This window comes from Hippoglossus hippoglossus, chromosome 6 (assembly GCF_009819705.1).
Source record: "Hippoglossus hippoglossus isolate fHipHip1 chromosome 6, fHipHip1.pri, whole genome shotgun sequence".
In the NCBI taxonomy this organism is placed as follows: domain Eukaryota; kingdom Metazoa; phylum Chordata; class Actinopteri; order Pleuronectiformes; family Pleuronectidae; genus Hippoglossus; species Hippoglossus hippoglossus.
In genome coordinates, this window is record NC_047156.1 from 25289418 (window position 1) to 25361506 (window position 72089).

The following is a 72089-nucleotide window of genomic DNA, read 5'->3' on the forward strand; positions in this document are numbered from 1 at the left end:
CATTAAAACTGTTGAAAAATATGAGACCTTTATCAGAGCTAGCACAACGTTAAACACATATAACACAAAACTATGGTATAAAGTGAGATAAATTTTAAATTAAAGTTTCCAATACAAAATAAATAAATAAATTCTCAATTCTGATGGGCTGGATGTGCCAATCAAGTAAAGCTGACACTACAGAAGAACATGTCATCAAAAAAAGGTTACTTTTTAATGTAGTCTATTATTTATAGATGAATAAATATATTTGTAAATTAAAATTGCTAATAAAACATAAGAGTCAGCTGAAAAATGTCGTCAAAGCAGATTTGACAGTCAGGTTTGTTGGTGAGTGTTTCAATCAAGATCATGTCAGAGTGAAATAATATTAAATATATCAATCAGTAAAAAATTATATTATATAGATATTAAATTTACAGTAAATAGCAACCTCCATTTCTTTGTGGTAAGGAAATTAAAGCTCCGAATTTTTCTTGCATGGTAAAGAGTTGTCATATGTCAATATCAGCACATAACTTTCATCAATTTCTTTCCAGCACTAGGTTTTGCTACTACTTGGTTAAACTAGTTGACTTGTGGTTCAATTTTTATTGCAATCGAACCTGTGTCAACTTGTGTCTCTGCAAATCCCTCACATGTAGCATATCGCTACAGCGGCTCCTGGCCCAGAAGAACCATTTCTCAGTAACTGCCCTCTCATGTCAAGTCTCCCAAAGATGCCATGACATAGGAGGGAATTGATTTCTCATCCCCTAAGCAAGAAAATTGTTTCCCATCCAGCATGTGAGACAGTGATATTGAGTGTGGTATTCCAGTTTATTTCATATCCAGAGCGTCTCAAATTTCTGGGCATGCATGGAAAAAGGAGAAGTGAATATTAGTACTTTTGGGTCAGATGAGGTCTCAAATTTTGAAGACTGTACAGACCAAAGAACATTTGACATTAAAGACCAGATAAAATTGATTATCATGCACATAACCATTTGCATTTGTGAAGGCGTCTGCAAACTCTTTTGCAGACGCCTTCACATGTTAACTGTCTATCTGGATTGTTCTCACATGGGTGCTGCACGGGTGCTACACAGTAACAGGCAGTTCATAGCAATAACTCAAACAGGTTTTAATCCAATTTGAATTTAAATTGCATAGTTGATTGGGGTTAGAGTGGGGATCTGATCATCATAAATCTTGGTAGATTTCTTCAGGTTTTTTATTGTGAATAGGTCAACCATAGCATTTTTAACCTAACCCTTAGAGGGGATCACAATTACCAAAAATGTGTACCTCAAAACCCAGTGTTGGATAGTCGAGCTCTCCACATCAGCAGCAGCCATCCAGGTTGTCCAGGTTCTCCTCTGTCAGTCATCATATCAAACCTATTTCATTTTTGGTTGTGATTGGCCCGACCTGTCTCCGGATGGATGAACATTTGTCTGAATGTAAGACCAAAAAGTTAAAATAATCCAAGCTGATATAATATAAACGTATTGTTAAATGTGGGAGACGTCAGTGTATGTATGATAAGTAACATTGAGGATATCATTAAAACTGACAAAACTACTTTTTACGAGATGGTGAATTAAAGTATTACTGTCTGTGGACCATCAAAAATAATAAAACATACTTTATATAGTGATACATTATATTGATAACTATGCTGACTAATTCAGAGATACAAATGCATTGCAAAGATTTGACGGAGCACTTTGGAAAGATTCAACTCGTGATGAAACAACCTTTACTACTGGTGGTAAGGAAAGATATAATAAAAAGATCCTTTGTGAAGGCAAGTTGCTAAAATTTTGTGATAAGTTTTAAATTGAGTTGTAATAGAGCATCACTGCAGGCATTAGTCCCAGAGTGAGAAATGATTAATGTGAGTTCATGTGAGTGTAACACAATATTCTGTTCGAGACATAACGTGATATTAATGACAGTGTCATCCTCTACAATGGTCAGGCATCATTATGTGACACGTGATAACATGGGGTCCATCATAGCGCAGGTAAAAAGGTGGAGAAACAGCCATGAATCAAATTAGACAACAAAGATCCATGCACCGAAACACTCCACCATGATATTCATCCCAAAAAATACTAGGTAAGATATGATAAGAGGAGATCATCCTAATGTGTATGACAAAGTAATTCATGTGACAAACGTGCTTGTCTACTCTCTTAGGATCCACTCGTCACACACCAGCAGGCACATGACTGTAAGTCAGTGTAACAAAAGCCTACATTCACTTAGCGTCAGAACAGAAACATCTTAGAGCCACGGAGGAGATTACAAAATAACACAGCCGCTCTCTTTTTGACTGCGATACTCTGTTTCCCTGGTGATACGAGGCGGTCACTTGTCCTCCTAGGTCTGTTCTCAGTCTGCGGGTTAGACCCCCACCGCGTGTCTGTGTGTTTGAGCAGACTTCACTTAGGTCCTCAGAAGCAACTGCACAACACCTTGCATTCTGATCCAGAATGCAACTCACGACAGAGGAGAAAATAGAGCTCGGGCTCAAGGACCAGGGGTCAGTCAATCCTGCATTTACGGTAAGTCAAGTGTCATCTCAGTTCTTCAGTCGGACTTTGTGACACCAATAAAATCAAAGTTTCAAACAAGCTGCTGTGTGAGGTTGTACCGTAAGTGAGGATGGTCACATGCAAGCCTTTTGAAATGATTTTGTTCTTTGAGTTTTTCTGACGGAGCAAGATAAAGTGAAGTACAGGGCTATTTACTTACAGCAGTAAGAGCTAAAAGTAAGCCACTGTGGAATGTAAAATGCCCAAAGTGTGCATGGGTTCCACAAAAGACAGGCTGTTTGAGTGGAAGCGGTAGTACAGTTTAATGGTGTGTGGCAAAAGATCTCGAGTGTGGTCACACTGTATCAAACATCTTCAACTAGAAGTGCTCTTTGATATAAAGTCAGGCAAGACACAGAAAGTGAATAAAGAGGGGGCATGTGGTGTATTTGTACGTGTGTGTGGGGGTGAGAATGCTCAGAAGGTCTGGCATCATGGGGTGTGCAAGTGTACACAGCTGACTCCAACGTTGATGTTTCCCCTTCTTTTCTCCTCATCCCAAATAACACAAGAATTTGGGAAAGTGGGAACACAAAACACTCGCAGATGTGTGAACACGTCAGGCTGCCAACACTTGCACTTCATTAATTATTATTTTCCCATATTGTACACTATCTGACAATCCAACAAGAGAGAGACTAAAACAAGGTTTCACAATAAATGTTAAGGCTTTGATCAGGTAAACAGTCGCACGTCAGTACAGTGTCCATAAAGCGTCTCAAAGGCTAAATGTTCCTCTTGTAGTTTCTCCTTCTGTTTTCACATATTGTCACGAAGTCAACCCAATTAAACCCAGTTGTGCAGAACATTAAAGTTCATTAGTGTTTTTTTTCTCTATTGTAACTGATGTATATCGGAGTCAAGTGATGTGTGACTTATTTGTAGAAGTCACATTGAGCTACACACAAATGATGTGTCATCACATGCAGATATTGTCATCCCCTGCCGGATTTAATCTGAAATGCTGAGTTCCATATTAAATGGCTTGTTAAGACTTGATGCAAGTGAGAAATACAGGCAGTCACTTCTTCAGGCTTGTAATAACGGGTAACTGATTCAGACCAGAATCAAATGGTAACAGATTATCATGGTTTTATGAGTGTGACTAAATGAATTCATTAAGTGTTTAGTATATTTTTTGAAAGATTATTCAATAATTTTGTAACTTGAGTTTTTTTCAATTGCTTATTTTCTCATGATATAGACATAGTCATAGCCTACAGTGTACCTCCCTGTTCGTCAGGCTGCTCAGCATTTGTGCAGATTCCAAGAGTTGGTTTTGAAATGGACACAGGACCTTTTGTATGTTGGACAACTGATCCAGTTTGTACATTAGCCACAATTGTCATATTTGAAGCAAAGCCATCGTCTTGGAAAGCAAATGTGTCTTGTGCATTTTTCTTGCAGCTTAGACAAGAGAGCTTTTGTTTGTCTATCCAGCTTTGAATCAAGAGGAGGTCAGGTAGTGCCAGGTCTCCCAGTGTTTCAGGTATTAGCATAGGACAAAGGCTAAAACAAAAGGCCAGCTTCGTGTAAATGAAGGGTAAATACCTCCGGTAACAAGAACATCGTCATGGTACAGTAACTCTGACCCTTGAGCTCCTCACTGGTGGTGTTTTTTAATGTGACTTATTAGTGGCCTCAACAAGAGGTTAGGTATGTGTGGAGATTTCGATTTGATATCAATGTTAGAGTTGCACAGAGGACATAGCGACAACAATGGTAAACAGAAAGTTAAATGGTCATTAATGGTCAAAGTTAATTTTGTTGTATTTGACGCTACATCTTGTACTACATGAGAAACTTTGACCTCAGTTGCGGGTTAGACACAGCACTGGTGACAAGTGGAGCGATGAGTGTTCGGGTGTGAACTTCATTGTTTGAGAAGGAATTCCGAATAAACGTTCCATGCCCTGACTTGAGAAAAAACACTATCAGCTTCTGTACATGTGTAAATATTAAAAATAAAAAATAAGATAGTTGACCCATGGAAGTCAACTTATTTAGCCCTTTGATTAAAATCTTAAAACAGGGGTTGTTGAGTTTCACCTTTTCTGCTGAATCTACTCCACATAGTGAGAGATCGTTAATGCTTGAAGTTATTTTTGAGTCTTGGTATTAAACCCGACAATAACAGCAGTTAGAGTCAAGGCAGCATATAGGTTTACAGACGCTGTCAACAGAAAAGCTAAAACACTTGTCATCCTGCTGCCCTGTAGCATCATTGGACCAGTTCTTTAGTTTTCTTCAGTTTGCTTTGCGGCCACTAACCACAAGAGCCTCTTGAAGATCAGCAAAGCTTTCAGCAAGCTAATGGGGCTTCCCACGCCCAACTTATTCAACTGTATCATAACAGCTGTGACATGGAAGGCACACATCTTAGCACATGACACTGTGCACTAAATAATCGCACTGGCTACATTCATTGATGATTAACCACACTTTTAGCGCCATCTGGTTCTAGCACTTTCCAATTCATGAAATTTAGTCCATAAAATGAAACCAGCTGTCTGTCTTTGCTGATAAGGAAACTGACTGATAGAGAAAAATTATAAAAAATTCATGTTTTGTTGCTAAAATGCAGTGGTAAGACTTCTGCCTGAACCGACATTGACAGGAGAGAGAGAGAGGGGGGGGGGATATGCATCAAATGCCCCCAGCTGTAATCAGACCGGGGAAAATGTAGTTACGTGGTCAGTAGCTCGTATGCCCAGGTTATAGAGATATCAATCTCTCCGATTTCCGCTGCCACCAAAAATAAAAATGGAGGTGAATGGAACTTTGTGTGTGGCACTGTTGTTCACAGCAATCAAATGGTCTCTTTGAAATAATTAACAACGATGTGGCTTCGTACAAACTGTTATTTAAGCTAATTAATACACAACACAGTCAACAATTGCCCCTGAAAGACAAGTTATTTGATTTGATATGATTTAACCCATATAATAGCATGAGGGAAATGGGTGGTCCTCTCCCTGTACACTGACTCCTCCCCTGTGGTCAGTGGAGTACAGGTGGATGACCACTAGATGGAAGCATATGGTCATGTGATCCCATAGCAAATGTCTTTGCAAACTACCAGTTGAGAATGTAGCAACATAAGCATAAATCAAAGACAGAGAGGAAATGTGGTGCAGATTAGCACAGTCTGTCTCTGTCACGTGAATCTTGTGTGAGACAGATGCAATGGTGGGATGCGCACAACAAGGTGTTTTCTTTGAAGAGCTGACTGAATGCCAGACTCACCCTTTGAGACACAGCAGGTTTCAGAGTGAAGGACTCAGCATGTGGCTTTTTCTCTTGTCATGGGACTTTGATGTGATATATCCTTAGATTCACTGCAGTTTGGATCTTATCTTGTGTGCTGTCTCCAGTGTGTAAGCTGTCAGGCATCCTGTGAGAAGGATGATGCAATAGTCAAGACACGATATGATGCAGTTCCCCATTTGGTTCAGATTTGATTAGTAAAGTTATATTTAAAACTCAATGATAAAGCACTGGGGCAACTGTGGCCTAGAGTTTAAATACTAATTCATACTAAAAGGCTATTGGCTCTATTTCCTGGACTGAGGGTGGAAGGGTGTTTGAACACCCCCATCCTCTAAAGTCCATGGTGTATGTCTGAGTTCACTGCTCCTAGTAGTCTCCTTCATACAGAGATCCTGATGTCATATCGTTATGGACACCCTTCAATCGTATGTCTTTGCTCGCTTGGACTGAACCAACCAACTCAATATAATGCCGACCCCAGTGTGTAATTTAAGATAGACAGCAGGCATTCCAGAATCAGAGGCGTGATGTGTAACAGATCATCAGCATCCGCCCAGCCCACCCAGCTCTGCACTCGGCAAGTATGTGGATCCAGCCTCTGCTAAAGACAGAACAACAATGCCCCCTTATTATGTGTTTATGCCTTTTTTTTATATAGATAACAGAGGCAGAATAAAAGTGCAACAATCCCGCCTTGAAAAGGCCGTGTGAAAGAGTGTAGTTTGTGTATGTTCACTGTTCACAAATGGGTAAAGGGGAGGTCAAATTCCTGTGTGTTTAAAAACATACTTGGCAAAAAAAGGGTGATTGTTCTTCTTACACGCTTCTAGAAAGATCACAGCCATCACTCAATATCTTAAAGTGACAACCTACAGACCGAACAGGTCCATGGACAAAGCCATCGCCTTGGTAACCCACACAGCGCTCACCCACCTGGACACCCACCTGAGCTTTCTCACATATGTGAGAAAGCTCTTTGTTGATTACAGCTCAGTGTTCAACACCATTATTCCCTCAAACAACGCATCACCAGATTTATAGGGATAGTTTGTCTCCATCTCCAAACGTAAAAAATTAAAATAAATACAAATAATAAAATAAATAAACATAACATGACTTCATACTGCTCCTGTGGTGTCATCCAAGTGTCCGTAAGCCCAGACATTCAAATTCGACTCGAAACAGCGTCATTTACACCAAGTTTGTAGCCTAAAGGTCCTCTGCTGTAAGAAGCGATGCTACCGGATCTATATGCTACCAGAACTAGTGATGCTAACGCTAGACCCTTGCGCGAGAGCTTGTGTGTGCGTGAGAACTTAAACGCGGCTCCAGAGGAGGATATCAGAGGACATTTAGGCTAAAAACACGGTATTAAAGATGCCGTTTCGAGTTGAATCTGAATGTCGGGGCCTAAGGACTCTTGTATGACACCACAGGAGCAGTATTAAGGCATTTTCAGTTTTTACTGTTGACATGCCTGGAAAACATCCCAAGTAATGTGTCCAGGAGACATCCTTATCAGATGCCTGAACCACCTGAACTGACCCCTTTTGACCCAAAGGAGCAGCAGCTCTACTCGATGTCCTGTTCTGGTGTCTGAACTCCATCCATTGGTCACTCATATTTGAAGTCTCTTTGGAACCTTGATCGACTGGTAAATGAAAAGCTTTGCCTCTGGGCCCAGTTCCCTCCTTGCCACAACAATCCTTTTTAGTGTCAGGTTTAATGATGCCACACCAATCTGTATGTGTTAATTGATTTTGGATTTCAGTATATTATTTTATCAAAATATAATAGATGTAATGTAATACCAAACATACAAATGTGTCAGTTATTACAGTGATTTTTAGAAGCAACATGCTGTTTGTCATAGTTTGAAAGGGTAAATTAAACTTAGACCTTAGGGGTTCAGTGAACTTGCTGTGTTTAATAGCTCTTTTGAAGAAATTTGCCATGGGCAAACTTTTGCAGTTTTTCTAGTAACATGTAAGCATAATAAACCATAAATTGGGCCCAGGGGTTAAAAGGCTGAGATGTACAGTGCACAAGACAAAAATTGAACCTATGTCTTCAAGGCATTTCATCCAGGGTTCACTTGGAGGGTGGCGTTACAGTTATGGTTATTTGTTTCAGACCACAATAGAAAAAGAAAGTTGAACCTCAGGGGATTTTACAGTACAAAATCAAAAGTCAAAATAGAAATGGTGGCATGATGTCATTTTGTCCCACTAGATGTTACGTAATGATTATAATGTAGGTCTAACTTCATCACTCTGAAGACAATTATCCTAATTTATTCTCATTATGTTTTATGAGGACATCTGACTTACTGCTTGTTTGCACTCATGTTTAACCAAACAGACACCCCCCCTATATATAATTAAATATATAGATTTATCAAGAGCCAACTACATATCAGCCTGTTTGCAATGTCAACATAGTAGTTAGCCGCTGGAGAACAGCCAATCAATAGATTACATGAAGGTTACTTTAAAGTCTGCAGTTTTCACTGGGAAATTTAAAAACAGTTGAATATTCAGGTTACTTGAACAGTAGCTGAGTAAATGAACTACTAAGCTGAAGCGTGAGCTGACTACAGAAAAGCCTGCTCGCATTGTCAGTATGGGGGTTAGCTTGCTGAACAGGTCTACCTAACAAACCATTGAGTGGAGACACGCCAGTTTAGTCTACTATATTTATGTCCAATCATCAATAGCTGCTTATGTCTGGGAACTCTTTTAAACAACCATTAGAGAACTAAAACCTTTTGGCACGCTAGCTCACTCCCTCGCTCTGTGCAGCGAGAGATTTATGTTTTTGTTATTTATATCCTTTTCACCCATCTAATGCTGTGGGAACACAGCAGGTGAAGACTTCCTTTTCTGGTGCTGTCAGTGGAGGAAGAGAATGAAAACTAAATTTTCAATAAGGAACCGTAAATTCTCAAAGTTTTATATTCGTCTTTTTCCCTCTTACACAATGCTTTGGAAAATAAAAGGGCTAGAAGAAAAATGGGGTCTGCATCCTTTTCGGCAACTAAACATCAGAGTGATCTGTGGAGTCAATCCAGCCTACTTTAAGTATCAGAACTCTGTGAATGCCATTATTATTCACAGTGTAACATTCATCTAATGAACAGAATGTGAGCAATTCAGAGTTTGAAGCATATTTTACTTTTCCAACTTTGTGACTACCTCACAAATACATTTATGGGCATGTATTTTGTAGTGAAACGCTACACTGCAGACATATTACATATAAATATTACACTGTTTACACATGAAACAACCAAACCAGGCATATGCTTCAAACAGGCACATCAAAAGAGTCTATACAAACCCACAGGATACTGATCTGTCCAATGTGGCCTGTTTTAAAAGGGAGTGATCTCTTAGCATTTGAAGACAGCCTCTGATCTCACATACTGTATCAGGTGACCCTCAAGGATTACCTGTTCTTAAGAGTCACTAGTTCAAGTCATCCTTTCCATCCGCCATCGCCAGATATCACTATTTCCCAAAGGATACTTGCATAAAATGCTGGACAGCTGCCTGTCGATCACAAAGACGACACACAGAGGTGTGCCTGAGCGTACCTATGATTTGTGTTAAGTACACTGTTGAGTTGTGGCTTGATTCCAAGTTCACATGAACACAGTTCTTATGGTGAAAAGTATGCATTCGTTGTTCAGCTATAACTCAGCCCACTATCAAATGCTAAACTGTCTCCATGAATGGTTTTATGTTCATGTTGAGAATATGACAGTGAGCCAAACATCTAGCTCAGTAATATTGGACAATACATTGGATGTCGTGGGTTGTAGTTAATATGGTAATATAAATGAATAAACATGTGTAGTTTGTGTTTTGAATGATTTTACTTTACTTTGATTCATTTACTACTTATCGAGCAATTGAAGCTGCATCGGAAGCTGTGGGGTAGGCAGAGGTGAAGCTATGAAAACATTGCTAAGCTAGCTTTAATTACAACAGACATTGTGGATGCATCACAAACTGTCCATGTTTAACAGACTTTTTATAATTTATTTGCAAATGCATCACAAATATAGAAAGGATGTTTTTCTGCACTTTCATCTTTACTTTTTAATGTTAGGTGTGTAAAAATTATTAAAAGCACTGTGCCACTCAGTGGCTGGTGGGAGCTACCGGTAACTTTGAGGTTGTGAATCAATCAATCAATCAATCAATCAATCAAACAATTATCAATATGAAAACTTTAACCTCTCCAATAGTTTGATTGGCTTACTTGCATGATAAATTCCGTAATCATTAGATTTTCCAGCATTAAAAAAAAGCGTTTACGAATTTCAATTTGATTATGCTCCAGCAGCACGACAGCTATGGTGACACATATAGACAGCTTCATAAGTGTCAGATCAGTTTGATTATGTACAAACAAATGTCCCTGCCCTGAACACAGCCGGTACATGCTTAATATACTACAATTTCTCTGTTAAATAAAAAAAATAGTTGTAAAACGTGGTTTTATCAATGTATCACATTTATGAATCACTGGCATATTGTGTCAAACATACTGTAGACTAAACAAGTGTTCCAGGCCCTATAATTATAAATATTTGTTTTTTCAGACTTTGCTACCATCAAGTCATCAAATTTTTTTCCGTGGCCAATTTGCCAGCATACCAGGCTCCTCCAGATGAATTTTGAAAGCAGATTTAGCTAATTTTTACCAGGGATGTTGGTCAATAAAATGTAGCTTTAAATTAGCATGTTTGGAAGCTGTGTCTTTTCAAGATTTTTTATACTTAAGCATGTTTGTGCACAGAGGGTTAGGGGGGTTAGGGTTAGGGTTAACCCTACACCTGCACACACACATTCCAAACTGTGCATGTAGCCTAATGACAGCAATGCAGACATATCTACTTTCATCTATGTGTGTCTATGGCTACAAATGAAGTAAGCTAATAGAATCTATTGCATATTAAATGTTGTCCAATCCATCTCCATATACATTTTATACACAGCTTTGGCTCCAACCTTAGCAAACACATGTAAGTGGCGGAAGAGAGGGATAATGTCATTGTGCAAATCAAGTGACAGTTTCTCCTCAAAAACATGACATTGGCAGTAAAGTGTTATAAATGTTGTATGGCAGGAGCATTTCTGCTTTGAACAACTTTATCAGCAGCATCTTGACTGGATTTGGGAGAAGGTATGTCGTTCACCCCACCTGACCTACACTTAACCCTCATATCCCACACTATAACTCACATTAACTCCATTGCACACACTCTATGTATGTCTCTCATCTGAACTAAACTAAACCACAGCTTTAGAAAACACTGAAGACAGAGGGCTTTCCCTGAACTACCCTCACTTTCAAAGGCAAGAAAAAAACCTCTAGGAGAGTCGTTGGTATGCTCTTAGAAACACTGAGTGACTGTTTCAAATGTTAAAATGTGTTGACAAATTGACAAATTGACAAAAGTTGACCCGACTATATTTCCACCGAGGGGGTGTCAAGGGGGGGGAAATATAGCAGAAAATATAGTTTTTTCTTATTTGATGTTTCTTTGATAGATAACACTGGTGAACTGATGACTTGTTTGTCTTTGCTGTGCTTCTTTCCAAGGGCAAAGACAGTGATGAACAGCCACAGCTGACAGTGGACGTTGAGGAGCCACACACGGAGGCCCTGGAGGAGACTGTGGACAAAGGTGACGATTTGGTTTACTCCCTCAATGACAGGCCACCATGGTACCTCTGCATTCTGCTTGGCTTCCAGGTAAAGTGATCTCACGGCTTGTTTGGTCCAGTGTCAGTGCATTCATTGTACTGTTGTTGTCCTCCATAATCTATGTAGTAGTGCAGAAAACATATACACCTACAATTTATGCCTCTAGAGCGATGAAAAATGCCTATTAGGCTTAACTGCTAATGTAATAGTATATTAAATATACTTAAAGGGATAGTTCACCAAAAAATGAAAATTCCCTCATTATCTACTCACCACCACTTTGGTGGGTGAAGTGTTTGAGTCCACAAAACACTTCATGGAGTCTCAGGGGTAAACAGTAATCCAATAAAATTGAAGTAAATGGTGACAAATTCTTGGAATGTAACAAAAACACAGTAAAAAAACACAACATGCCTCCATACTGTTCCTGTGCTGTGTTTTGTTACATTCCAAGAATTTGTCACCAGTAATCCAATAAAATTGAAGTAAATGGTGACAAATTCTTGGAATGTAACAAAAACACAGTAAAAAAAACACAACATGCCTCCATACTGTTCCTGTGCTGTCATCCAAGTGTCCGTAAGCTCAGACATTCAAATTTGACTTGAAACAGCATCTTTTACACCACGTTTTTTGGCCTAAATGTCTGCTACCTGAAGCAGCGATGCTACCGTACACCCCGCACATGCCCTTGGGTGAGAGCTTGTGTGCAGTGTGTGCGTGGAGGAGGATATCAGAGGACATTTAGACTAAAAACAAGGTGCAAGTGACACTGTTTCGAGTCAAATTTGAATGTTGGGGCTTATGGACACTTGGATGACACCACAGGGGCAGTATGGAGGCATGTTGTGTTTTTTCTGTTGTTTTATTTCTTCTGAATAAGGGGTTTCATTTAATTCAATTGTTTTGGATTTGGCTGCAACGCTGTTTACCCCTAAAACTCTAAAAGTGTTTTGTGGACTCAAACACTTCACTAACCCCATCGGCATAGTGGTGAGTAGATAATGATTGAGTTTTAATTTTTCGGTGAACTATCCCTTTAATGTACAGTAACACAAAAGTGAAGAAGTATCTATTCATTAGAAGTAAAGAATGAAAGGCTGCTACATTACGGTAAAGGCTCAAATATTGCAACCACTATTATATATATTTTTTAAGCAATAGTATTTGACTGTCAAGTGAGTTGCCTATTTCCTAATCACTGTAAAAACACAAGACCCTGAGTCATTCCAGTGGCATTTCATAATCAAACCCTACTTTATCAGCCCAGGAACAAACATCTGCTTTTGTAAGAAAGTATAAAAGATTTTGCTTTGAGAAGAATATCACCATCCTCCTGGTTTGTACCTTGACAGTAATTGTTTTCCATTCAAAAATCACAGAAAGCATGTGTTTATTAGTGTGTGAGCTAGTGCTGGTACTGTGACCATGACAACAGGTTATACAGGGGAAAAAAGGCTTGATAAAAAAAGTCGCTTATGCTTGTGCTTGCATAAGAAAATCAGAAGACCAGAAGGTCATGAGTTTGATTTCAGAGCAGAGCAGCCATGCAGTCATGCAGTAAAATTGGTTACGAGGATGCCCTGAAAAATTTATAAAATAGAGTTGGTCACAATACAAGAATTTAGATATTGTTAAGATCGTGATACTTTCCTTTATTTGTGCATTGAGAGGCCCCAGGTTGAACAACAGATAAAGGAAATATTACTGTAATATACACTTCTGCTGTGGCTGAGCGGTAGAGCGGTCGTCCTTCAACCAGTCGACAGTTCAATACCAGTCTTCCCCATCTGCATGCTGAAGTGTCCTTGGGCAAGATGCTGAACCCCGAATGACCCCTCCAAAAAACAAAAAGTGCTCCTTATAAAAAGTATAATAAAATAACAAAGAGAAGGGGGTTTACTGTCCCCCAAGGAATTTGGCATTTTTTTCTCCCAGTTGGATCCTATTACTTTTAAAACTACAACAACCTGTTTCCCACAAGGTTGGTTACCTTTCTCCAGCTTTTCATTTCTCAGATCCCCCTGCACCCTCGTCGGTCACCTCACTTTTTTTATATGAGGACAAATTGCGTTTGTTTTCCACATATCATGACTTCCAGGAAGAGGGCTTTGTGGCACCCAGCGGTATTTGTGTTATTTTGAGTGATTATATGTAAAAAAAAAAAAATCCCCCTAACATCATGTTTCATTTAGAAGGTAAAGGATCACTGAGCAGGTCAGGTAATGTTTTAGGCAAAAATGCACCAAATCCTCATAGTTCTCATATGTAAATACTAATGGAACCATGTGAGAGGTTAAGAGGGAGAAATGGCATCAGGCATCAGAAAGCAGTCACAAAAAACATTTTACATTATCCATTGTGTAAAATCTTCACTTTAAAAGTAGGGTCACTAAAGCTGTCAGAGAAGTATAGTGGAGTAGAAAGTAAAGTAGTAGAAAGGAAGTAACAACTCTCTGAGATGTAGTGGAGTGGAAGTACCATAAATAGAAATACATGTATCTCAAAATTGTACTAAAGTACAGTAACTGAGTAGGGTTACTTTCCACCACTGGATAATAGGTTTGATTCACTGTAGATCTCGATTCTTGCAGAAGGTTCATCAGTTATTACTTCAGCATCAGGCCACCCTGTAATCGTCAGCGGCACTGTCTCACACCCTCATTTACTGTTTCCAGCAGCAGTCAGTCACTTCTTCAATCTCTGTAAACTATACAGCAGGTTAAATACTACATCTGTTTCCTGTTGTAAGAGAGAAATGTCCCATTTCCATCTTTTTTGGGGGGGAAAAGGTGACATATCTGTTATAATGCAAAAGAGCTTTCTCAACACTTTAAGGATACACACACACTCATGGTGGAGTTGAAGGAGAATCCCACTGTTTTGTACTATAATTATTCTAAAGAAAAGTTTCATTTTATTTTAACAACCAAATAATAAATTAATGTTTAAATACATTAAAATTAAATAACCAAACGGCTGTGTTTTGTACGTGTCCCTATGTCCCAATACTCGCTCAGAGGTTCAATTCATTACAGATTTTGGTCTTTCGGGATATTTGTTGACAAGCATGAAAATATAAAATATCCCAAACAGAACATCTTGAGACTTCAAGATGTTCTGTTTGGGATATTTTATATTTTCAACCACATCAATCCGTGTCTCATTGGCTCTCATTTTCACAGAAGTATAAACTATTTTCCCATTAATTTGTCTTTCTTCCTTCCTGTTGCTTCAGTACAAAAGGATTATTTATTGCAGTGATTTGTGCCAAGTGCTCAGTTCATTGCCACACAAGATTTGGTGTTGCACATGTTTGAGATATGTTTTGGGAGCATATAAAGAAGTTATTTCATGAAAATTTAAAGCATATTGAAGCACTTGTTGAGGTTATTGTCAAACGAGTTGGTTACATTGAGGAGGAGAGGAAACTGGTCTGTGATTGTAACCACTGAGAGTGAATCAGAGCTGATTTATTGTTTTTTTAATATATGAGAGAGTACAATAGGTTACATCTACCATTAAAAATCCTCTCTGACTCATGTCTGCCTTCATTACTTGCCTGATATTGGGGAAATTAGCAAAGAAAAAAAGCACAATTATATTTTTTGTTGATTTCGTTTCATTATTTTTTAGTTTTGTGACAAACTCAAACTATTTAGTATTTACCTCCCCTCCAAGCTTTTCCAGGCAATCACATTTCCTACATGACTGTCACTTCCAAATTCAAGTCACAAGAAGGTTTATCAGTTTAGCAGTTTGCACAAATCATGGGCCTTCTGTCAGTTTGAAATCAAACCCTGACACAGGGTTCCTCTTCCTGAAGGAATACTCCCAGTTTCCTCTGTCATGAAACTGACCTTCAGCTCTGATTTATGGAAGTTGTAGGTTTGAAAAAACTCGCATAAATCTGGTGGGGCCTATCAACATCTGGCTTCATTTTTATGGCTCAGCGTGTAAGGGACAAACTGTCACGTCAATCCATCTCATGTTGCATGTTAAGTCGGCCACTTGTTGATTGGCCAAACTCAAAATGATATCAATCAGGAAACTTGAGATGATCTACAAACGTGAGGGATATGGAAAATGTTGGATTGAATTGTAGTTTAAAATACAATATTAAAACAGTTTTTGGGGGTATTTGGTTTGAAAAGGATGCAAGCCACTGTTATCAGTAATTATGGAGGTAAAATAATATTGATTCTTTTAAATAAAATATGAATTCATCACCCTGCACACTACAACCAATTACTTTATTTAAATTTACTAATTGCTCTTATTTCATTGCTGAGCTGCCATGTCTTTCTCGTCCAACACTTTGTACCCTTAAAACTGTTTTAACCTTCATGTGACAAATAAAACTTGAAACTGGTTCTAAATGTAAATTGTAAGCCCAACACCAGTGTCACATTACAGTATAAAGTGTGCATTTAATAGGTTCACACACATCTTTACAGGCAGTCACTAAATGTTGTATTACATCCATCACAGGGTACATATGGGTTTTAAAAGCAACAGAACGTGAACAACTGATACATTGTAAGCAGTCTGTAAATAGAAAAATCGCCATTCTCTTGTTTGAGCACATTTAAAATTAGTCATTTTTACTGAATTACATTTTTACACCAGTACTTTTACTACTTGTACTTGCTGCTGTTTTAAGCATACTTTTAATAAGTGGAGTTTGGTTGGCGTTGTCTCAGCAGCTCAATCAACTGTCTGTGTTTATGGCGACATCTATTGGCAGTTCAGCAAAACCGCAGCTTATATATTGAGCTGTGCAGATCTATTATTTTATTTAAATTGCTGACACTATCCGTGTAGGTAAACCCTGTGGTGTGTTTTTTGGTAAACACAGATAAAATAATTTTAACTATACAGAAATGAAAAATGCAACTTGACAGCAGGGCTTGACGTTTACACTCGTGTAGGTTTCAATGTAACAGGTGATTCATGTAATGGCAGGTTTAGATTTAATGGCTGATGGTATTTTCAGTCGTCTTAAATGAGTCCCTTACACCACGCCCTTTGTCCAACTTCTTTCGGATCAATGGCAATCTCCACCACCCACCCCCATCCACTCAACAAACACATGCACACACATGGGTTGAGTGTGACAGTTAAGCCTTGCAGTTGAGCTGTGAGATCTACAACACTGTTTCTCTTTAGTTCGTATTATTCCCTGTGTGCAGAATGGCCACATATAATGAAATAAGTGCAGATATAAAAGCTAAATACTGCAATAAATCTGCTGGTATCATGAAATGAACAAAATTGCCATGAGGCTATCTATGATAGAGTGCACTTTAAACTATCAAATATAAATGTGTATCTGCTGCAGTAATGATTAAAGGTTATTGTACAAACTATGTTTTGTATGGTCATTACTTTTTAAACAGGACCATAGAAGTGATAGCAGTGACAGAAACAGGCTAATATTTTGGATTTGTCTTAAGCTAAGGTTTGTTTGTCCTTTCTTATCTCACTGTCAAGGAAGGCTATGAAGTGATTGATATTATAATGTAAATTGAAATGAAAAAGCAGTTTTATATATGGCCTGTTCCAGTGGTTTGCATTTTCACATCACTCAAATATAATCACTTTTGTTTGAATTAATGAAAACACTTTCAGCTACATGACCTTTTATAATTTTGCTGCAGTTCACTATGTTTGCCAATTGTCCGATATTGGCCAATGCTGTGCAGGATCCATAAACAACTTTATCCTTTTCTGTACATCATTAGAGAAACCGTTTCATTTTTAGTTCGAATGTAGTAACTAATTTCATAATGAAGGAATTTTAGCATTGCATTTTTCCATTAGTCATTGTAATGTGTAGTTGTGGTACGTCTCATTTGCACAATGATTCATTCGAGGTAAAACATGTAAATACATTCACATCTTTAACATAAAGACTAGTGAAGGTCAGGAGAAAACAGGAGGCCATGATCCTCTCTTAATCCATATGAATTTATTCTTGTTCTTCTGCCTCCGCAGCATTACATCCTCGCTTTCGGCGGCATCATTGCAATCCCACTCATCCTGGCTGAGCCTCTGTGCATTAAGGACAACAACGTCGCCAAAAGCCAGCTCATCTCCACCATATTCTTTGTGTCGGGGCTATGTACACTGCTGCAGACGGCTGTCGGCACCAGGTAACACCCTTCATGTGAATACCTGTGAGCCTGCAAGTAAGAGGCCTTGTGGGGATGATAGAGCACTGAACAGGTTTCCACACACACACAAACATTTAAAATTTGACTGCTTTCATTTGTGTGTGAACGTTCTTACATATTCCAACCTCCTATGGAATGAACTTTTATTGTGTACACTTGTCATTCAGGTTTCAGATTTACTGCAGGTAAAAATGGAGGGAATGCTTAGGTTAAGTTAAGGAGTGTTCTCACAGTCAAGAAAACTACCATATACAGTACTTCCTGACAGCGTGCCTCGCTGCTGCTCCACTGCTCTCCTCATACTCTGCCTCCCCACAATGGTCTCATGTTGGTTTCATAAACTTCATGCATAGACAAGGCATCACTGAGCTGTGCTTGCATCAGCCTGAAGTTGCAGTTTATAGCTCGGAGACCCACGAGGTAGTTCATGTGGAGTTCAACCATGAGTTGAGCCCCTGCCAGGCTCTTTGTGATTCAAATGGTGGAAATGAGATTTCTGAAATAGTTTTCCTTAATGCTCTGCAAAGTTTATTTGACTTAATTTGTGGTTTTCTTAGAGATGTGAAATCTGGGAGCTATTTTGCACTTAGATCAATCTGAAACTGATGGATCAATCTCTATGCTGCACCACACAGCAGCTGCCACCCACACATACAATACTGTACAATACATTACAGGGCTCCACACCTACTTCCCTGCCCCTTCTGCACTGCTACAGCAGTGAGCCTGAGCAAATAGCTAATCCTTTTGTTTGAGTTTCCCACCTACGCAGTTTGGCAAAAGCTTAAAGGGACAAAAATGGGATCCCAGCACACACACTTTGACACTGAATAATAAGTAAGTTAATCTGTATTTTTATTGCACCTTTTAGAGCTGTGGTACGAAGTGTTTTTAACAACCAGAGAAAAGGAGGATAAAAAGCTCAAAGGCACGCAACCAAGAGTGCATAGAAATATGCCACAATACCACAAAAGTAAAAAAAATGATTTACACATGTACAAGCCACAAAAACACGTGTCTCTACGTTGGAATTTAGAATCCCTGTATGAGATTTCTAAAATAGCTATTTTATGAAATAATGGCTCTTTGCAAACAGAAATCCTTTCTCTGGTACATTTACCCCAAAATGTATTTGCACCAATTTTGTTTTGCTTCCTGACTGAACCTGTTGTCTGTGAGAAGAGGCCATTACAAATTCTATTTCTTCCTTCAGGCTTGTTTTCTAGTCTGCAGAGACCTGACATCATTTTGATCCACTGATCCTTGACCTTTAACCTCTTGGCCTTATTGACTTGCAGGTTACCGATCCTTCAGGGTGGGACCTTCAGTTTCATCACTCCGACCCTGGCCATTCTCGCTCTGCCGAAGTGGCAGTGTCCATCCAAAGACTCCCCAGTTATGCTGTCCATCGACACGCAGAATGGCACCAGGCCGCAGCTCATAGAAGATTCTGATGAGGTCTGGATGTCACGAATGCGTGAGGTATGTAAAATAGTCTCTGGAGGCAGTTTATAAGGTCATGAGTTAAGCCCCGTCAAGGAATCCAATTAGTTATCTTCGTAGTGCTAAGGGATTTAAGGGGAATGATCAGACCAGTGTATCACCTTGATGATTTTATGCCAATTAGAAATTCTTACCAATTTACGTGATAACATGCCAACATGGACAAGTATTGGACTTAAATCGAGAAATGTATCGCAGTAACGGTTTCATATTGTTCTCTTGTCATGAGCTACAGGTCGAATGTGAGAACAGATGTAAAAAAAATGTATATGCAAACACTTGGAAATGTAAAAATGACAAAATAACATAAGACCCAATAGTTTGTAAAAAGTTGGATAATGCCTCTAAATTCAAGTAAAAACACATTCACAAGTGAAAGAAAGTGAAATAGCCCAAAATTGGGTTCAAATATCAACATTTAGGGGAAAACACACAGCAAATTGTGTTACAGCAGAAAATGCTGAAGATTGATGTGGAAATAACCCTCAACCCCAGGTTTAAAAATAAGACTCTTCAAAATAAACGGCCAAGAGTTTTTGGTGAGCCAGACATTTTTATTTTATGAAAATAATACAATACACACCTCATTTCCTTAATGTAAGATTCCCTTCAAATGTATTCCTATGACTGAAATGTATGGAGTGTTTTCTGGGCCAAAACAATATATATAAATACAAATATAAATACATAAATGAAAGGATACATTAATAAATGAATACATAATTATATAATTAAATGCCTAAATAAATGACTAAATGTGTATCTATACATTTATTTATACATGTATTTATGTATTTATTTATACATTATATATTCATTTTTTTATTTATGCATTTATTTATGTAGTTGACAGTTTTATTTTGTTCTGTCCAGCAGGTTACACAAAGGATAAATACATGTATAAATAAATGTATAAATAAATAAATAAAATTCTAAATATATAAATGAATGTAATAATTAAATACATAAATAAAAAAACAAATATATAAATGTATAAATAAATACATTAACGAAAAACTAAATAAATGTATAAAAAAACGTTTAGTCATTTATTTAGGCATTTAATTATATAATTATGTATTTATTATGTATTTATGTATTAATTTATCCTTTTATTTAGGTATTTATATAATTATTTATGAATTTATATATATTGTTTTGGCCCTGAAAACCCTCCATAGTATGGGGTCAGCAGGTTTAATGTGTGCCTCTGGAATTATTCTAAATCAGCATTTGAAATTGAATCTAAATTAAATTCATGTTAAAGTGCTTCAAATATTGTGTTCCCCCAGATATCTCCTCCTTGTCAGCAGGGTTTTGCACAAGATTATCTTTCCCTGAAGCAAAATGCATGCATACGTCAGTCCCAGAAGTATGTTTCAAAAGGGAAACTGATCATACAGTTACCACACCTTTACATAGCTTTCAGCAGGAAGTATGTTTTACTGCTTTCACATGCACTTACAAATAAAAAAAATCACTTTGACAAGACTTACAACTATATATCTTTCAATGACAGTGTAGTGGGAGGTTTTAAATGCAGAGGTTTTCAGCTTGATACTGAGCAGTTAGTCGGTCTGATCCTTTGGAAAGTGCTCAAAGAAAAGGAGGATAGAAAGCTGCCACAATGAAATGTCGTGATTAATATACAGTGGGCTATATATTACTGCCAAAGTCCAAAGCATCGGAATGGAAAAGAATGCTCAGTATGTGTAACTTCAGCCTGCGATATGAATCACTATTCTCACCTTTACAGCCTGAAAAGGAAGTATGATACATGATGCCATGATGAGACACCAGAAACCCAGCATATAAATTGATCCATATGTATGTACCTCCTGCGTTGCCATCCACAGATCCAGGGAGCCATCCTGGTGTCGTCTCTGCTGCAGATGTTCCTGGGCTTCTCCGGGCTGGTGGGCCTGGTGCTCAAATATATAGGCCCTCTGGCTATCGCTCCCACCATCAACCTAATTGGCCTGTCGCTGTTCATTGAGGCTGGAAAGAAGTCTGGAGGTCACTGGGGAATAGCTGCTCTGTGAGTGGAAGACGTCTTACAGTGACGTAGAGAAAACATGTGAAGGAATCATTTTATTTAACAATCATATCCATACATATGTGCTACAATGTACCGGCAAATTCCAGACTTCTTGGAATTGAGATTAGTTAAATAGGTCAGTTAATGAAATGAGACAGTAAGACGACATCGTAGAGATTTCCATCAGGAATGTTTATAAAAAAAAGGAAGAAGAAAAAAAAGAGTAACTCCTTCTCTGCATAGAGGAGCAGTCAGTCTCTGCAAGACTTAGAGCACCATTCTTTCAAGCCTCTTCTGTTACCCCCATTAAAAAGAATGATTATGGCTTTATGTATTTCAGTTACATATTTAATTTCCATACAACTTTATGTTCAGTGTAAAGGGTCACATGTAATGAAGTGTTTTCTATCATCTATCATCGTTTAATAAGATTACTGTGGATGCATGTCAGCATAGCAACATGAAGGACTACAGACGCATTAATGTAAGGTATAGCTACATGGGAAATGCATTACATTCAAAGAAAAAATAAGCCCTATGCCGTCCTTCCATACCAAAATTAAATCTAATTATCATGTGTCTGCAGCCAAAAGTTTGCATTCATTCAGTATTTATTTTCCTGCGTTCCAGACCCTTTGCTCCTTTATGAAAGAAATGATGTTCACTATCTTAATTCACTCAATCTTCCCAGCTGCTGCCACTGTAAATCACTTCTCCACATTAGCTTTCCTCTCATTTACCTCTGCCCCTGCCCCTGTCCAGCCCAATGTAATCTGTCATCATTTCCACGCTGCCGTCTGCAGATAATGCAGACTAAAGCCATTACATAGAGTGATCCTTGTGGGTTTTAAAAGGTTCAGCACATTCACCTCCTGGTGCCGTATATGGATGGTAATCTGTCATATCCTTCTTAGCCCCAGTGCCTTACTCCCCCACAGCAGTCTCCATGCAGGTTATCCAACAATTTACAGGAGCACAGACACAGATCCCATGGTTGTAATTCAACTTATCCACTAAAAACACTAGAAACTGTGCCAGTCTGTCATAAGACACAGTGTGGTGCAAAATGAAGAGGACTATTTCTAAAACATGATCAATTTGAAGAGCGAAACATTATTTTGTGTGATCTCTTTATATAACACTGTCATTGACAATTTATACATAATTTATACTATACTATTTATACTACCTGCTCCCTGGCTGTGTCCTGGTCTTTCATACAAGAGCAATTAAGATTCCTCAGGGTCTTTTTTTCATACCTGTGGCTAATTTATCATTTTATACATCCAACCAGATGTTTAGACTGATTGTGTGGTCATAGCTGTAATCTGGAACGGTGTTTCGGCTACGCTGTAAATGTTTAAATCCAATTTGCTCGTTAAGTGGGACACAATGCTGCTGTGCGACACAGAAGAGTATTTCATGCACAGTGTGCCGTCTTTTCATGCACAGCGTGAAGTGTTTCATGCGCAGCATGGAATCCCATCCAGTGACAGGCAACTGTGAGGGCAAGTGTCCATGTAGAGTTTGCTCTGGTAGTAAAGCACTGGAAGAGTGCTCAGGACGGGGGCGCTGCATCCCAGTGCTTTGAGTAAAAACGCTGCACATTGATTTTGCTTCTATAACAATCATCAGGAACATTCACAAAAGAGATTCTTTTGTCTTTATTGTGATAGTTTCTGTCTGACGTATCGCACTGCTGTGGCTGGACAGACACGGCCAGGACAAGCTTCTCCATTGGTTATCAAAATGACAAGTCTGATTGGTTGCCTGAAAAAGAAGCTCCAGTGATGACACCAGTGCCTTTCTGAAGAGCTCGGACCAGCTGCACAAAAAAGACAAAACGCTCTGATTAAAGCTTTTTTTCTAGGCGGTTATTTGCTCTCTCTCTTCTTTGGGATGAACTGAAAAAAGCAGTATAAAATACACCCTCACAATGTTAACTGCCCATAAATCTTTCAATGATGACAAGTATCAAATAGGCATGCTTGCTGTGCAAATTATATGTCTCCCATTGTTTTGACTTCCCCTAATCTTGTGATGGATCTAAGTGTGTCATGCTTAAGCACAATTAGACTATAAGCTCTGAGCGAGGGCAAGGCCTTGGGAGAAACATCACATTTTGTCTTGTCTTCTGTTTTCCCACAGCACCGTCGGCCTGATCCTCCTTTTCTCCCAATATCTCAGCAAAGTCGATGTCCCAATGATCGCTTACAAGGATAAGAAGTGGAAGGTTTTCCAGTATCCGCTCTTCAAGCTCTTTTCTGTGAGTTGCCACCAACTCATACACATATCGTTTCCTATTACAGAAAAAAAAAACATACATCAGATCTTTGTTTCAGCTCCTTTGGCCCATAAAACAGTTTATAACCCCCTTGTTTTGTTTCAAAACTATAAAGTTGAATGAAAAGCACAGTGCATAAATCATCCATTATCAAGCCAGAGTCTGACACTCCTTCACAACTATAGGTTTCAGCAGTGATAATGTTCACCTGAAGTTCACAAAGGTCTGCATGTGGATTGCGTATCTTGCAAACGGTTCATCTCATCGACTTCACATTTGGCATGTCTCAAGTGAATTCCCCATGAATGTGCAGTGCTGAGTTTGGACATGTAATACATTCAATATTAATTAAAATTGAATAAACACATGTGAACAGTAATTAAGCAAATTCTGTTTTCTTTAATTAAAAACATTAACAATAAAATCTTTATTGCAGATAAACGAGGTAGGATGAATACAACAATTTCCAGCTTACAAACTAAAATAAAATAAAAAAGTGACAGTATATTGTAGAAAAATTTGAGGAGGACTCAATAATGAGAAGGAATAATTCTGAAGTAGGTCCAGAGCATCAACACAAGCCAAGAGAACAGAACATTCCAAACAGACTGGTCTAGAACTGACACCACATCGAAATGTCAAAATCAAAGATAACATTTTGAAAAAAGACAAGGTGAGTGGCAGAATGAAATCACAGTCTGGTATGATGTGAAGGTTTCTGTTCTTGTGTCTGTCCCTTAAGCCACAGAATAGAAAAGGTTGCTTTCATCTTAATGTATATACAGTAAAAAACACTGTTTAGTCACACTTGATCCACAGACTCAGCGGGGACCAAACAATTTGTTCTAAAGAAAACTATTCTGTGAGTTGAGTATTTTTTTTTTTGGTCTGTATAGTGAATGTATACAGAGCTTTCTTTACAGCAGTCATTTTGACATGAAACAGTAGCTACACACATGTGTTACTTGCCATATGAATTAAGCCTCTGTACCAAAATAGAACGGATTAAGGTGATGACTAACACGTTTGTCAAACTGCTAGTTCTTGTCAAAATGACTGCTGTGCTAAAGATCTTTATTCCGGGTCGTTAGTTGTTCAGTTTATTAAGACCACCTAGCTCAAACTAATGCAATTTCATACGACAGTCTACTACAGACGTCCTACAATAAATCCTTCATTTAACTTCATTAAAGGTTCAAAGGCCAGTGTGTGTGTGGAGCTTCCTGGGAAACAAGAAAAAAATCATGCCAAATTAATTTTTTATGGGTGATTTCCTATTTATTTTTTCCAAAAAAAGTCTTTCAATTTAGACTTTTAAAAATGTATAATTTATTTTACAGCATGTCCACTGTAGTGCACCACGGAACCATTTTAGTGTAAAAAAGAAGTCAAGATTATGGCTGTGGATTAATATCAAACCAACAATACATTTAACTCAATTATTTATCATTCTGTATTATTTCACTTGCTCACTGGGTGCAAGGGTGGTGGTATATTTTCTGGAGGCATTGTCATTTTAACCATTCCATCCAATTGGTCCCCTTGAATACTTTGAGCGAGTCCATTAGTGGAACTAAAGTATAAAACATATTTATATTGTACATGTGTTGTAGGGTCATAGGACACTCGGGAGGCTGAGGTTACATTTGGTCCTGGTAGCCCCTTGAAGTAAATTGAACTAATTGCGCAAATATGTGCCCCCTAACATGTCCCCAAAATTCATGATCCATAAAAAACACTGACACACAAACATATATATATTAAGTAGCCAGTTCAAATCGGCTCTTCCCAGTAGAGTTCTATTCTTCCTAAATAAATTCCCTGATGAAGGTGGGAGAGAACACTGTCTAACATGATGGTTATATCATATGTCCTGTGACCTTCCAAGTATAGTACTTGTAGAAGGAAGCAGAGAAAATTTGTTTTTGTTTAAACTTATTGGTTTAATTAAAATAGAAAACAACAAAACAACATTTTATTGATAACCTAAGGTTTTATTAGCTCTTAAAAAATAATCATTATCTTTAAATTATGTTTCTAATTAGCCTGGGGAGGAACCAGATGGCTCTGCATAGCTCATGTTTTTATTTGTGATGCCCTGCTAGAGTTTAACAGTCATTAGGGGTGGGGAAATATGCATATAAATGTATGAAATAATGAATAAGTACAAACGTATGAAAAGCAGGATTTAATCATTTTGTTGTTTCTTCAGGAGTTATTTCACGGCCTCTGTTTGATTTGAGCAAACACAATTACAGTCTTTAGAGGGATAATGTGTCCAATCCCTCACCTACAACAGTCTTGTGATTACAGTCACCACCTCTTAGAGATCTCCTGTGGTGACGGACCAACACAGGGAGTGTGTTTTTAACCTGTATTAAACTAAGGATGGATTTAGATTAAGCACACATGCTCTCTTATCACCATCCCACCTGCTGCATATTCATGCACTTACATGCCTGGTCAGTGTGAGAACAAACATTCTGTTCACATCCAAACAGACACATTAAAGGTTATACATTGTGGGCGGCTGTGGCTGAGGGGTAGAGCGGTCGTCCTCCAACCAGAAGGTTGGCAGTTCGATCCCCAGTCCCCAGGCTGAAGTGTTCTTGGGCAAGACGCTGAACCCTGAATGTCCCTCATAGAACAACAAAGTGCTGCTAATAGATGCACTGTATGAATGTGTGTGTGAATGGGTGAATGTAAAACTGTACTGTAAAGAGCTTTGAGTGGTCATCAAGAATAGAAAAGCTCTATATAAATACAAAACCATTTACATTATTCACACTGTGACAAATGTTAAGTAAGTTTTTCACTGAAGATTATTAATGTAGCTTGACCTTTTTTTTCCCCATCAATAAACAGCACAGTAAATATTATTTTCCTCTTCAACAACAGCCAAAATAAATAAGGTGTGTGGTTATGAAGCTCCCTGGATGTTGACTCTGTTAAGACGGTGAGGAAAGAGAACATTGACATTAAAGACTGACTCAATACATAAAGCTTTAAAAGAACAACCGTAACCAATCCGACTGAAGACAGAGGGCCCTCAGGTGAGCTACAGGGCTCTGAGTCATGTTTGACTTCAGGGTTCAGTCTCTGAAATACTTTATGAATGGCAGGTCCACACATTTTAGCAGAGTGACTCACATGTTGTGCAATCTAACAAAACCCTACGGGCCATCAAAAAGAAAAAAAATCTTCACTGCTCTGAGTTTGTATAGCTATTCATCAGTATCTGTTTAACTGAATGAAGCAGGGATAATACAGCAGCACAGAAGGGTTGGCCAACACATAATAACACACACAAATTTGACATTAAATATGAATTATTTGTATAGCACCACAATATTACAGAGAAACCCAAAAGTTCCCACAATGAGCAAACATTTTAGTGACTGTGGAGAGAAAAAAAAAACTTTAACTGGAAGAAAACTCGAGAAGAACCAAACTCTATGTGGGCAGCCATCTACAACATTTTGCTCCCATGTAATCCCCCATAAATGCAAAATGCAAAAATACATACTGCTGCCCAAATCACGCTGCGAGAAGCTGCATACAGGCTCTGATGTAATGCAAATGTAATTAGACTGTGCTCATACTCCAGCATCAAAGAGGGCTGTGGAAACATTATCATTATCATTATGATGTGAATAATGATGCTCACAGAACCCTATGCTGCTGAAGTTGTTTACCCATCAGCTGTGGTTGCAGTTAAGCAGAACCCAAATTATTTATTTTCATTTTTAGGATAGATTTGATTGTCATTGTTTTTTGATAAGAACCAGATTACTGGCAGATAATGTTGACTGTATGGTTTGTATGGGACTTGAGTATATTATTTTACTCAGTAGCTTAAAGGTCTTTAGTCTGTTCCTCACCAGATGTGGCTCCAGAGGTGCTCAAGAAAGACATTTATAATAATGTTCATGTGTATGTTTGATGAACTTCACTTGAAATACAATGTTCTCTGTATCTCATAAATTATAGGCTTTGTTTGGGATGTGTGGCGGCTGGCTGGTCTGCTTCTTACTGACCATCTTTGACGTCCTGCCTTCAAAGTCTAATGAGTATGGCTATTCAGCCAGGACCGACATCAGCCTGGACGCTGTAGCAAACTCCCCATGGTTCCATGTACCTTACCCTGGTATGTAAATCATCATATCATATTTATATCATATCATATCATATCATATCATATCTACCATTACTTCTTTTCTAATATTGTTATACACCTGTGTGAGTGTGTGGTCCAGGTGCTAGTCCCGTTTTGTCTGTCACATTATGTGAGCTTGTCTTCCTTATGGGGGCAAAAAGAAAGTCAGAGTAAAGTAAATCATTACATAGACATATTTTAAGGTTAGGTTAAGGTCATGGTAAGGGTTAATTTTAGGAAAGTAGTAAGGTTAGAGTAAGTCAACTTAATGTTCTCTGAAGTCCTGTGTGTGTGTGTAGTACATTAGTGCTACTTAAGGTCCTGAAGTAGTTGCACTAAATAATATTCTGTCGTATATTTTGCTTGAATATAATAAATGCCAAAGTATTGTGTTAGGTCATTTGAAAGTGACGAGTGACGTGCGCCCTACAGTTTACTCTCCTCTCAGTCTTCCAGCCACTCCTTAATTTCACCTTTGGGTTTGGGTCGCGTCCAACAAATATACAAACAGAGGACTTTCTAAAGTCTAGCTGATGATTGCACAACCGCTCTTTAATGATCTGCCAACATGTCATCCAATCTGTTGGCGCAAATGAAAATGATCGTCATTTGCCTCAACTGCTTAAAGTATATCTTATATGTGTCAATGTTGATGTCCATGACTTAACAACAACAAGCTGTTGAAAGAACATCTGCTGCTGTAATATAATAATTATCATGTTAGCGCTTCAGTGTTTTCATCTTATCACGCGATATATATGGATAAGTGAAAAGCCATTTTGGGGTCTGCTTGATAAACTGAACTGTGAATGGTAAAGCCATGCAGTTTTGTAGCTTTTTGATTATTTGCACAGCGTGGGACTTACTGTTTGCAGATGGCACATTCACTCCGACCCTTTTATCCACATTTGAGTCTACCATGATCACACCAACAACTGTGCCAATAAAAGAAAACTTTTATATGTGAGCAGGCCCAACACAGTTCTTAACAAGTTAGGAAATATCAGCACGCAATGTTTTTGGCACGGCTTGGTATTATTCAGATCGTATAAATGGATACTTACAACCACGGCGTCAACAACAAAATAAAACATGACATATTTTGAGATGTGTCAAAGGCTTAAATCTTCAACTGACTTGACAGGGATCATGCAGACATTGACACTGACAGGGGATATTAAATACGTTTATATGGGATGTTGAAGGATAATCAACTGCCATCTAGGACTAAGCTGAAGCATCCCCATCACAGGCGACAACCTTACAAAGAAATATAATTGCTACTCTGCAGATTTTCAATGCATTGCTGACATTTGAGGAGGGTTTTATGGATTTGAATGATATGGACACGTGCCATTATTTTCATGTGTGACTTGATTCATTCAATGTGGCCGCATGTTTCTGCATGTCTTTGAAAGGTTTTAATCAGGATCAAGATTATCTGCATCATAAACCCGATGACATCAATACGCTTTAAGTTCAACATTTGACACCTACACCAGTGGATGCCTGCTTTCAAGTACACACTAGTACTGTTTTTAAAAACTTAAGGGGCAATAGTTTGTGCAGTGACATGCATAAAACAGATTAAAACCAAGGCAAAAACATCATCATGAGTACATTACACAATATATTTATAAATTACGCCATTCCTTAAACAAATATATTATCAAGACAAAACCAAAAATATTACTATATAGGACCACATTAGGTATACAGTTTACACAATATTCACAGTAAAGTGCCTGGGGATATTATCATACTACATTTGGAGTAAGAATATCTTTGGGAGGAAAGGACAATGACTTTATGTCTTGATGAAAGGAACAGCAATGGGTGGGGATGAGCGCTGCTTTTACAAGAGCCTAAGGTGTTTTAAATGTCACTCAGCAACATCATCATTTGTTATGTTTTGGAATGGGTATTCAAGTACTTGGAAAGTTTCTGCACTTGGCAGAGACGGAAATGATTGTATGTCGATTGTTGATTCTATTTCAAACACATTTTAATCAAACATTTTTGTGCAGAGTTATTGGTTTGTCAGAAAAAGTAATACTAGGAAAAGTGTTCAGACTTGTGGAGGGTCTGTGTTAGATAAAACAGTAACCTGTGTCACACATTCAACTGTTGAGTAACTAACAAAATAAATACATTTTATCAGAAATCAATCCAAAGTCTTTAATTGTAATTTTTGTAAATGTGTGTTTGTATGTAAAGTAAAGTTTTCCAATTCTGTACCCATAGGTCAATGGGGTATGCCAACAGTAAGTGTGTCTTCAGTGTTGGGTATGATGGCCGGCGTCTTGGCATCTACCATGGAATCAATCGGTGACTACTACGCTTGCGCTCGCTTGTCCGGTGCCCCTCCACCACCTACTCACGCCATTAACCGAGGTATTGCTGTAGAGGGCATCGGCTGCATCATGGCTGCACTGTGGGGAACTGGAAACGGCACCACCTCCTATAGCCAGAACATCGCTGCTCTAGGCATAACCAAGGTAGAACTCATGTTAATCTCATCTTGTATTTAAGGACTCTTTAAAGCTGAATAATTGACCTTTTTGTCCACTTGGGGGGAAGGAGAATTCAGTGGAATGGTGCTGTCAATGTTTTTTTCAGCAGCTTGATTTGGAAACATTCTGGCAGTAAGCCTTGGAGGCATATCTCTTTTTGACAGTCCACTAGCCCACCAGGATTTGTCCTGGAATGCCCAACTTTGCCTTGCATCTGCAGTTGTCCCGATGTTCACAGAAGCACATTTCTATTTCTGTCAGCATATGCTTTTCATTCTTTCAGTGACAGGACTGCTTTACAGTCTGTTGACGAACACTTATCTCATCATGCCTCAGTCAGTGAAGCAATTAAAAGTTCAGAGTACTCTAATGGGTAACTGCCCCTTGGCACTTCCCCTTCCCACTTCTGTTTTTAGTGTTTGTGCCTTTAAACGAAAAGTCAAGTGTACTGACATGAGTGACATTAGCCTTTCAAGAGCCTGGAGCCGGGGTGGGGAACATCCAGCAACTGAGTAGGGCCCCCTTGAGATTTTGACTGTCAGATCGTGGTAAACACCTACATAGCAGTTGTCACATGTCATGACTTCCAAGAAAAGCTAATTAGGGACAAAATGTTATGTGTTGCAATAGAAAATTACTATAATTATTCCACTGAGTTTAGGTGTCCAACAAGCAACTTTCACAAGACTGCATTTTGATAGGGACAATGTTAAGCAGGCAAGATTTTCAGTCAGCGAGCTGATAGCTTAAAAGATCTGTTGCCCCCAGGAAGAGTAGCTGATGTTCTGTATGGCTATTCTGATAATATTAATAAATAATTGTAACTAACCAAACCCCAAGAAATAGCCCCAGATAGTCCCCCAGTGCTATGCTGTGATCCAGAAGGAATAATGCTAACTCCTTACAAACGTATGACTGTTATGCTCTCTAAACATCCAAGTAATATGAGGATTACAATCAACATCGCATTTTTGATAATCTACTAATGAAAACTGGTAATTGGCAAGTGTTAAACAGCAATAAGTGAAACTGTGAAAGTGTACTTAGACCACACATCTACTTCAGCAAGCCTGTACACCAGCCACATAGGCAGACAATATGCTTTAAGTACAATGGACTTAACATCATTAAATATCAGGTCTATGTTACTATACTATAAGGTTTTTTGTTTTTAACTGAAACTTTATTAAACAAAATCAAGGAAATGAGGTGGGGTGGCCACTTTATTCCACTGCAAACTGTTGACATATGGAATGTTTGACTTTTCTGAATATGTTGCGCTTAAGTTGAGATCCTTCTGTTGAGTGATGTTAGTAACCGTCTACATGTCCCTAAAAGACAAGAATTAGCTAAACTACTGTTTGCCATGTGTATTGATTTTAGCCTTTGAACATCTTGAATTGCTTTAGACTTAGTTTCAACACACAATGTAGGGCAATATTTTAGACCCACAGTAATTATTTGCCAAGGTCTGAACATGTCTGATGTTATGGTGATAGATCTTAACACAGGCTTTTACATCCACACCAGCTCTGCCAGCAATGCCTTTCAATTGACAGTTTATTTCTACATCTGCCAGTGCCCAGATGAAGATCAAAAGTTGTCGCTGGCCTCTGCATCAAACTGCTCTACTTAACGTGGCACATTGTCATGCCCAAAATTACAAGTTAAATTCAATTTGATGAAAGTGGGGTCTAAAAGTGCATCGTATTTCTCTGCCTTTTATCTGACTCTTCCTCTACAGTACAGTTTACCACATTCACCAAAGACCTGTGTTAACAAATTCCACCTTGTGGAAACTGTCAAATAGCAAACACACATTTTCCTTGATCCAATATATTTAAGGATAAAAAAACACATTGCTTTTGACATTTTAGATTATACTTTAAACTGAAAGAATTTTAACCACCTGGTCAGAGTAGCTACCCAAACTGGAAGATGGTCCAGATTGGCCTATTATTACCATTTGCTCTTGGACTCTGTAAATTGTCAGAATAATTGAGGCTAAAGTGAAAACCACCTCCAGTCCACATGTGAGAATTCTACTGTATCTTGTTCAATTATTGCCTCTTTTGAAAAACAATTCTCCCAACAGTATAGGTGACAAAAACGACATTTGGACGAAAGTACATCAGTGACCATTTGCGTCACATAAAAGTGAATATGGATAAAATGTCTTGTATTCTCCTGGCAAACACTAATACTGCTGACAGACAGACTTTATATTAATTTAATTGATGTGTCAGTTTGATATACACAAGCCCATTTAAAATGACAGCCTGTCTTTGAGTAGTACAGATCCCACCTCAGGTAAAAGCCAAAGTGAGTGGTGAAAGGTTTATGGAATCGAATTATTTTTGCGAGGACGTTTTCTTCGTTGCCAATTGTCTATGTCTGAATCAGAATGATCACAAACATGATAGCGTGCCATTCAGAGGTTTTTGCCTATGCATAATCCTGATGAAAAATAAACAACGCATTGCAACAATGATTAAATTAAACCTCTTGTCTCTGTGCTCTTTTTGTGCCAGGTTGGAAGCAGACTGGTCCTCCAGACGACTGGTATTCTCATGATCATCCTGGGAATCTTTGGGAAGTTTGGAGCAGTGTTTATCACCATCCCAGACCCGGTCATTGGAGGCATGTTCCTCGTAATGTTTGGAATGATTGCAGCTGTGGGGATATCCAACCTTCAAGTAAATGCATCTCAATTATTATACATATTCAATACATTCTATCCTATTTTTTTCACAGTATCATATATCATTTGGCAGACACTTCTAAGACACCCGCTCCACGTAAAATCAAGACCCTGTGACCCGAAACATAATTTGCTGAAAAGGTCAATAAATCCAATTTGTATAGCCCATATTCACAAATCACAATTCTGTATGTGAGTAGGCATAGTGTATATTATATCCAGCTGCCACCTTGATCACGATCCACCTCCACTATCCACGATCAGCTGCCAACACGATCCACGATCCACCATCATGATCTCTGATTTGCGATCCGCCATCACAATGCAAGATGCACAAGGACTCGGGGGAAGAAGTCAAGTCAGTAACATGTATTGATGAGATATTAATGTGAGAAAGAGGTAGAAGCTGGAAAGAGAAGCACCATGTGTCATGTGTCCCCTGACATTCTAAACCTATAGAAGCATAAGAGCAGGTCCAAGACAAACCTGGACCAGCTCTAACTCTAAGCTTTATCGTAAAGGAAGGTTTTAAGCCTACTCTTAAACGGACAGATGGTGTCTGCCTCCCGAACTGAAAGTGGGAGATGATTCCACAGGAGAGGAGCTTGATAGCTGAAAGCTCTGGCTCCTACTCTACTTTTAGAGACTTTAGGGACGACAAGTAAGCCTGAATTCTGGGAGCACAGTGCTCTAGTGGGTTGATAAGGTACTATCAGCTCTTTGAGGTATAATGGTGACATATTATTAAGGGCCTTGTAGGTGAGGAGGAGAATTTTAAATTCTATTCTAGATTTAATCAGAAGCCAGTGTAGTGAAGCTAACACAGGAGAAATGTGGTCTCTTTTCTTTGTTCTTGTCAGGACACGTGCTGCAGCATTTTGGACAAGCTGCAGAGTCTTTAACAACTTACTGCTGGAGCCTGATAATAAGGAATTACAATAATCAAGTCTGGATGTAACAAAGGCGTGGATTAGTTTTTCTGCATCTTTTTTAGACAGGACATGTCTGATTTTTGAGATTTTACGTAAGTGAAACAAGGAGGCCCTAGAAATTTGTTTTAAGTGAGAATTAAAGGACAAATCTGGGTCTAGAAGTGCTGGACTGCCACCATGGAGCCGATTGGCTATCGTCTGATGAAGAATTAGCCTCTCAGGCCAATGGCCAATATATTGGGGCTTCCGGTGTAGACAGGATATCCGGAGCCAAGACTGTCTTCTGTTCACTACACACTGTGTACAGTCCTACTAGTTTCTTTTATGACAAAAGTCAAACATTTTTCACAGCTAATCTCAATTAACAGCTATCTGCGTATAAATGCAGATATATTAAAAAGTCGATAGCCATTGTCAATGTGTTCGGTCTCTTTTGCTCTCCACACATACCATTTACCTGCAAGCAACCAAAGCCTGCTCAAACGTCATTGGTCAAACTAGAGACAGAAACCAGCAGAAGGCTTCCAGCCCCAAAACCTTGTCCCTCCCCCACAGATTCTACATATTCACATGTAGAATATGTTTATAGAGATTACACTGGCACTGAACCTGTGACCTAAAATACAAGATAAAACTGATTATTCCTATATGGATCAGTTAATGAAAAGAAACTTTATTTGGGGAGCGCGTCTCAAATGAATCGGTAAAGTCATTAAAAGAACAAAGCAAAACGACAAACTGAAGTATCAAGAGGACTCAGCAGTGGACTCTACACGATTAAAAGCTGCATGTCAGATTTTAAATACCATACCATTACTCTAACTGCATATCTTTTTAGCAGGCCAGTTACTTCCCCTTAAGAGTCTCTGTCCGTGATGACTCTGTGGGTGGTGATATACTTTTAGTGTGAGTGTGGATGGGAAACAGTCCAAGCAACAAGATGAGCTTGGGTCAACTGTAACCCTCTTTCCTGGTACGGCATGTTTCAATGTGATTAATGCAGGATGTGTTGGGGCAGGTATTAAGAGCTGTTAATATTGCCACTTAATTAACTCTTTTATTAGTTAATTTGGCTTTAGAATGTAAACGTGTAGCTGTTGTGGAAATGTCTAAGATGTTTTCATATTCCTCCAATTCCAAGTAGCAGGACGTTAGAGGGAGTATTTGTCAGAAAAGAAAGTCAGTTGAAATATAATCGTACTGGTAAAGCTGACTCAAGGCCAAAGTTCCACCCCAATAGTGCATTTTGCCTGAGAGAGGTTGCTTTTATCTGTGTCTTGGGCAAATTGGGCTTTTTCAGAACTTTACTACAGTAAAGCATATTTGTAAAATAAGTAAGCAGAAAGTAGATTTCCCCCCCCCAAAAAAGAAGTGAGAAGTGATACTTGTTATCTCTTTACAGATCAACAACTATGTCAACCCCCCTCCTTAATTTTGCAGGATTATGGTCATTTAGTGTAATGGGCCAGGAAATATCTTCTCCAGCTGAATGAACACAGCACATTCATGTACTCCCATTCTGGCCTGTGCTGACCTGTCATGACTGAATACATGTGAATCCTCCACCAAAATAAAATTCAGGCCTATTTTGGAATCCCAGATTATTTCTAATCACATTTTAGGCAAATTTGGTAGCCAGCTGACACAGACCAACAAAATAATGGTTTCCATCTGAGAGTCAGTTAACCAATTGAAATAAATTTGTATCACATAGTCTCTCTCTCTCTCTCTCTCTCTCTCTCTCTCTCTCTCTCTCTCTCTCTCTCTCTCTCTCTCTCCAGTATGTGGACCTGAATTCATCCCGTAACCTCCTCATCCTCGGCTTCTCTACCTTCAGTGGACTTGTTTTACCCACCTGGTTTCACTCCAATCCTGGCATCATTGACACAGGTTATTTTCACACTCGCGCACAAACACACAAATTGTCTCTCTATAGTTGTGAGGACACTCATTGACATAATGCATTCCCTAGCACCTTACCCTAACCTCACTGACTCAGTCCATTAAAGGGTAATCATATTAGAATTTATATTTTAAAATAACATATCTACCAAGTGTTATTACCTATGCAAAGATGTAGTGGAGCAATGGAGTCATGAGCAGTGAATGAAGCTGTACTGTTCTATGTGTAATCTGATCCAAACTCTGGTGTTTGTTTTGGTAACCGATCTGCATTGATGCATGTGCATGTTGGTGCATGAGTGTCCTTCCTGTTGGCAAGAGGTAAGCTGGAGATGTGGCGTTTGATTTCATGTGAGATGCTGGTGCTCTCCTGCGTCATCTTTCGAGAAATCTCTGTCAGTCTGTCTGTCTGTATGTAGCTTGCACATCTAAATAAATCTTGTCAGCTTCACACTTCACACTAACATCTGCATTGTTAAGGGCCCAAGGAAGTGCAATTTGGTGCGATTTGGACAGATGACACGTTCAATGTTTGAATCTTTGAAAAAACAGGTGAGCTGTGCCATGTGGCAGCAGTGGCTGGAACTCCCCAACTGAAGTGAAGTTGTCAATCACTGAACTTACACAGGTGAACAGCTCCTAATGCAGCTTCAGGGTTCTATGCACTGAGTCCTGCGGCAGCTTGCTACTTGCTGAGGCTGAATAACTGCAGGTCACCTTTACAGTTTGGAAAGACAATGCCACAGACCAAGAAAACAGCCCATTCCAAACAGGCATGTTAGAACAGGCAACAACTCCACTCATAATGACTTTCACCTCCACCATACACAGATTTGTTTATTTTGACAGAAAGCAATGATCTTGTGAGAACATGAAGTCTGGCATGTTTTTCCACCAAAATGTCCATGTTTTTGTCATGCAAATGTGCCCTGCATGAGAAAAATCTAGATACAGCGGAAGAAATGCTGAGGTTTGTTGAGATGGTAGATGGAGAGATGGGTTGAAAACTCTGGGAGAGCTGGAGGAGAGAAAACTTCACTGCTGAACATCAGGTGTGGCTTTGACCTGAAACTCACTAAAGGAGCACCGTGCTGTTTCAACCATACGGCCAGGAATTCATACTGTTTCTTTTTTTACATAACGTCACCAGAACCACTAGAACGGCAAATGACTGAGGGCAACACACACCACTAAGAAAGGAAGTGCATCAAAACACCCACACTTGGTTTTAATATACATTGTTGGCCCACACACAGTGTTGTCGTGGGTTAACTTGTCAAGATACTTATTTCCCAGCATCGATAGGCATCAACTCTTAATAAAAGCAGCAGATTTATCCCATTTTCTCACTCAGATCAGCACATCCCAGTTACTGTACCTCAATTACCTTTTCATCTGTCCCCACATCAGAGCCACACGTGTCAATACCAAGAGTCAGATGAATCTTGATGACTAAATAATATCACAATCGCAATCTGTAAACACACATTCACGTGTGCATGTTTGTCATTCTTGTGTGGCTTTGCTTTTATTTGCTAAATCTTCATCTTAAGTCTGGCCGTCTCGTTTTTCTTACGATAAAACAAAGGTAGACTACACAAACAATGCCAAAAAAGGGATACATCTAGGTTAATCCCTATCGCAGGAATGACAGCGAGAGGGAGGCTGTGTGCTGCAACTGCTCCACTTACAGATTACACTAGAAAAGATGGCAGTGGTTCTGCCAGCCTAAGCTCCTGAGGTCAACGTGTTCCGAAATCCCACAGGCCCATATGGCAAACACTTGGTTACCTTTAGTCTTTAGCCTAGATTTTTAAGTTGCAGGGAGAGCCTTTTTAATTGTCTTACCTGAGCCTGAGCCCTGATAATGTTTTTTGTGTGTTTGTTTTACCCCCAAGTAGTTAGTTTTGGGATAGAGAGGTCAGTCGTGTAACGCTCTTTTGGCAGACACTTGGCCACCTGAGTTCTGTCGGGTGTAAAGAGCAGCTCGGCCTGTCAGAGCAACTCGAAGGGGCTTTCGCACTCTTGAGTCTATCACAGCCACTCATGGCTTGGGAGCGACTGTGGCTCAGGAGGAAGAGTGGGACTTCGACTTCTCTGTGGTTTGATCTGAAGCTTCTCCAGCTCATTCCCTCCTCAAAGTGTCTTTTCGGGCAAAACCCCAAAACCCAGAAACCCAAATTGCCCCTGATGCCTGTACTATCACAGTGTGAATGGGTGACAGAGATGTATGATAGAGATGCACTATATACAGAAAGGCTGTATGAATGGGTGAATGTGACCTGTAATGTAAAGCACTTTTCTATAATGATGCAGTCCATTTAGAATTTAGCTTTTTACTTGTGGTATTAGGGTGGGGTTGTTATATATTTACAGTTAAATCATGCAGGTGCTGTCAGTCTTTAGGAGGGTGTAATTGTGAGGGAGTCTCAAACAGAGACATTAGCTGCCTGGGGAAATATAGTCCAAAAGTAGTAGTGATTATCGTTAAATACATAAATTATCATCGAAGTCGTGCACACTTATATTATCATTAAAGCCCGGCACATAGAGTTTCTTTTTTTATTTTCCCTTTTACTTTGGTATATTACAGATTTCAGATGTTACTCACTGACTTTCATGAACTTTCTTATCATTCTTTTTTTCACTGACAATTGCTGCTCTATTGGCATAAAAGCTGTTATTTAATGAATCTATTTGCTGAGTCACACAAGTTCTTGTGATTATTTGTGAATCCCATTTGAATTGTGGCAGCTCTTGAAAAAAGTTCACGTTCAAAAGAAAATAAGCGTGCACAGAGTTCATAGAGGGTCAAATTCATACATTACCACTCAGGTTTAATCTAGGTTTCAATCCGGCTTAAGTGTGTGCTCCAGTGAACTCAAATGGCAGTGGTTGAGGTAAAAAGTATTTTTCACTGCATCAGCATCACTACTGGCTAGTCAGGTAGGAAGAAGGAAGCTAGAGGGAAACCAAAAAAACCAAAATAAGTCAAATAGTGCACAATACTGGAAATCATCCATTTTAAATCAAGTTAATACGCAAACAAAAACATATGCGTGACAGGTAGAACTTAATAAAGCTAAACCATGAAATATTATTCAACAAATGAAATGATTAACAAATGAAATTAGACCATGTGGAGCTTCTACAAACACAAATCTGATTGATCCGAGATCTTAGAAACAGTCAGAGATCAATCACAGGCCATCAGCTGATGATTCCTTGCTTTTGATGATACATTGATCGGCCTAGCAGCATCGCTGTGGCCACCGGCTATGAAGTGCAATCAAAAGAGCAATTCTCAAGATTAAACAGCTCTTCCCTGCAGACATAAGACCTTGATTGGACATAAGACCCATGAGTCATGTGATGCGAGTGTCTCCCAGGAAAGTGCTAATCCAGAGTTCAACACTGGGCATAAAGGCTTGTCTGGTTTCTCAGGTCTAGGCTGCTTACCTCCCAATCCTCTTGGCTAGCCCCCATGTCTCTGGCTGTAATCTGCCTGGCTGAGATAAAATACTCTTGCTCCCGAGTCTTTCCCCCAGCCTCAACACTGAGCTCATAGCTGCTCACAAGACGGAGCCTGTCAGTACTCGTTGTAAACAAACTGCTGCTCATCCAGACAGATCCATCAGATTGTACAGATTGTGAGACTTAAAATCAACTCAGCAGGTGCCTTGAACTTTTGACTGATACCTCTCTAGGCAGGAAATGTGTGTGTGTGTGTGTGTGTGTGTGTGTGTGTGTGTGTGTGATATGGCATGGGTTCCTCGAACAACAGTGTGTTCAGAGGCAAACTACGTCAGTACTGTTTGCGATTCTTGATTCAATTCAATACAACTTCATTAAGCAGTTTATTACCTAAGGGGCATTATGAAGACAGGACATGCAGGCATTCACATATTCAATGGAGCTCTGTATTCACCCATGTGCTAGTGGCAACACATGCCACATGAAAGGCCTGACTGAGGAAGCTGGAGTGCCACAGTTGTCCAGTGATTACTGAGACTGCTCCTCAGCCACCAAACAACCTTTAGAAGTCCAAATATTTGGACTCCCCCGTGAGGGCCTCGGCTTAATGCTCTCCATTATCAGAACTGCTTAACACTGCCATTTGACCTATGAGGGAGGGCAGTTGAAACTACCTGTCAAGTCTTCTCATGGTATGGTACCCATTCGCTTGTCTCATAAATAGAGTGTCATGAATATGGTTAACCTAAGAGGCAAATGTTTATGGCACATACCACATTGACCATGGTCAATGTGGTATGTCCCAGTAAATAACTTTAAGAAAAAAAAAGATAACCTACGGCAGATCAAGAACCTGAACAAGGAGTAAAAGGTAACATGCATATATATGTATATATGCATGACATATTTAAGCACACATTGGTTTAAGTTAAAGGATAAATTCAAATAAGAAAAAAGATCGTTCACTTTTATGTTATTACTGCCTACAACAGCACAATGAAGACCAATATGATGATTAATATTAATTATTGTGATTGCCCAGTGTGCAGGCAGGTCACTCTCATGTGCATCTGAATGACAGGTTCACAGAGAGGGCAGGTGTTGCTTCATGTTTTGCCTGCCTGCTGAGGATGGTCAAAATATTTTATGGATGATTTGACTAACTCAGCAGGATTTCTCGACTATGACATGGGCAATGTGTTTGTAAGAGAGAGAGATTGAGACAGAAAGCGACAGCTGAAAAAATAAGTGCTGGAAGCATTTCTGCAATGACCCAATGGCACAAAACACTAAAGTCTTTTATTTTATCATGAGAGGTATACTTTTTTTTGGTTCATTATAAAACTGGCCAAAGGACATCAGCTGAGTTGAAGTATTCTGTAGTTCACAGCAGTACTTAGAGCTGTCCGTTTAAAATCGGTCAAAAGTTAGAGGTCAAGCTCATCTAATAGGTGAGGCTTTGAAAATGTAGCATAGCTTTCCATCAGACACTGGGCCTCATTCACTAATATGTGTGCAGAAATGTTCTTACTCTCCGCACAAAATAAGTGCATGTGCAAAATCACTGCAGGATTCATGACACGTGCGCACCAGCCACTAGTGTTCTTACCACCTTGCGTATGTTTGTGAATTAGAATCATTCTAAATTGAAAGGCCTGTGTCCGCTGTCTGCAATTAGCATACTGCCAAGCCTCTATTTCTATATATAAGGACATCCGTTTGTCATGAAGAGAGCGGTGTGCTGAACAGGGAAGTTGTAGTTATAAGAGACAAAAGGTAAAAAAAACTGAAGAATTTCACAACAGCAGATATTTAAATAATTGTGGTGGAAGCCACAAAAGGCAGGTTTCTGAAAAAATAAAGCCTGGGCTGCAATAACTGAAGCACTGAATGCTGTGTCCCTTGCAGCTCGGATGGTGGCACAAGTTTAAAAAAAGGGTTTGACATCAAAGTTGTTGCCAAAAAACAAATCGCAGGCGGAGGACAAGGTCACCAGATCTGACAGGATGAGAGGCTGCAGCAATTATTGGACAGTCATCATTAGGTGGAGTTTGTTCAAGGGGTTGAGGGAGAAAGTGATGATGTCCACCAAGAACCGTCACCCCGAGGTAATTTATTTCATAATTTTTAAGATGATATTTGCAATCTCTTGTGTCTTTTGTAAATAACGAGTGCAATTTATTTAGAACAAAATTGTATCGAAATGAAAACGGCATTGCTGCTTTCAACAGTTAATTAATTGGGCTAAACAATGATGATGCAGGAGCGGAGGATGACGCGCATACGACCTCTCACTACCAGTTGCCTGCGCCATGTCACACAGTCCACTTCCCAGTCCTCTTTCCTGGAGTCTGGAGGTTGTTCAAAAATCAGCTGGCTCTCCTGGATGCAGTGAAGGAAATTGTGACAGGAGTCGAAAACATTAATAAAACACTGAAACAATTGATGGATGTTTTGCAAATAAATAAGTGCATGACTGTGAAGTGAATTATTTAACATTATTCAGATTACATTTTGAAAAATAAGTCATTTTAACTTAACATCATTAAAGAGGCTGCATTACGGCGTAGCAAGCCAACACAGCAACCCTGCCAGGAAGCCCCATATTTGGCTGTGTGTCTTCGTGCCTGTCTGGTTGTGGTTCTGCTCCAGGTGGTAAGGGGATGCCATGAGCCATAGGCTGTGCAGGACACAGCATGCCACGATTATTCTGAAGGGTGTGTGTTTACATTTTCTAGGACAGCCAGTCCTTCATCATTTGTGCGTACGTGCACAAATGATGACACTCCACACTCAATATATCTTTAATGGTTTAAGTTTGAAAACGCAGAGAGGATCTGGAGCAGTTGATGAACTCTAGTAAAGAGCTCTGTAGCTTGCTTGAGGCTACCAGCTCAAGACTACATTAGCAACTGCAAGCATGACGTTTGCATCTCCGACCTGAACTGTTGGTGGCCGAAGGATGCATGGGGTATAAAAGAAGATGGCAGTGGATTTGATCCTTCTGTTTTGACTTCGATTACAGTATATCAGTGTAATGCTAAATCGGTGGACAACTTTTTGAGGGATACTGCTGTAGCCATGCACAAATTATTTACCAAAAAAAGGACAGCATTGGATGTAAAACAAAAAAATATTGTTATTAAACAAAATGTAAGATTTTACAGAGCTCTCCAGTGTTATTATCTACGAATATTGTTTTCAGAGGGCAGTTGGAACACCAGAGGCATAGTAAACAACTATTAAGTGGAAATTATTCGCATCACAAAATATTTTTTTGGGTTAAATGAATGAAATCTAACGTCAAAGTATAATCCTTTGTCCGTTAAGTGCCACTATTTCCAGTGAGCTTACATAAAAAAGTCTTGTCTTCATGACAATTTCAATTTTGGACATGTGGGGGGAGTTCAAATTTCAGATATATGGCTCAGAGATGAACACAGGAATATGGGTCATCTGGTCAAGAAATCCAGAAAGCAAGTACGTGATCCATCCAACAGACAGATCGGAGCCGGACCGTGTGTGGATTGGGTGTTATCCTGTCCTACAAGATTTACTGTCAGGCCCCAGTTGCTGTTAGTTTTGATTTTAAGGGGGCCTGTATTTCTTTCTGTTTTACTAGGCTGAACTAAACCCTGATCTCTGACCTTCATGTGGAGGAGGCAAGAGCAAAGAGAATCTCCCTACAAGATTTATAGTTGTCACTTTGTTATTTCACAAGGTACATGTCAGGTTTCAAATGATGTTTATTCTCTTTCTTTGATTTGAAGGAATAAAAGAACTGGACCAAGTGATTGTTGTGCTCTTCACTACCCACATGTTCATCGGAGGATTCTTTGGGTTCATCTTGGATAACACCATTCCAGGTTTGTGTGTTAGTCATAATAAATTGTTAAACAAGTCCAATCATCACTGACAACCAACTTTCTTCTTCAGGTACTGAGAAAGAGCGGGGCATCAAGAGCTGGCAGGAGAAGGTGCACGAGGAGGGCAAAAAAATGTGTGACCAATCTTGCTATGATATCCCTTTCTGCAACGGCATTTTAAAACGGTTTCGATGTTTTCAGTACCTGCCCTTCCTCCCTTCTTACAAGACCAACCAATAGAGGACATCCAAGTAATGAAGTGCTACCTTACAGGGTCGCATCGATGCTGGCCTTTTGGGCCGGTAAAGCCAAACAGTAGTTTACCTTAGGATTGAGAGACAGAACAAGTGGATCTGGGGAATTGCATTGAAAACAGGCTTCTAACCTCACATAAACATTGTTGGCACATAGGTTGTTTAATTGCTTTACATTATTCATGGTGATATTAAATTGTCAGAGTGGAGTTGTGCTGACCACTGAACCTTTGTCTGCTCCAGTTTCCTCCCACACTTTAAAACAGGTTTGTGGATTGGATAAAACAAAGTGTATATCCTAAAACTTTGTTTAAAACCATTAAAATAAAATAAGTGGTTACTGTTTGCCTTTAAGTCTTTATGCAGCCGTGCACCAAGCTGAAACCGTTCATACTGTGCTGATGCCTGACCCTCTTTACTACAGTGTGAGGGAATACAAAAATCCACTTTTCTGTTAAACAAATATCATCTAATCCAAACCTCATATCATCTTTAGCACTTCAAGCATTTTGTCCTTGTATAAAGTCAGACACTGATTCAACTAAATTTATAGGAAATAGTTGAGTTGCTGTGTCTACTAACAGTTGGAATTTCCATAAAAAATGAACCCGCTCAAAATTTATAGTTAGTTAGAGTTAAATATTTGTATAGTGCCTGACCAAGCAAAGAACAGCTTGATACAGTGAGGAGGAATAATCAGATATAATAAGGAGTAAGGAGATTATCCTCCTTACATTTGTAAAAGACCGCAACAATATATAACATTTATATATTATATAATAACATTTATATAATTATTACATTTATATAATAACCCAAAGTAAACTTATGAACCTGAATATTTTTTTTTTTTTTTTTTTTTTTTTTTCAACTTCTGTTTATTGGAATTTTACATGGATAATTCACAGTCAACATTTGAAATACATCCTACATAACTCCCTTCCCATGTGCCCTCCCCCCACCCCAACCCAGCATCCCCTTGACAGACACACCACCAAATATTTAAATAAACATCTGTATACAATGTTGAGTAAATAACACACAAAACAAAAACAGTGAATAAATAAACATGTAATGTACACTCCTTATAAAACTAAGTACATCAGCACTGTGCTATACCAAAGGAATTATGAATCCTCCCAGTCTGTTATTTGGGTTAAATTGTCATAGTATGCAAGAAAAGGCCTCCATACCCTTTCAAATGTATCTGCAACTCCCCTCAGTGTATATTTAATCTTTTCAAGCTTCAAATAGAACATGATCTCTTTAAGCCATCTTGTATGAGATGGTGGCACCGGCCTCCTCCAGTTAAGGAGGATAAGGCGCCGAGCTAACAGAGTGGTAAAGGCGATCACAACATGCATGCCAACCGGCCATACTGTGCCTTCGGGCATCACCCCAAAGAGTGCAATTACAGGTTGAGGTTCAATCGTCATGCCATAGATGTCACTCAGCGATCCAAAGATTTTCTCCCAATATGTTTGGAGGCTCGAGCACAGCCAAAACATGTGTAGCCAGGTTGCAGTAGCTAGCTTACATCGGTCACATGTAGGATCAGTATTAGGGTATATTCTTGCTAATTTCTCCTTGGTGAAATGGAGACGATGAACTATCTTAAACTGTATTAGACCGTGCCTAGCACAGGGGGAGGAGGAATGAACCCGGCCAAGGATTGAAGCCCACTGACCATCAGCAAATGACAGGCCTAGGTCTTGTTCCCAAAGTGTCCTTAAGTTATTCAGAGACTGTGGGTTTATCGCGTCAATTTCCCCATAAATCCGGGAAATGGCGCCCTTGAGACCGGCATTGAATCCTAGGAGACTATCTAAGGGCGTGCTTGTGGGTTGTGCAGGGAAAGGATGGTAACCCCTTTGTACAAAGTGCCTAATCTGTAGGTATCGAAAAAAATGGGAACGGGGCAACGCATACCTCCCTGACAATTGATCGAATGAAGCGAACACCTTGTTAACATATAGATCCTTAACAAGTCTAATCCCATTGCCATGCCAGGCCCGAAAGGCCAGATCTGACTTGGAAGGGGTGAAAAGATGATTTGCCAGAATAGGAGCCTGTATTGATGCGCTCTGCAAGCCAAAATGCTTCCGAAATTGTACCCAGATCTTCAAGGTATTGGCAACTACAGGGTTTTTGAAAGAACCAGAATTAAGCGGTAAAGGAGCTGTGACCAGTGAGTGGAGTTGCAATTTAAAAGATTCCAATTCAACCCAAGCGGGAGCGTCCACATCTGCACCACTATTAGCCCACATTATGACCTTTTGAACATTGCAGGCCCAGTAATAGTGAAGAAAATTAGGCATTGACATTCCTCCTAACTTTTTCGGCCTTTGTAAAAAAGTTCTGCGAATACGGGGGGCCTTTCCATCCCATATAAATGCAAATAGTATTTGGTCCAGTATAAAAAAATGTTTTTTAGGAATGAAAATCGGAATACATTGATACAAATACAGAAACCTAGGAAGAACATTCATCTTGATTAGGTTAATCCGGCCAGCTAATGATAAGGGTAATGTGCGCCAGCGGTTTATGTCCTGCCTGCATCGATCCAATAACGGTGTGAAGTTTAGTTTACATAACTTGTGAAAAGACCGCGGCACCACCACCCCAAGGTATTTAAAATGGGAAGACACTCTCTTGAATGGGAAGGCTGTGGCCGGGATATCGAGAGCTGCTTTGTTTATGGGATAAAGTTCGCTTTTTTCTAAATTCAGTTTGTAACCTGAAAACTTTCCAAATCGTTCCAAGGTAGACAGGACGTGCGGCAAAGAATATACTGGGTTAGCAATGTACAAAAGTAAATCATCGGCATAAAGCGAGAGCTTGTGTGTTGTGTCCCCTCGAGTTATCCCTTCAATTGCCTGGCATTGACGAATAGAAGCCGCAAGCGGTTCAATCGCCAGAGCAAAAAGCAGGGGACTCATAGGACAGCCCTGTCTCGTGCCTCTATGTAGTGGGAAATATTTTGAGTGAGAGTCATTAGTATGGACAGAGGCTAAGGGAGAGGCGTACAACAATTTAACCCAGGAGATAAAATCATCACCAAAGCCAAATTTCCTCATGGTCATAAATAAATATTCCCACTCCACCCGGTCGAACGCCTTCTCTGCATCTAAGGATATTACAAGCTCAGGATCATCCGAACTGGTGGTAGTATAAATAATATCGAACAGCCTACGGATATTAGAATAGGAATGTCTGCTTCGAATAAATCCGGTTTGGTCAGGTAACACCAGCTTGGGAAGAGCACTTTCAAGCCGCAGAGCAAGGGACTTAGCGAGAATTTTACAGTCCACATTTAGAAGGGAAATCGGTCTGTGAGACCCACACAACAAGGGGTCTTTGTCCTTTTTAGGTAGGAGACAGATGGAGGCTTGGTTCAGGGTTTCAGGGAGATGGCCAATTGAAAATGATTCATTAAACATTGATAGTAGTATTGGGGATAAGTCTTCTGCAAATTTCTTAAAGAACTCCACTGGGAACCCGTCTGGTCCAGGGGATTTGCCAGATTGCATATATTTAATGGCACCACAAACCTCCTCCAGCGTCAGGGGGGAGTCGAGGGCATCTTTCTGAGAGTCCTCAAGGGTTGGTAGGTTCAAATTCTGAAAAAACGACTCTGAATCGGAAGCCTCATCGTCACATTCAGACGAGTATAAGTTTGTATAAAACGCTACAAAAGCATCATTAATCTCCTTGTGGTCTGTGGTCACTGAACCCGAGGTGGTCTTGATTTGAGTTATCTGGCGTGAGGCTGCGGTTTGGCGGGCTTGGTGAGCAAGAAGCCGGCCTGCTTTGTCGCCAAACTCGTAAAACGAATGTCGGGACTTTAATAACAGCTGCTCTGCTGCTGAGGTGGAGGCTAGATCAAACTCAGTCTGTAGGTGAATCCGCTTTTGATAAAGTTCTGGAGTAGGCGTTGAGGCATACTGATTGTCCAGCTGTGAAATTTTGACAGAAAGCTCTTTCAATTTGGCCATCCTCGCCTTTTTGGTATTTGAGGCATAGCCAATAATTTGGCCTCGCAAGTATGCTTTCAGCGCTTCCCATATGGTGCTATGAGATACCTCCGGTGATGCATTGGTCTCAATAAAAATTTGTATGTGGGTTTGGATGAATTTTACAAAAGCGCTGTCAGAGAGTAGAAGAGGGTTCAGGCGCCACTGTTTATATGGGGCAGGATGATCAGGGAAATCTAGTTCAAAGGATAGGGGAGCGTGATCAGATATAACTATACTATGGTAAGTGGGAGGGCTAGAAGAGGGTATAAGCCGGGCATCTAGAATAAAATAATCAATCCTGGAAAACGTATGGTGAACTGGTGAAAAGAAAGAAAAAGCCTTTCCTGTAGGGAAGTGTAAACGCCAGGGGTCAACCATTCCATACTGCTCAATAAAGGTACTAATAGCTGTGGCCATTTTAGACAGTGGTGCATGTTTGGTAGAAGACCGATCAAGACTGGGGCAGAGAACACAATTAAAGTCACCCCCAACAATCAAGTGGTGGCTATTGATCCCAGGGACAGTAGAGAAAAAAGAGTTAATAAAAGCGCTGTCGTCCCAGTTTGGAGCGTATACACTGGCGAGGATAACAGGTTTATTGAAAAGCTGACCGGTGACTATGACAAACCGGCCATTCGTGTCTGCAATTACCTGATCATTATCAAAGGTAACACTTTTGTGTATAAGAATAGCTGCGCCCCTGGCCCTAGCGTTGAACTTGGAATGAAAGACTTTCCCCACCCAACTCCTCTGAATACCCGAAACATCTGCCCTTCGTAGGTGTGTCTCTTGGAGGAAGGCTACCCCTACCCCAAGTTGACCTAAATGTGCCAGTACCTTGTTCCTCTTCACGGGGTGATTCAGCGATTTCACATTCCAAGAGATGAACTTCACTTTTCTACCACTATTCCTAACTGTACTCATACTTTACAGAGTTGTGCTGTACTAGCATATATAGGGCAGGAAGACAGAACATTGCGCTATGTAGTACAAAGAGTGTCACAATAAAAAAGGATGGCCATAGATAAGAGTAAGACATTAAAAAAAAAAAAAAGATGCGACGTGTACATTACATTACAAAAAGACAGCAAAATAAAAAGGATGCTTCCCCCCCTCCCCCAGCACTTACCCAAACTAAGTGCATTAAAACCCCAGAAAACAAGTGCAAAAAGGTGCATCTTAGCTAAACAACGCTTGCACCTAACTCTCCTCATCTAACAGAGGATAACGAAACACGTTTAAAGAGTCAATTATTATGTTGTTTACCTCCTTTGATAACATATCTGCCTGGTGTTTGTCACGAGGCTATATTCTGCCTGACACATTTTGCCATCAAACATCCCACCTTCTACAAACAGGCCATTGAGCTTTAATATTCCAATATAATTAGGGCAGGCTACTATTCCCAGATTGGCCCATTCAAAAGAAAATAAATAAAAAATACGGAAAATATTGAAATATAGAACACAGGGCATTATAAATTCTGAAGTAGCATTAACGTAGACAACTGTGCATTTTGATGTAACGTTAGCTTACATTTGTCTCACGGAGTGTGTCCTCACGCTATAGATTGGGTTACATTGTCACAGTCTTGTACTGGCTGTAGTGAGCCTACATATCATCACTCTCCGTCGTTTTCTGATGTCACCGCTGGTAGAATCTTGGCCTTGACAAAAGCAGCATGAACCTGAATATTAGCATATGTTGCCTTTAAAGCCTCGCACAAAGCCTGACTGAATACTTATTTGTGTCCCGAAGCTCTAAAGCCACTGTTCAGGTGTTACGAACTCATACATTTTCAGTAGGATGATTACTACCTCAACAACAACAGTGGCTTAGAGAAACATATAATTAATGAAAGGTTTTTTTCATTTGAATAAAATGGTATTCTGTAGTGTCTTTGAAAAGAGCTGTTTTCATCAACATTCCTGCTTTATACGTTACATTTTGTCCTTTGTCACTGTAAAAGAAGTACATTTGTGATTTTTAAATATGATGATTTTACATTTAAGAATATGTGTTATTTTTAGTTTTTTGTACTATAACTTTGAATCGATTCTAAACTGTGACAATAAAGGTTTGTTGTTAAATAAATTCTGGACCTAATAAAGACTAACATCATTAATTCCTACTCATTTGAACATGGAAAATAATTTGTTTTTTTATATAATAACTGCATCGCCTTTTGTAATTATATTTAATCAATATATAATGTGTATAATTTTGCGTTAATTTGTGAATGACAACCACCAACAAGTCCCAAAAAAAGTCAATTGCAACAAAATATGCACTGAGTTGTTTAAAATGTGTTTTAGATAAAATTGTTTTAATTTATTTTTAGTTGTCCCACTTTATCAAACATGATTGATAATGTGGGACAGCATGAAATATGAAATATGCATGTAGTGACCCCTGAAGTAAAACAAAAGATAAACTAAAGAGATGTAGCATATGATCTGCAGTTGTCAGGAGTTAATGGTAAGTACAGCCTGTCCTTTACTGTTTAAACTGCTCATAATCACTTAGCTCTTTAGGACAGAGATGATCCAAAAAGCACAGAAGAGTCTGTCCTGTGGTCTGCAGCCACTGGTTTCACATGTGGAGAAGACAATGATGATGATCTAGGATGATAATCCCTCACCTGACTATTTGTTCCCTAAGTAGCCCCAATGGGATGGTGACTTACTGAATGATCAATCTGATATTGCTATTGTTGCTTGCTGATGATTTTGAATGTGATACACCTTTAATATAATGTTTTAAATTATTTTTAGTTTCTTTATTTAGGCTAGGATTCTTTATTAGGATTCTTTATTTTCAAAGAAATTTGGTTAACAAAAGTTTAAGGACCCACATTCACTGTCATTTAGCCGGCACCCCACACCAGGAAGTATATGTATTTAGACACAAACTAACCAAATACAATTTCAAAACAATTTATACTGAGTGCTCACAGGTGCTTACGTTCAACAAGCAGCATTGTACGAGTAAACTATTCTATTACGACTACTATCTAATTAAATCACGTTTAACATGTTTAAAAAGGCTTTTTTTCCTCAGGATGTTGGAGGGGGGGCAGCTGTTGATCTAATGTGGAAAACAGAAATAGGAATAAGTCACAGAAGTCAAAATTGCAGAAAATGTCCCAGGTTACCCAAAATCCAAAATATGAAATGTGAATGATATGAATGGGTTTTTTTTTCCAGTTTGGCCACAAGTTGTGACCACAACATTGATGTGTCACCTTTTAAAGTGATGTAGCAAACAGTTGCTCATATACAAACTAGTTATGGAGCAACATTGGGATGGATGATGAGGACCCTAACCCTAAATGTCCCCTGTTCTCTTTCTCCTAGTTACCGCGGCAGTTCTCGCGAGACGAGATCAGCGAGTTACTGCTGCAGTAACTAGGAGAAGGATAGCATGGTCACATTTAAGTAAATCACACTGAAACTAGAGGCACTGATATAATACACTTCAGTTAAGACAAGTATAATTTGTTGCTGTAATTTTTTTGCCCACTGAGAATTAAGGGGGAAAGAACGGACAGATATACACAGTATGAAGTAGTTACTGAACTGAAGGGACCTTTGCTGGTTTGTTATTAAACCTTACACAGCTTTTTATATAATTAACATAAATGGTTGAAACATTTACCATACAAAAATAATTGTATAGATCTTTTTTTAAATTTAGATACGAATATATTTTTGGGGTATTTCATTTATTTTGGAAGCTTACATCTAAATACAGTATATGTGATACTAATACCACCATATAGGAAACATCCCTCTTGATGTTGATGCAGTGGTATATATGTCATACATTTCCGTGTGAGCATGACGTAATCTGAAGATATTCAGTGAAACTACAGGTGTCAGTGATGTCAATTCAATGATTCAACCGAAGCAGCCAAACTATCTGTGTTGCATGTGTGTGACTTTTACCTCACTGAAACCATGTTTGGGTTGGGACGTTGGCGTTATATGTATGTATGTGTGAGTGTCCACCATAAATTTAGGTCCTGATCTACTGTACATACTTTTGGGATTTCCAAATTCCTAAAAGCACCTTTGAAGTTTGTGTTTTTTTTCTTCACATTTTGCCTTGTTCCTCATTTCTCACTGATATCGAAAAATCTTGAAAAGCTCTTCCTTTCTTGTTACATTACATTTAGCTGATGCTTTTATCCAAAGCGACTTACAATAAGTGCATTCAACCATGAGGGTACAAACCCAGAACAACAAGAATCGAGAAAGTACAATTTCTTCAAAAAAGCAAAACTATGAAGTGGTATTAGTAAGTGCCATTTAAGTGCTACTAAATTGTTAGTTTAAAAATGTTATTCAAGGTATAGTCAGAAAAGGTGGGTTTTTAGTTTGCGGCGGAAGATGTGTAAACTTTCTGCTGTCCGGATGTCAATGGGGAGCTCATTCCACCATTTAGGAGCCAGGACAGCAAACAGTCGTGATTTTGATGAGTGTTGAGCTCGCAGTGAGGGAGCAACAAGCCGATTGGCAGATGCAGAGCGGAGTGAACGGGCTGGGGTGTAACGTTTGACCATGTCCTGGATGTAGACTGGACCCGATCCGTTCGCAGCAAGGTACGCAAGTACTAATGTTTTGAAACGGATGCGGGCAGCCACTGGTAACCAGTGAAGGGAGCGGAGGAGCAGAGTAGTGTGAGTGAATTTAGGTTAAAGACCAGTCGAGCTGCTGCATTCTGGATGAGCTGCAGAGGTCGGATGGCACTAGCAGGTAGACCTGCCAGGAAGGAGTTACAATAGTCTAGGCGTGAGATGACCAGAGCCTGGACCAGAACCTGCACCGCCTTCTGAGTGAGAAGGGGACGTATTCTCCTGATGTTGTACAGCATGAATCTACAGGAACGTGATGTTGCAGTAATGTTGGCAGTAAGGGAGAGTTGGCTGTCGAGTGTCACACCCAGGTTCCTAGCAGTCTGAGTGGGGGTTAACACGGAGTTGTCAAAGGTAATAGTCAGGTTGTGGGTGGGAGAGTCTTTCCCTGGAAGGAAAAGTAGTTCAGTCTTGTCAAGGTTAATTTTCAGGTGGTGTGCAGACATCCACTGAGAGATGTCATTCAGACAGGCAGAGATTCGTGCTGCTACCTGTGTTTCAGATCGGGGAAAAGAGAGGATTAGTTGGGTGTCATCAGCATAACTATGATAGGAAAAGCCATGTGAGTGAATGACAGAGCCGAGAGAGTTGGTGTACAGAGAGAAGAGGAGGGGACCCAGGACGGAACCTTGAGGGACCCCAGTAGTGAGAGGACAAGGTTCAGACACAGATCCTCTCCAAGTTACTCAGTAAGTACGGTCATTGAGGTAGGATGAGAGCAGGGAGAGAGCCGAGCCTGAGACACCCAGGTCCTGAAGGGAGGAAATAAGGATCTGGTGGTTCACTGTGTCAAATGCAGCAGAAAGGTCGAGAAGGATGAGGACAGAGGAGAGAGAGGCTGCTCTAGCAGTGTGAAGTTGCTCAGAGACAGCAAGGAGGGCCGTCTCAGTTGAGTGGCCTGCCTTGAAACCAGACTGGTGAGGGTCAAGAAGGTTGTTATGGTGAAGATAGGAGGAGAGTTGATTAAAGATAGCGCGCTCGAGAGTTTTGGAAACAAAGGGAAGAAGAGAGACAGGTCTGTAGTTATTTACATCAGACGGGTCGAGGGTGGGTTTTTTCAGGAGAGGATTTACTCTTGCCTCCTTCAGAGAGTTAGGGAAACAGCCAGTTGACAGGGAAGTGTTGATAAGATGGGTGAGAAAAGGAAGGTCAGGAGCGATAGACTGGAGAATGTGAGATGGGACGGGGTCAAGGGGGCAGGTGGGCGGGCGGGCGGAGGTTACCAAGGTAAGAACTTGATTGGGAGACGGGGGTGAAAGAAGAAAGCGAAGGGGATGAAGATGAAGTTGAAAATGAGGAGCGTATGTCATCTATCTTTTTTGTAAAGTAGTCGACAAAGTGGCTTGGTAGAAGGGAGGAAGGAGGAGGGGGACTGGGGGGGTCAAGGAGGTTGGAAAAGATGGAGAAGAGTTTTTTGGGGTTAGAAAATGAGGATTGAATTGTAGTTTGGTAAAAAGTGCTTTTGGCTGTGGAAATAGAGGCAGAGAAAGAGGAGAGAAGAGACTGATAAGTGAGCAGGTCATCCGGCCATTTCCTTTCTGATGCTCGCATAGTGGCTCTGTCGGCACGCACCGAGTCATACAACCACGGAGCTGGGGGGGACTTGCGGACCTGTCGTGACGTAAGAGGACAGAGAGAGTCAAGAGAGGAGGACAAAGTAGAAAGGAGAATGTCTGTGGCAGAGTTAGGATGCATGAGTGAGAAAGAGTCAGTGGAAGGGAGGGCTGATAAAACAGAGGAGGCTAGAGAGGCGGGAGAGAGGGAGCGAATGTTGCTACGGACAGGTACAGTCTGTTGATGTGGTAGGGTTGTCAGTTTGAGATAGTGGGAGAGAGTAAGAGATAAAGAAGTGGTCGGAAACATGAAGTGGGGTTACAGTGAGGTTGGATGTTGAACAGTTTCTGGTGAAAATATAGTCAAGGTGGTTACCGGCTTTGTGAGTAGGAGGGGAAGGACTGAGTGAGAGAGCAAAAGAAGACAGTAAAAGTAACAGGTCAGATGACTTCTCTGTCTATAGATCTTGTAAGATCAGACTGCACAGATTAGCCTCTTAGCCTTTTCTCAGAAAATTTAACAAAATGTCATGTTGCAACAAAGGTCAGTCACTTAATCCCCTGTGGTATTCACTGTCTATCTGTAAGGACACTGTTCCTTTTGTAGTATGAATACAAACGTTGGAAGGATCAACTACGAAAAACACTGATATTTCCTGACAAGATGCCCAGAGCACTTTCAAAAATAATATAGATACTTAGGTTAAGCAGATATTTTTATGTTATGAATAAGTAATGAATCATAAATTTAAGAACCATCAAATGCTCACGTCTCACTAGTTTTTTTCTATAAAATGAGGGTGGTACAATCCATTTACTACACAAAAATCAGCAGGTACAATTAGGACCACACACACTGAGTACCATGACTAAAAGCCATGTGGCCGGGACAGGTGCCAAGGCTGACACACAATACCGTCACCTGGTTAAGTGACAGGCCGGTTTCACAGATTTACATTTAAGATGGTCGTCTAGCCTTTGCAAGTGAGTTGGCACAGATCTAACTAGATTAGTCAATCTTAATAGGGATTGACTTGCCTCGACAGATGCCAGTATTCATTAAGTGAAGAGGCACCTTCGGCCACAAGGTTCCGAATGTGAGGTATTTGACAAAGTCTGTCAGGGAACTAGTGGCTGTGGGTTTTACTTCGGCTGGAAACGTGACTCGTTTTGGATGTGTGCGATTATTGAGCTCGGCGGAAACTTTTAAGATTTACCTGCATTATCTGAAGTTTCAAGAAAATCAGAGAGACTAAAATAAATTAATTGCCAAATTCAAACAACACCAACAAATAGGGGATTAGAGCCAAAGATGGTGTAGTTTTGTTTCATCTTGCTTATGCTACTTTATGCAGCTTTACTCTAAGGTACACAATATTAAATTAGTGCATGGGGCCCAGAAGGTTGAAAGCTGTTTTTTATCACTTTGAATTGGGTCATGATGATTTAGGAAAGTTTCCAACTTGTTCACTGTTCACATGTGTTCATTCCCTGATTAACACTGAGCTCACCATCTTCCACCTCCCATGCACTTTGCCTCACTGACTAAAATACAGTTAGATCTGCCTGGTTTCTCTCCTACCAACGTTAATGCTCAGTCAATGGTATTTTCTTGTAAGAACTATACAAAGTGGGATTCTATTGCACATTTGTGTTACATTTGAACTTTTTTTTCTTTTTTTATGTTATGCGTCAGTATGCACAGTGTCTACACACTGACACCATCAATGAAGCACCATGGACAGGGCCTTACTAAGCTTTAAATAAATCAGGACTGTCCTTGGTGTCATATTTATTTCATTTATACCTAAAAGTGTGAGTAGGTTAATGTATATTTACATCATACAGAAATCTAAAATTAATCCTGCTGTTGAAAACATAATTCATAATAATCTCTTTACAATGTTTTGTTCTTTTACATGTAACAAACCCTGACACCTGCAAATTACATTCATATGACACGTTTATGGAGGAATGCAATGCAGCTTGGGTAACATTTGATGGTACCATTTTGTTCTAGGGCAGTTATTTTCTTAAAGCTAAATTCATCAGCAGAGGTGATTGTCTCATCTCACACTTATTGCTTTTAACATACTGAAAAATCAAAAATGAACTAATTCACCTTCATTTGCTTCGTTGTTTTATTGTGATGGTTTAGATTTAGATGACAAACTTACGATCATGTGTTTAGTTATTAATCCATGGTGTCAGATCATGTATCCGGATCCTCCGGTCACTTTAACAATGAGTCCTGGCTGTTTACTTCACGTCTTGTGTTGTACTGAGCACACAAAATGTTAACGACTCATTTTTCATCATGTTAAAATGCAGTGTGGATCAAACGCTAAGTACACTTCATGTACTGATCAGGTCCTGATAACTAGTGATGACTGTTGGTGTTTATTAGTTTTAGAGTGTGGAGGGAGGACACTGGAATGTATGTCTGAAAGCAGCTATAAAGATGTATGGTAATAACAAGATTAATTATAATAAGTATAGCATTCGGTGTAGAGCAGGATGGGGCGGGGCACAGTAGGTAGGCTTTACAGAGGCATGTTATGACTTTGCTCTTTACTTGACAAATTTTATCATTGATTTAGGTATTGATTTACGTTTTTTTAATCTTATGAGATTGGTCCACCCTTGATGCCATCTCAGTACATCCGCCGTCACTGAGTTACATCCGCTGCGAGCAGACCGGCAATAATAATCCCGTAATTTCTTTGCAAAAACACCTTTTCACAAGAAAAAAAGAGGATAAAGGAGCTTGGTCCAGACCGACCTGATTTACAGATTCAGCAGCAAGTGATAAGGACGAACTCACACCCAGTGATTTTTCTGCTTTTGTTATTACATTACAAGTCATTTGGCGGACACTTTTATCCAAAGCAATTAACAGTTAGTGTATTCAATATCTATGAAGGGCCATTTAGGGGCTCAAGTAGCTTGCCCAAGGACACTTCGGCATGCAGATGGGGAAGACTGAGGATTGAACTGGCGACCGTCTGGTTGGAGGACGAACACTCTACCCCCTCAGCCACATGCCGTATGAGAAACAGAGGTGACTAACTGGACGTGGTATAAGTAATGTCTCTTTTTTTTTTTACTCTGTGCCCCCCCCAATACATTTTATAACCAGCCGCCACTGAGTTGCTGAGTTCGTGACATGTATTGACATGAATTCATATAGATGGAGACTGAGATGAGGAAATCCCCCAGCGGTCTTGGCCTTTGCAGTATAATTGAGGGGGTTGGTCCAGACAACCTGAGCCAGCCCTAACGATACACTTTATCAAAGATAGAGAGTTTGAACCTCATTCTCTCCTGGGGTTCAACTGGAGCCAATACCCAGAAGCTTACATGGGAGCTAGTTCCTCTAAGTAAGTTTGGGATCAACTGGATGCTTAGGACTTTCCCATAGTAAGGAATTAAAATAGTCTTTACCACTTGCTGATTAAATTATGAGCCAAATACAGATTAGCCTGTTAGCATTGTCAGCATAGTATTCAGCTTTCTAAGTCTACCTAGCAAACAATAAAGTGGAGAGAAGCCAATCAATTCATTACATGAAGATTCATTTTTAAGTTTGCCTTATTCACTGCAAAAATGTTAAAGTACTTGAATATTTAATTCATTTGATCACTGATTCAATTGCCTACTGAGCAAGATACCTAATACGCTGAATCAAGAGCCAACTAGTGCCTCTTAGTATTGTCAGCATAGAAGTTAGTTTGCTAATTAGGTCTACCTACAAGCCAATTAAATCTCATATTTATGTCTAATCATCCAGTGTCCAATGTCTGGGTCCTTTCCAGCAGCATTTTGAGACAGGATGTGTAATTTTCCCAATATTGCACCAGTAGAGGAAGACTGTCCTAGGGATTGTTTATATACGTTAAATATTGGACAGAAAGTTTGTCTAAACACTGTTGCAGTGGTTCCCATAAGTATATCGCAGCTGGATACTTTTTATTTTCACCCTCTGTCCATTTTCCACCAGACCAGCTCAAGAACCCTTTGTCTGTTTTTTTCAGAAAAGTCTGAATCATATTATTGATGGTCGTACTACTAATAAATTTTTTAATTGGATAAAACTGGAGTTATGGGAGTCCTTGTCTTATTTTGAAGGGATCATGTTCTCTTCCATCAGATTCTCCTCAAATTGTCATAAACACGTACTATACTGTTAAATTCTATACACCTGTTACTGAAAACCTTTTTTTTTTTTTTTGCCTGAAATTATATATATATGTATATACTGTATATATATATATATATATATTTATATATATTTTTTCAACAATTGGATGCCTCCCATTATATATACCTTTCTGCGATTAGTCGCAGCTCTGGCTCAGAGGTCACACAGTTGCTTAAGCCTGCGTAAGTTGCGTCAGTCTGATTAAACACAGTAATGCTGTGCGACATACAGTATAGTAAATGATGTCAGCAGATGATAAGACGTGGACTGGGGATACCTCGGGAGCACCACATTAAGATGAGAACTACCTACTTAAAAGGGATAGTTCACCCAAAAATGAAAATTCACTCATTATCTACTCAACACTATGCGGAATGAGGGGAAGGTGTAGTGTTTGAGTCCACAAAACACTTTTGCTGTTATTGTCCTCCTAATTACTGCTGCAGTAACTGCAGCTGTCGTCAGAACTCGTGAGCGTCACGAACTGCAGCAGAAACTAGGGGGAGGATATCAGAGGAAATTAAGCCTAAAAACACGGTGTAAATGTTGGTGAGTAGATAATGAGTGCAGTTTCATTTTTGGATGAACTATCCCTTTAAGGTTTGCTGTCCTACTGTATGGTCTGTCTGATCAGCACCCAGTCAAGGGATCAGGCCCTGGGACAGGAGGCTAGGAACAGATGATCCCTTGTTGGAAAGCATTAAACTCTAGGGTAATGAGTTCACTTCATGTAGAAAATAGAAAGTCATCTAATCCTAGCATGTACCATGTCACTCATGCAGTTTCAGGCTCAAAGCATGTGTTCTGCAGCAATGAATGGCAAACCAGTCACATACAAAATATGTGTAGCAACGTGCGCTGCACCAAACGTAATCAGAAGGTACCGTGTTGTAAAATGATGGACAATTCAGCCCTTCAACGGTCAACACTTTGACTATGTAGTGGATGGGGAGGTACCACCAACATATTTTGAGATTTATGGCTGAGGAGGTTATCTGTTTAGATGGCGATTTTCATGTCACATGACACAGAGGGCCCACCAACTAAGTTTTAATGTTCACTTTTATTGTATTGTGAGTGACTATCACGGTCACATGTTGCAATCATCATTTGTGGTTAGTGTACAGTGGTGGTTTTTGAATTGATACAAAAATAAACTCTGTTAGACTTCTCACATAATGCCACTGAGTGTTCTGTTTAAACCAAGGAGTGGGGAGCATCACAATCCATTTAAAACATCCTTTTTGGGCTAAACTAAATTAGTGAACAAATACCACCCTATCCTTGCTAATGGCTGGAACTGCTTCTCTTTGGCGAGGCATCCAATGTCATATGGTAGTAATGACGATAACGATGACTTGCAGTTGATAAATCCTTAGGTAGTGCCATGTATGGCTTTCACAGACAGTAAATCCTCCATCATATCAAACTCGGCACTGTTCCCAAACTCAAAAAAGTCTAGCTGGGCTGTAGTTGTTATGTTTGTTGTTTCACTGTAGGCCAGAAAAAGGAATCTTCATGTCAAACTGATACTCTAACAACAATTTTACTGTGCAGCAACAAGGATTCTTAAGAAACTCTTCTTCTGAATAAGGTTTCAGCTTCTTAGCTATAAGCTTGCTGCATATCATTGTCTCCGTCAGAATGTAGTCCTATGAAAGCAGCTTGTTGGGCACTTAAACTCTGCCAAAGAGCATTAACTTTATCCAAGAGCGTGTGTCCTTATGACTCATCCAGTTTAGTTGCATCCCTGCCAATTCAGCACACTAGTTGGTCTCTTACTTCAACAAAAAATAGGCGTGTATCCCAACGCCTGGTGTACACAGTATCCTACGCGTGAGTTTAAAAGACACAGCAGTAGAGAAGAGTTTGTCATAAGTAACACCAATAGTGGTGCAGCCAAGTGTTTCCCCATTCGCCGCTGCTCTTTCAGAACGTTTGAACTCTGCTGTCTGGTGCCCTATTGAGCCAATGTGTCAATTGTCTGTAGAATTCACAACATGCAAACTCAACACAGTAAGACCCCGGCTCAACTGAGATTTGAACCATAACCTTCTTGCCAACCAATGCTACCCAAAATAGTTTTATAAAATCAAACATACTTTTCTGCAGGTAACAGTGTTTCATCTCATATTAAGGGCTCTATACATGGCATTTGAAAAAGTTGCTTGTAAGTTACGACTGCACCTAGGAAAACAGGAGTCGGTTGATAATCAGCTCTCTAGGAAAGGCTAATCAAAATGGCAAAAGTCAGGTTTAGTAAAGCCAGATAATGAAAAGATACCCTGTGTATTTTGAACTTGCTTTGATGTACAGGCCCAAGGAGAGAAAAACAGGGCAAATGTTTGGGGCCTTCATTGTAAAAATTGGCCCCCAATGGCCTTTGGTATTGGCATATTCTGCAATGAAAACTATGAAACCCTGAAACCTTGCAAAGGCACTAAACAGTGCACTGCAACTGCATTACAACCCCTTATAGTGTGATCCAGATTATATTTGTGCATCCTCAGGATAATATCGCTGCTGGTTACATTTTATTTTCACGTTTGCTCCTCCTTTGTTCTTGGAAAAATCGGATGTGTGTGGTGTTTATTCATACTGAATAAATTATTACAACATTTGATCAAGCACAATTGACTGAATGCATTACTTGGCTGAATAGACTAAATGCATGTTTATTAGGAGGGAGAGTTGAAGCGGTTCTTTGCCTGGGGCTCCCCAGAGTCTGGGATTCTACAGCAATGAGCCATTCCATTTGTTCGCTTAGTAAGTGATATTTCAATGGATATTTCAAAATAGGCTGTGATCAAAAGACCGACAGTGGTAAATGTCAGGGGAAGAGAAGAGGTGGAAATGACATGAAGAGTAAGTAATGTTCACACGGGACAAGGTTGGTGAAAAAATTAAGAAAACATGGATGTCAAATGTGATCTGTCACACACCTACGTAAACTAAAGTAAAAACACGTTTAATCCTAAAACAACTGAACACTGTCGGATATGAGAGGTAATTTAAGGTTTGCTTTGTGCTGTGATCTGTGTGCATGTGTGGCAAGTTTTACTGTCCTCTTTGGGAGGCATGGGAAATAGAAAGTCTTGTTTCACTCTTGCCCTGAGATTAAAGGAAAGCTGTGTCACCAGTTATATTGCAGTGTGTTTACATTAAGTGGTCTGGTCTGAATGTCGGAGTTTGAGTTAGAGTTACATTCACAGCCTGAATTATTATCCCAGACCATCCCTGAACTGTGTCAAAAGCAGTCAGAGTTAAAGTGTATGAAAAGAAACAGTCTCCCTTCAGAGGTTACACAGAAGGCAGAGACTGTCTGCTTTATCCACTGAACTAGATAATACAGTTGACTGTTGTTTCTCTCTTCCTTTCAGTGTCAATATTTCCCTTTTATAATCCACTTAATGAAGCCCAAAACATAATAATTTTATAACAATTATAGAAGTAATGGGTGGAAGTACCTGAGCAACTAGAGTTTACAACTAAATGAAAACAGAACTGTAATTGGCCCTCCTAACACTGGCCTGACCAATGCACTGGGTCGCCTTGCCACAAACTTGCAGTGTGTTGATAAAGTCAGGGCGTCCCCTTGGATACTTTTAGTGGGCAGCTTCAAACAGCTGAAAACCATAGCCATAAAAGTGTTCTTTTCAAGAGGACCTGGAAACAGTCCTCCATGCTTTTATCACCTCTTGGCTTGTCTACTCCAATGATGGGGTCATCCACCCCTTCCACTCTTCCAAAATAGAAACGGTTCAAAAGGCCACTGCCAGACTTTAGACAGACACGAAACAAAAACATATATTTCCTGTTGTTGCACACTTGCAATAGTTAAAATCCTGTAGAGATGTTCTGTAAATGCAGAGAACGTGTCAAGAGAAGGATCACAGAGGAGTGCCATTAAGGCAAGCAGGATGTTTGAGACGAGGGAGTTACTTCTCAAAGGGACCGAACTTCATCTGGCTCCTGGACCTAATGACACTCCTCGGGGATCCAGCTCCTTCAACACCAAGCGCACATCCTCTTTCCTCATGCGCAGTCCATGTTCTCTGCATTTCATCTGTCCAGAGTACCGCAGCTACTCTGGGTACTCATCGCAGCTGGCGGTCCGGGTACGTTTTGCGACAAGAATGTCCCCTTGCACTGAATATCCTCTTGAGATGTCTTTCACTTATGTGAAACCCGTACCTACTGCCAAGCACTGATTTACTATCTTTTGTTTTTGAGGCCAAGCTCAAAGTAAAAATGTATGAACCGCTGCATTGTTGTAGTGTACATGCTATTAATAAAGTATCTATCTATCTATCTATCTATCTATCTATCTATCTATCTATCTATCTTACCGAACTGAAACGGAAGTACATCAAAGTACTCTCTCTGTCCCTTCCCGGGCTCCGTACTCACCTAGAGGCTAGTAATACTTTTTCTTTTGTTACTGTTGTGTCTTTTTCCTGCATTTCAATCCGTTGTTGGTTTTATTCAGTTTCTTTTAAATTTAAATTAAACCCATCGCTTTATGTGTACTTGTATTGCTAATCCATCTGGTGCGAGTCTAAAGCCCTTTGGGTCAACTCCTGCTGCTTTAAATGTGGTTATATAAAAAGTGACAATAAAATGGCCTGTAATTCCATGCCATATATCTGTGGTTACCAAACATTGACAAGGACACATAGTATGGTGGGCTGCACTCTCATTTGGAGCACTGTACAGCTATTAGTCATTATGTGTGAGGCCCTTGTTAAAGACGTGCAAAACGATCGCAGAACACACACTTTGCAGCTACTTCAAGTTTAATTAGTATAGCCAAGGTTACAAGTACATAAAAATGCAGTTTGAAGTGCTATATAAAATATATGTATATGAAAGTAAACATGATCATGACTCTTTTTGCCCCACAGCTTCCAAACATGCCATCACATATGTCATGATCCTGGCTTTTGCCTGTTTCCTAGTGTACTTTGCGGGTTCTCCCCTCCCTCTTGTGTAGGTTTGTTTTCCCCTGTGTGTCTTTGTGAATGAGTGCATGGGAGAGTGTGTGTGCGTGTATGTGTTTGTAGGCATGGTCCATTCAGCACTCTCTGATCCACTTAGCTGCTCCTCCCAGCCTACTCACCTGTCATCGCCAGATTGTTGTTAGCAACTACTGGTAGATACTTGGCTGTATCTCAGTGACTTTTTGATTCCTCGTGTGCGCTCCTTGCTCTTTTGTATCCGGCCTTCGTCAACCCTCCACCAGCCTACAAGCATGCTATCGTAAACTCTGGATTCCAACACTACTACCCACCTTCCTCCTGCTCCAGTCCGCCTCATCCTTCGCCTTTGGAACTAATCAATAATGAGAGTGGAATTGATCCACTGATCGAATCAGAGCAGGCAGGTAACATTACACCCTGCCTCCGAGCAAAGAATGCAGCAGAAATATCACTGGTTAAGAAACACCACTGAGGCTCAGCCATAATGATGTAGTAGACTATTCCCGTTGCATTAAGGGATAGGACTCCACAAGTACTTTTACTTTTAGTACTTTTAGTATATTAAAAAGCAAGTACAAATTTTTACTCACACAGAAAAGTGGATTTGTTACTTTAACTTCTGTTTGAGTACATTTTTGTCTATTTGAGTACTTCCACTGAACCCACCCACACACAAACAAGGCAACAGCATTATTTCCAGACAGACGAGAAGAAAGTGTTGGAAGTTATGTCTCAGATCCTGTAACTAAAAAAAATCCACAGTTCTGTAATAGTACTGCATATCACTCACCAGCAGTGTTGAATATTTAAAGGTGTATCCATCAGTTTTCGACCACAACGGGCTTGGGGAGCTGACAGATATACAGCCCTTAAATATCACAGTGTACAGTTGGTGAGGGAGCTCCATGTTCCTAAAGTGTTGATTGAGGACGACGCTGGGACTGAACCTTATGTGTGCCATAAAATCAAATCAGCAAGGGAAAAGAGTGGATGAGCAGGTGATAATTCTCTGTAACTTCAGCTCTATGACCAGTTTAGCTTGCATCTAGTCTTTTGATAAATTGTTAACAAAGAAATGATGAATGGAATTTTCACAAAACATTTAGTTTGACCCATATAAATGGTTTCACTTGTGATGTATATATTTTGTATCCATTCCAGTGACGACCTTTCAGCAAGTGTTTCTCCAACACCCACAGTGATGTGCACATAACTTAAAATAAACACAAACATAAAGTAGCACCTCTACAGTATATAGCAGTTTTTAGAGCAAGCTTCAACTACTTTTACATAGAATCGATTTGATAGCACTGGGATACAAAAAAGACTTGCAAAGGCTGTATATATCACTTAAAGCTGAGTTTTTCTGGCACAGAGTTCAATATAATGACCAACAAGGGAATTCATGGAAAAACAGAAGCATTGATGCAGACGGCTCAAAAACTAATGTGCTATTATATGACTTCTAACAAACAATGTCTGCATTGTTACCAAGTACATGACAATAAAAATGTATGCTTGAATCACATTAAAGGGCCCATATTTTACACCTTTCTGGGATTGAATTTGAGGTATTGGTACCCCTAAGATGATATATCAAAAACTGCTGCAGTGTGTATTTCCATGTCCTCTCTTCTGCCTCTCTATGGAGCTGCAGACAGAACAGGCTGTTTCCGCCTGCCTCTTGAGCCCCTCCTCTGATTGGCTGACTGCACTTTGGGTGACATGCGACCAGGCCTATCACCGGTGTCATTATGGCGCATTGACGATCTCTCTGGTAAACACAGCTGAAAGTCACATTATGTTTGGATACAGCTATAGAAGACCAGCCACATATTCACAGTCGGTTACAACAGGATGTTTCTGAATGGTAAGTTACACCTTCCTCAGGTAATATTACGTCCTCTGAGCAATGTTTCTTTTTCAGGGCAGACTGGACGTTACAGGGACTCACTATCAGAAGGGTTAGTGTTTTGGTGTGTACAGGAGTGAAGTTTGACGCTGAACTCAGAACGTCTCTGTTAGATTGGTAAATTGAGATTGAAGCACTATCAAAAACTTGCATATAGCCCCTTTGCACTTCAAAGTTAGGGTTGGTAATCCTGGAAAAGCTAGCAAGAGCAGGCTACACTTAAAAGATATGGAACCGGTACACCCCCCAACCCCCCATTGACCCTCTAGTCAAAGCTGCTCCCCCAAAAACACATGAAAGTGCCCTGACAGCTGCTAGAAGCCAAACTTCTGTGACTCGATATGATATAATTTAATGTTTGCAAGATAAACATGATTACATTGCGAAGGTGCAAACTAACAGCCATGCAAAGACTTTATTACACTATTATCTTACCAACTTGTTTAGGAGGAATATCCTGGAATTTATACTACATCTATATAATGACACGTTTTTGTCCTTCCAGCCTCGCTATTTATTAGTAATAAATGAAACACCAATAATAAAACAATTCATCTGAACTCTTTTAAAAAGAGAACATGACACTGTGAAATTCAGCCAGCAAAACTAAACATCAACTCATCGCATTCTTCTCTCTTTTAATGGTGAATCAGATGGATCATTGTTGCCAGTTACTGCTGTGTTATAGAGTTTGTACATTCTTGTCGTCTACAGATCCTGTATCGTGCTGGCTGATCGTGATAGTAATGGCGGATCCTGTATCGTGTTGGCATCTGATATTGGTGGTGGAACATGATCAAGGTGGCAGCTGATGGTGGCATCTGATCGTGAACTATGATTACAACAGGACTGCTTGATATACAATATGTCTACTCAGATACTCGACCATTACTGACAATAATCCTACAAACTGTTTCTTCGAATCAAAGATGCAAATACTCTTACTTAATACTTTTTCTGATGTTCTCCAACATGTGGCATCTATTGCACTTCTGTCCGTCCTGAGAGAGGGATCCCTCACATGTGGCTCTCTGAGGTTTCTAAGTATTTACCCCCGTTAAAAGGTTTTTTTTTGTTGTAGTTTTTCCGTACTCTTGTTGAGGGTTAAGGGCAGAGGATGTCACACCTTGTTAAAATGTGATTGATTGATCTATCCAGTATCTTGTTATTAACTCAAGACATGTTTAACTAAAATTGGGCTCTTCTTGATTTTGGGCTGTAGATCAGGACGTTGCAACAAATCCAACCTGCTGATAGAATTAAATTAACTATACAGAAACAGTTACTTACCTGGTAAAAGAAAATCTCATTGTAGTACGTTTTAGTATTTCTATTTTCTTCTGCTTTGCACAAGCCTCTCTCACCCCTCTGTCTCTCTCTCTTCCTCCCTTTGCATCTACTGTTTCCAATTCTCCCTATCTCTTCCTTACACTCATCCTTCTCTACCTCTGCATCTTGCTCTCGCCTGTGTGTATGTGTGTCTGTTTGTGTGTGTTTATGTGCGCCTGTGGATGTGTTTTTCTGATTATTTAATGATAACTTCATATTAACTGATCAATCTCTCTGAATTTATTACAGAGATTTGTGATTGCCAAAGTGTCCTGTGCCTGCTGTCCGACCACAAGAGTGTCCTGTCCAACTACACCTGTGTCTGTTGTCCAACCTGTCTGTGAATGCAGGTAAATGGGGCCATAATAACGTTTTTTAAATTATTATTATATATTTTTTCATTGCAGCAGCTAACATAGGTGCTCACAGTTTAGCTGCATTAAATGAGGGCTTTTCTGTTGGGTATATCTGTTGATAATGTACATGAGCAAGAAAAGACATCCAAACCAAAAATGTGAGGTCAGTTGCATTTACATTACATTACATGTCATTTAGCTGATGCTTTTATCCAAAGCGACATACAATTACAATTAGTGCATTCAACAACTTGGAGGGGCCATTTTTGGGGTTCAGCATCTTGCCCAAGGACACTTCGGCATGGGCTGGGATTTGAGCTGCCGCCCTCTTGGTTAGTGGACAGCTGCTCTACCACCTCAGCCTCAACCACCCCTTTAGTCTCAGAACAAAGGAACTCCAGGACTCTCATGTGAAATCAGGTCAGGAGAATGGTGCAAGTTATTTCGAAGTGAAAAGCCATTGTTACATTTCATTTTTCATTTAGCTGACTTACAATAAGTGCAATCAACCATGAGGGTACAAACGCAGAACAACAAGAATCATGTAAGTACAACTTTCTTCAAGAAAGCCAAACTACAAAGTCCTATATGTAAGTGCCATATAAGTGCTACTAAATATATATTTATTTTTTTAATACATTTTTTTAGAAGGTATAGTTGAAAGAGATGTGTCTTTAGTCTGCGGCGGAAGATATCTAGACTTTCTGATTTCCTTATGTCATTGGGGAGCTCGTTCCACCATAAGGGAGCCAGGAAAGCAAAGAGTCGTGATTTTGTTGAGTGGTTAGCTCGCAGTGAGGGAGCAGCAAGCCGGATGCGGAGTGGACAGGCTGGGGTGTAAGGTTTGACCATGTCCTTGATGTAGACTGGACCCGATCCGTTTGCAGCACGGTACTCAATACTAGTGTTTTGAAATGGATGCGGACAGCCACTGGTAACCAGTGAAGGTAGCGAAGGAGTGGAGTATTGTGTGATCACAAAAACTCTTTCACACTTCATTATTCTCACAGTTTATCCCCCAGATGTTATCCATGATGTTTTCAAGGGCATAGTGCCAGTAGAGCTTGCATGGTGCTTGGCATTGCTTATATCCCAAAAAATCTCAGTCTTGAAACCATAAACCAGTATATTCTGCATTTCCCTTGTGGGGAGACAAGACAAACAAGCCACATGTGATCCCACACATTTTTTCAACAAAGAAAACGATTGGTGGGAATTCTCATGAAAACTGGGCTTTGTTACGGCTCCCATTCATAATTGGGCATCTGGTGCCTGAGGGTGAAATGGCGTGGCAAATACTGTTGAACTTGAAAGACATTGCAGAGCTTGTCGTTGCTCCAGCACACACAGACGATTCCATTGCCTATCTTGAGGGCAAAATTTCTGAGCACAGACAAAAATACCAAGAACTCTTCCCTGACGTGCAGCTCTTCCAAAACCTCATTATTTGGAGCACTATCCCCAGCTAATCTGGATGTTTGGTCCTATTGTGGGACAATGGACCATCCGATAGCAGTTTGCGCGAACACACCAATTGCTTTAAAAATGTGACCCTTTGCCAGCTGTTAGGCATCAGCACATGATTTAACATCATTTGTGATCCTCTAGTCTCGAGAAAACTGCCCTAGAGGGAAAACATGTCTCAACAGTTCCTGAGGATGTTTTGAAACAATAAGTATAAATAGGTCATGACAACTGAGCAGAAATTCTCTGGGTCGCCTTAAGTCCATCTTATTAAGTGTGTGTCAAGCAAAGGTGTAAATCTCAGAAATGGTATAGGCGCTCTAGGGTCTTCAAGTGGCCTGCCTGATTTGGAGAGATAATTCAGATTTTGTGTTGTGCAGATGATGGTAAGAAGGTTATTTATGGTGGTACAGGGAACCTTTCAGAGCCTTTGAGCTGAGTGCATGTCCAGCCAGAGAAACTTATTTTGATTGAACTTGGAGAACTGGCTGATGACTACCCTTCGACAGACAAATTTGTTGAACCCTGTTTAATGGTGACATTAAAAATACATATTAACATATAAGGTATGTCATCTTTCGATTAAATATCAAATGTTCAAATTGTTTTAACATTGTTTTTTTGAAGTTCTGATCAATTCCTGTTTTTAGCTATTTTAGCCTAATCTTGTAAGAGAAAGCAATTCCCAGAAATTGATCCTTCCAGGTGGGATACCAGAATCTGTCAGTGACCTCGCACAGCAAATAAAGCAGCAGTGTGGAGTAGAAGGGGACTTCAGACTTCAATTCATGGATGCTGTGTTTGGGAATTAATTCACCCACTAGCTCTCAATGTCAGATGTCCAGGACATACTGTCTTCCCCAGTGTCTTCAAGAGAAGCTCAACATTCCATATTGAGTCAAAGTTCTTCTCTGGGCTGGATGCTCACTCTGAAGACCTATTCAACGTGTTTGCCAAGCAAGACGGAATTCAAGGGAGACAGATCAAAATCACACCGTGCTGATGACAGAGGTATTATAATGGGAAAGTGACTAATGTTCTGGAGATACCTAAATAACTTCTTGTACATTTGTAAATTTAACGGCTGCATAAATTTAGCTGAGAAAAGGTGTATGCTTGTTTCAGCTTGAAAAATGAATGAAACAAATGAATTTCTAGAACTTATCCTGTATGTCCCGGTCATTTAGTCATATTCTCTCTAATCTGCATACTTAGACTAACCGCATTGGTGTCTAAAGAGAATGCATACTGAAAAGTCTTTGTGTCCTCTTGAATGAAGATCCAGAGAAGCAGGTGAGAGAGTACATGGTAAGTTGATTTAACTGCACTATGAGGATGATCATGTCTGAATTCACATTGCTCTTAAATTTAAATTTATTATTTTCAAAAGATGAGCTCTAAAAACTTTTGAAATGTACCTACTTTAAATATTTGATAATAGTTGGTGACAGCTGTTTTACATTATTAGTGTTAAAAGGACACATGCTATAAAAATGGGATATAATGAACATCTATGAAAAAAATGTTCTCTTATTAATTGCCTTGTCAGAGAGCTATGAAAGCAGTCTGGCAGCTATGGCAGAGACGGTCTTCTTCGTGAGGGTGTGAAGGTGTTGGATGAGTTGAGGTATGTACCTCTTGCAGTGGCAATGTTGCTTGCGCTTGTGTACGCTCTAAACCTGAGCTACCTCAGAGAGCTAAAATACACCTTTGAAGCTCTGCAGTAGATCATTATGGAACTAGATGGAAACAAACTTTCCGCAAAAGTGCAAGCTCTCAAAATATTGCTTTCCCGTTAATAACGTCAAAAGGTACGTGACTGACCTCATCCTCACCTAGGAAAAACACCTGTACATACCTGGTGATTGCTTTATATAGGTGACGGACAATGGGTAAAAACCTTGTTCAATCCAAACAAAATTAAAAGTTTAAAAGCTCAAATACTGTGAGTGTACGAACGGTTTTTCTTCAACATTGTTTGAGATTGCCCACATTTGGCAAAGTGATATTAAGTTAAGAAGTTAAAGTTACATTTTGTTGGCACTTTAAAAATAACTGAAGCAGTGTTTTATTTAAAATTTTCAAAATGTCCAGGTCTTGACACAGAGCAGGCTGTAGAAATGATTGAATCCCTGTTTCTGAAAATGTTACTGTTCACTGTTAACATTCTAAATATGTTGTACAGATGTTTATGTGGAATGTGAAATGTTGCAAGGGGAATTTGAGTCTAATGCTGGCGTCACACTACAAGATTCTTGGGCGAATTTATGCCCGATTGGCCCCTCCAAACAATCGGCAGAGAAATATGGTCCGTCCTGATGTTATTTCATAATGTGAGTGGGGAACAGATCAATCTTAAGCCTTGATCTGCTCATAGATGGGTCAGGGCTACTGACTCCCAACTCTGACTACTCCCTCAGACACAATAATTCTAATGAAATCCTGTAATGTGTAATGGCTAAAAGACAGCACCCCATTTCTTAACAGCACTTTACTGTTCAGTTAATCACTAAATACTTTTGTAGCTTGCTTCTTTATGTTGTAAGTGCTAAGATCCATTCTGTTTGCACTTTGAATAACAAGGGAAGCAATGTGCTGGTTTTGATAGAAAGTATTTTTTATGTTGTTTACAAGCACCTGAATGTGTTAAACGTTGTGTTTTTGGAGAAATAAAATTTGATTGCCTCATCCACAGTTTGTCTTGTCTTGTTTCCATCCTTGATGCAAGCTGTATTGAAACATTTAATGTTTGTTACTGTTAACATTGTTTGAATTAATTTAATTACCTTCATGGAAAGTATGTCCATGTGATTTAATGGCGTTCTTTCAGCATTAAGCAATTCTGTTTGGCCAACTACATTTTTTTGAGCATAGATTAACTCCATTTAATAGTTTAATAGACTTAATTTGAAATCAGTTGGATCACCTCTATTAAATTAAGTTGGACCTAATTCAACTAACTAAATTTAATCAACTGTAAGAAATTACACTAACCCAACTACTTTAGACCAACATAATTGCTTAATACTGAAAGAAACCCATTTAATCATGTGGAAATACTTTAAAAGAGTTGTTTTTAGTGAAAATGATTGGTCGTGTTTATTACAGTCCTGCGAGGACCATAGACACTCTTTTTTTCAGACTATTTTATTTATTCATGGCTGGCATGGTTTCAACAAATAAAAGGTAAAGATAAAAGAGTGTTTCAGATACAAATGACCACCCTTCCGTGAAAGATGTGCCATTGTGAGGAGGTTGAAATATGGGCTGGACCAATCACAAATGCACATATGTAATCCCAGCTAAGCGTATAATAGCAAATACCTAAAACCTATATAAAGGGATTGAAGTTAAACTACATGCCCTCTGCATTTAAATGGATCTTCACTGAAAGGTTCATGACCTTAGGAAGTTAGTCCCAGCAGTCGACACACACCGCCACCCCACCTCCAACAACAAAGGCCACAGTAGCTTTAACGTTAATCAGCTCAGTGATATCCTACTGCTGAGCCAGTAAAATGGTAATCAGAACATGTGTGACCAACGTCACATGCTCCTGTGTGAAATGATATCTCATCTGGGTATAATTTTTAACAGCCTTCCGGGGCTTTGATTGCCTAAAAGTAGGTTTGATTTGGGGACGAATCTCTGGGGAAACTACAGCAATTCAGAGCTGGATTTCACTTATTATATTGTGTAGAGGATTGTCTGCCTCCACCCTCATCTCACTCAATTATTATTTTACATCATTAGTGAGCAATGAATTAATGAGGTATACCAGCTGTTATCCAACCACACACCTCCAGTCCATTTTTTTACCCTCAAATTAATGGATAGAGCCATTATGACAACAAAAAACATAATTAAAGCCATGAGCATGTCAATGTGTTATTTTTTCTTTTATGACTTAGGCTGACTGACAAATGAGATCCTGCTTTACAAGGAGACATGGTGTCAACTTCTACAATGTGCTTATTGCTGGACAACTTCATGCAGCTGTTTATCCTCTTTTTCAACAAGCAGCACACTATTAGCAACTTAGGTTTTCCCACATTCAACAGTTTACAGAATCACTGTCCTGTTAAGTTTGTGTGACTCAGAAAGTTGGAACTGATTCCCACGGGATATTACTATTCATTCATGTTATTTCAACACCTGCTGTGCCATTGACAGATTCATGCTTACACAAGTGTCTAGCAAGTCTTAGCCTTCAGTATTTCATATGGCTACATGGGGCGATGGCCTGTTTCCAGAAGACCATACGGAGCACTGAA

At 39.6% G+C, this 72089-nt stretch overlaps 1 protein-coding gene across 1 annotated transcript; it reads left to right on the forward strand.

The window, feature by feature from the left end:
• Positions 1 to 2273: 2273 nt before the first annotated feature.
• Positions 2274 to 44071, forward strand: si:dkey-106n21.1 (solute carrier family 23 member 2). The gene is made up of 12 exons (XM_034588904.1): positions 2274 to 2552; positions 11466 to 11618; positions 17568 to 17725; positions 19045 to 19228; positions 21106 to 21287; positions 23436 to 23553; positions 27562 to 27718; positions 29972 to 30225; positions 32772 to 32936; positions 35655 to 35763; positions 43020 to 43115; positions 43186 to 44071. Exons 1-12 carry the CDS (start codon positions 2481 to 2483, stop codon positions 43353 to 43355), a joined length of 1818 nt encoding a protein of 605 aa, XP_034444795.1. The 5' UTR covers positions 2274 to 2480; the 3' UTR covers positions 43356 to 44071.
• Positions 44072 to 72089: the final 28018 nt, after the last annotated feature.

Bases quoted from the DNA above. Each gene is read 5' to 3' on its own strand.
- si:dkey-106n21.1 (XM_034588904.1), top strand. From the start codon at position 2,481: ATGCAACTCACGACAGAGGAGAAAATAGAGCTCGGGCTCAAGGACCAG. The intron at 32,937-35,654 runs GTAAATGCATCT...CTCTCTCTCCAG, and splicing joins TGGGGATATCCAACCTTCAA to TATGTGGACCTGAATTCATC. The intron at 35,764-43,019 runs GTTATTTTCACA...TTTGATTTGAAG, and splicing joins TCCTGGCATCATTGACACAG to GAATAAAAGAACTGGACCAA.